This window comes from Felis catus, chromosome A1 (assembly GCF_018350175.1).
Source record: "Felis catus isolate Fca126 chromosome A1, F.catus_Fca126_mat1.0, whole genome shotgun sequence".
NCBI classification, from domain to species: domain Eukaryota; kingdom Metazoa; phylum Chordata; class Mammalia; order Carnivora; family Felidae; genus Felis; species Felis catus.
Window position 1 is genome coordinate 60,349,152 of NC_058368.1, and position 72,089 is coordinate 60,421,240.

A 72,089-nucleotide genomic window follows, 5' to 3' on the forward strand; every position below is an offset into this window, starting at 1 on the left:
TTAAGGGAAAACAAACCAGGCTTTCTGCCTGTTGACCTAGGTCTGACTTCAAATCCTTGTGTTTTCCAGATAACTCCTTTTCTATACAAGTGTATTATAATGATAATAAGAGTTTATTTTAAAATTACGTAATTTCATCCCCACGTGCATTATATAAATAATGATGTTTGGGATGCTTGGGTGGCTCAGTAGGTTAAGTGTTTCTTCATTTAAGCTCAGGTCATGATCTCACTGGGTTTGTGCATTGTCAGTGCAGAGACTGCTTGGAATTCTTTCTCCTCCCTCTCTCCCTCTGCTCTCTCCAGGCTCCTCCTTCTCGCTCTCTCTCTCTTGCTCTCACTCTCTCTCAAAATAAATAAATAAACTTTAAAGAAAAGAAAAAAATATGTTTTAATATTCCTTTACTTTACAGATAGAGCAAATTCATAAAAACATGCATTCTGCAAAGTTTCACTATGTTAAGTATGCAGTTATATTTAAAAATGTTTTGGGGCACCTGGGTGGCTCAGTTGGTTAAGCATCTATCTGCTTCAGCTCAAATCATGATCTCACGGTTGGTGGGTTTGAGCCCCGCGTTGGGCTCTGGGCTGACAGCTCAGAGCCTGGAGCCTGCTTCAGATGCTGTGTCTCCCTCTCTCTCTTCCCCTTTCCTGCTCACGCTCTGTCTCTCTCTGTCTCTCAAAAATGAATAAATGTTAATTTTTTTAATGTTTCAAAGATAGGCCCATTTATCTCATTCTGAAACCAATAAACCTATCTATGTGGAATATAATGTTATTTTTGAGGTCAAGAAACTAAAACTGCCATTCAGGCATTGTATATGACTTGCTACTATAGCTATAACATTTCCATTTTTGATCAAAACTCCCAGAAGCTTCATGACAACTAATATTAAGACCATTGAAGCAAAAGTTTATATAATTTTGAAATGGATTTTTAATAAATCAGTAGGGATTTTCTATTACTTTATCTAAAGATCTGACATCTTTTGAAGGACTTAGTTATTTCAATTACTAAAGTTAGCGACATTTTCTATATATTTATTTCTTTACATTCCTTCAGAAAGGACATATAGTTAACCTTATATTCACCCTGAAACAACCTTCCTCTCCTAACCCAAATATATTACCACCACAGACTCAGACAATTGTATCCAGTGAGGATAACACACAATTGGTTCTTTTTTCTAGGGAGTTTATACTGGAGACAAAACAATGCTGTGTCACTTAGCTGTGCAAGATTGACCTGTTAAGCTATCAGTGTATAAAATTCCCATTTTGGGGATGCTTTCATTTGCCACAAGCTAAAATCAGGCAGCCATGTACAGAAACAAGACACGAATATATGCACACAGAGAAAGGTAAGAATCCAAGATCTTAAGAGAAAGACAGGTGGTTTTCCAGCCATTGGAAAGCCTAAACATACTTTCTAAAATTAAGTTCCATTTTATTTATCTCTACGCTTAGAATAAATTTAATTTGTTTCTTTCAGGTTGTACCTAAATGTATATACTTTAAAACTCATATTTTGAAAATATGTTTCAACTTTAAAATGAAGAAAAACTGTTTTTCTTTTCTTTTCTTTTTTTTATTAGGAAGACATCAATTTTATGTCCTGGTTTTTGACTGCACAACAAATGGAGCACCAAGCAGGAGGGAGTTGGAATATTCTAACAAGGGGAAATAATTTTCCAGTGTTAAAATAGGAAATCTTCCAATTTTGGACAGACATTTATTTTCCAGCTGTAACTCTAAAGTATACTATAATTCTGGGTTTGAATTTCCACTCTGATCTTAAATTCAATAAAGATAGGGATAAATTAATTAATCCCCACTAATCAACAATCTCCAAATATTTTATAAGTCCCAATTAGGTGCAAATCATGGTATTACATACATTGACAAACAAAAGAAACAACATTATTTTCATTTTCAAGAAGTTTACAACTTAAATAAATAGTAACTATATAAATATCAAATAGTAATAGGAGAAAATAGAATGTCACAAATCCACACAGCAGTGGTCCTCAAACTTCTCTCTCTTGGGTACTCTTACACTCTTAAGTTTATGGAGGACTCCAAAGAACTTTCTCTAATGTGAATTATATTTATTGATATTGCTGTGTTAGAAATTAAAACTGAGAAATTTAAAAATATTTACTAATAAAATGTCTCGAATGAATGATATAGTATCAACAAATAATTTCAACCATAAACTTGAAAAAAATTCTTCTAATTCAGTGAATTTTCTTCTCTTTTCTCTTTTATCTTGCAAATATGAAAGTGAAAGAAGAGAAATAATTCAATGAACAGTTTCTCAAGCTTGAAGAACGTATAGGCCCCATTTTACATTTAAAAAAAAGATCCTAGGTGATCTCTATATCACTTTAAATTACATTATGGTATTAATTAAGTACTTGAAAACATAAATCTTGGCATAAACTCCAAGTTATTCTTGGGATTTGTAACTGTAAAACCAAAGGGAATTTACAAGTTAGGTGCAAACATAATTATGAAACCCCTAAAATTAAAATTATCAACATAAATTTAAGGTAACAGATCATGTTATGTTGCCACCAGTAAATTTCCTACCTTGATCTGAATGTGAAATGACTTCTATGGTAAAATGCTTTGAGTTTCACAAGTGTGGTCAACCTTGACCCATGCAATGATTCAATTTCTTTTTCCCCACTCTAAAGTGCCACCAAATCTTTGTTTCTGTAGTGTTCTGTGGCTGCAATGTGACCTTCACGAGGGACAAACACATTGTATTTGTGACTTTTCTATCTCATATTTTTAAATTAACTTGTCATTATTGAAGTGCTACTCGGAGCCAATGGATTCATAAAGCTAAAGGGAACCATGGCATGAAATAATAGACCTGTACTTGGTCACATAAATGATAGTGAATATGGTTATATAAAGTGATGATTAAATTACCTTTAAAATGAAAAGATATAATTAAAATAAAAAGTTTAATAAAGAATTTGTGGGACCTAAAAATATGTACATAGATCACTCTGTGTCTATAGTAAAAAGTTGGAGAAACACTATACAGAAGGAAAAACACCATTTGTCATGCAAATGGTATTAGGAACTATTTCAGTTGTTAGGAACCTAAATTTTAGTTTTACCAAAGAATTTTTCTAAGTTGACTAATTAGAAATGTGATGGGGCGCTTGCATGGCTGAGTCAGTTGAGTATCCAACTCTTGATTTGGCTGAGGTCATGATCTCATGGTTCATGGGATAGAGCCCTGCATTGGGCTCCATGCTGACAGAACAGAGCATGCTTGGAATTCTCTCTAAACCCCACCCCCAGCTTGTGCACATACACTGTCTCTCTCCCACAATGAATAAACTTTAAAAAAAATATGAATCCACTTTTTTTTTTCCAGAAGAGAATGGCAAAATAATTGTTTTGAACTCAAATCTTTATAAGACAATTTAACTTCATAATTTAACTGAAAACTTTGCATTTTCATAAAGATAATAGAAATCACTTCAGCAAAGTCACTACTTTATTTTCAGTATATGAATATAAATTATGTAAATTGCTTTACAGCAGTTTCTCAAAGTATTGCAATAATAATAATTAAACAAAACCTCAAGAGTAATATTTGATTGGGTATTTTTTAAATTAATGTTGAATGCAGGTGCTGGAGGAAAAGTAGATTTAATTATTGAAGTAGGAGGTTCAGAACTTTGTGGAAATGTGAAAAGGGACTGCTTTCAGTTGGGACCTTAAAATACTCACCTTACTAGCTCTTGATTAGTCCCATTTACTTAGAAACTCATTTTTCCTTAATGGTAATATCTCCTTAGCACTAGCCTGAAGCTTATTATCTTTTACTGGAGTTCCTATTTTAACCAAAGAAGAGAAATAGTGTGCGCCATTTTTCACTTTGTCGTTTTCTCAAATCACTAAGGAAATTTACTTTTTTGGGCATCTCGAATATTTCTGTTTACATAATGGGTATTTCCCCCCTAATATCAAAAGCAAAACATGTTTACTGTAAAAATTACAGATAATATAGTTTAATGGAATTTTACCATTTATGAATTGCATTATCTCAATCGTACCGTTTTACCTCAAGTCATTCCAAAATGAAATAACTATTCCGGTTTTTTTTTTCTTTTCTTGATCAAAACGTCAATGTGTTTCATGTAAAGGGTAAATTTTTTCTACATGACTATAGCCTATACTTCCACAGGTTATGGAAATCCATAGGTCATTAAAAAATTTTTTTTAACATTAATTCATTTTCGAGAGACAGAGAGAGAGCAGAGTGCAAGTGGAGAAGAGGAGAGAGAGGGGAGACATAGAATCTGAAGCAGGCTCTAGGCTCTGAGCTGTCAGCACAGAGTCCAACGTGGGGCTGAAACTCATGAACCCTGAGATCATGACCTGAGCCAAAGTCGGACTCAACTGACTGAGCCACCCAGGCGCCCCTATTTTTTAAACTTTGTAAACATAAAGTCACTTTTGTAGTAATAATCCATTTTTTCACTGGATTTTTCTCCAAGGAACCCTAGGAAGTCTACACCTTTGCAGATCTGTTTTGTTTTGTTTGGTTTTAACTCAGGAGACATTTTTGGGTTCTCATTTTGGTATGTTCAAGAAGCTTCCATTCAAAATCTTATGTACTTGTCTACACAGCAGCTTCCGAGCAGGACTACATCTGCTGGACTCTGTTATTGCTTTCCTGGCATGTACCATACTGTTAAGGTAAAATTATAATTTTAGGGAGAAGTCATTGCTTCTTCCAGACACAGCCACCACTTGCATTAAGTGTAGTCATATATATGAGTTATTCTTATTACCATGACAATGTTGAACTTTACCTGAATCCTGTACCCCTAGAAAACAGTGAAAGTTTAAAAATCTCCTCAAGTTTTGTGTTTCAGGAAATGGCTCGCTGGAATAACCAGTCTTCCTCATGTGACGTAGAGAAGATTCACAGATGTTCCCTTCCCCACCCCCATTCACCTATGAGTAGGCCAGACACAGACCTTCAGAATTCTTATTCTTTGCCCCATAAATAATTACCTGGGCAGCAGACCCATCCTTGGTTGATGGCCTTAGACTCCGATGTCATAACCTTACTCAAAAACTATTTTTTGTAAATAGAGGGGGAAGAGTTTGGAATGCAATTCAACTTTTAAAAAATGTATCTGGTATGTTTTTTTTTCAGCATTTACTGATGTACTTTACTTAAGATGGGGGGCACCAATATAATTCAATAAATTATAATCCTTGAAAGTTTTATATCCAAACAGCTATTTTAAGTGAGCAAGTGGCATTCTAAAAAGAAGAAACATATTTAAACGAAATGGGATAAAGGATTTTTCTCTCTTTTTCACAGCCATAGCTACAATGTGTCCAAAGGCTGAGATATATTCAGCATTCAATATATATTTATTGAATAAAATAAGGAAGCTGGTATATAAAACAATAATGTAATATGCTTCAAAAAAGGACATCAATTCTAAGTTAAAAATCTGAACATGTACCACTCTATTTCATAAAGGGAAAGAGAGAGAAAAAGGGAGGGAGAGAGAAGCTGTGTTTGCTTTAGATTAAAAGAGATTTTAAAACTAAAATGGGCACCTGGGCAGCTCAGTCAGTTGAGCATCCAACTCTTGATTTTGGCTCAGACCATGATCTCACACTTGGTGGGATCAAGCCTTCTGCTGTCAGTGCCAAGCCTGCTTGGGATTCTCTCTCTCCCTCTCTCTCTGCCCCTCCTCAGCTCATGCTCTCTTTCTCTCTCTCAAAATAAATAAATAAATATTTAAAAAATAAAAATTAAAAAAATTAAAGTTAAACATCAAAATATAATAATGTATGGTCTTTGATTGACTCCAGGTGTTAACATATCAGCTATAAAAGACACTTGGAATATCTAAATATTCTCAAATTGGCATTAAATAGTAGAATTGGCATTAAATAATATCAGGTAATCTGTCTCAATTTTGTTAGCAGTGATATGGTATTATGGTAAAATAGGAGGATTTTTTGCAGGAGAGATGCATACTTGAGGCATTTGGGAATGAAATGTCAAGATATTTGTAATTCATTTTACAGTGTAAATATATACATAATATAATAATACAAAGTAAATATACATTGTAAATATATGCCTGGCTAGTGAAGCAACCGTAGGAAATAGCAACACTTTCTGAAATCAGATTTTGGATATTTGCTCATTCCATTACGTTTTATACTTTTCTAAACATGTAAAAATATTCATACTTATATTAAATGTGAAGAATTGATGGAAAAGAAAATATTTAGATAAAGGGGAGAAAAATAATGTAGTTACACACATACCTCAAGCCATTTCAGAAAGAAAAAAAAAAGTTGTCTTAATAAACGAGAAGCTTCTGAAAGTATGGGAGAAAGAAATACCATCTCTAGGGTAATGTGTGAGAAGGAGAGCTCCAGAGATATGTGCTCAAACAAAGGGACAGTGGGTGGTGCAAGCCAAGGACCAAGGTCAGCATGTTCCCATGGGTTAGCATCCACTTTTCCCCCAAATTTATACCAAATTAGTTTAGGCCCTTAACAATATACAAAAGTTACTTTCAATAAAAAAAAGAGAGATTTACTGTTCTCATATTGATAGATATTTTTATAAACTCAATATATCTTTACCATAAAATTTGATCGTATAGGTATTTGTGTGAAAGGGAGAAACTTCACAGTTATTTCCTTAGGTTAAAGTCCTACTAATAGAATTACTGGGCCAAAGATCTCAACATTTTGAGGGTTCTGAATTAAGATTACCAAAGTCCTTTCTAGAAAATATAGACATGATCATAAACTATCATCATTATCATGGTTACCACTAATATAATTTCCTACATGAATATTGTGTGCTTGATTTTCTCACTCTATGCAATTGTTCCATTAGGTAAATATTATTACCCCAATTTAACAGACTGAAAAGGTGATGCCTAAATGGTTCAGGTTATTTACAAGTGTATAGAGAAAGGAAATTATACAAATTCATTTGTGTTAATTCTTTCCACCAAAACATATAGATACCTACCAACATTTTTTACAACGTTCATACAAACCTTTCCATCAATGGATCTATTATTTTTTAAAGTCTCAGAGAATAGGTAAAAACAACATCTCATTGTTTAAAAGGTTGACCATTTTATTGCTCATTTACATTTCTTCTTTCATAATTGTCTTTTCCCTTCTTAAATACATTTTCTATTTGGACATCCATCAAGTTCTTATATTTTATAATCTTGTATGTAGATATATTAACCTCTATTTGGTTTATGGTTAAAAACACTTGTCCCTACTGTGAATTGAAAAGAAATGATATCTTCTAAAGAAACAGATCTATTCACCTAAATCTAAATTTAAATAGAAAAAACTTAACTCAGCATAACTCATGAGAAAAAAAAATGTAGAAAGAGACTCACTTACTGATAAAAATAATATTCAAATTAAACTACTAGGGTTGCAGTCCAAATAATGATTTTATAGCTGTCCATTGCATAGATTTTTCTAATCTTTAATATTTATTTTAAAGCAACTTCCCAAAATATGTTCAAACTGCTTTAATCTCCTAATCATTTTGTATCTGTTTCATGGTTTTATTTCCTTATAGCAAAGATGGAAAGGTACAAATGAACAAGTTGCTAATGTATTCGGACAATGCAACTATTCTGAAAAACTTGTTTACCTTACAGCCTATTTTTCTTTAACTGAGTTTTTAAAACGCAGTTGGCTATTACTGGGGTGCAGGTCAAACTTGGCATCCATTTTTGCATATTTTAATTAAGGGAATGAATTTAGTTTACTATCTAATCTTTTGCCTTTTAAGTATTATAAATGTGTCTTTTTTTAAATGAAAGTGCACTCAACCAACCAATAAATTGTAATGTACAAAATGGATACATCTTTTTAAACATTTCAACCACATGTAATTAAGTGCAACTATAATTTTAAAAAATTAGTTGTAGGGGCGCCTGGGTGGCTCAGTCGGTTGAGCTTCTGACTTTGGCTCAGGTCATGATCTCGTGGTTGGTGTGTTTGAGCCCCACAAAGGGCTCTGTGCTGACAGCTAGGAGCCTGGAGCCTGCTCCCTCTCTCTCTGCCCCTTCCCTGTTCTCTCTCTCTCTTTCTCTCATAAATGAGTAAACTTTAAAAATTAAATAAAAAAAGTTAGCTGCATAGGGTGCAACACGAAATCTCTATGTAACTTATTTAAACACATCTGTACTTTGATAAATGCCCCTTTACTAGCTTTCATAATATATCAAATGCTAACTTTATACCTGTATTTTCACATATGCCATACAAAGTCTATAAATATAGAGACAAAATGAAAAGTGGAAGTAATGATTGAGCTAAGCTAGGAACTGCTGCTACTATTATGGTAAATATTTTAAAGGTTTGAATCATGCAGATTTGCTCTTTTCTTTGAGAGGTATCAGCAGTGAATAAATAGTCATCTAGGCCATATTTATTATGGAACCCTATCTGAAAAGATTTGTAGTATTGTCAAAGAGCTTTCTGGAAATAGTAGTCATTAAATAACATTTCTAAGAAAGAACTACAACGGCATAACCAAATGAATATCATTCTCAGTTTAATACTACTGTTGGTATATATTTAGCTAGACTACTCATAAATTCTCAGAGGATATGAAGTAGATAAAATGAAATATAAATGATAATTCAAAGAGGTTAATTTTATTTTATATTATCCTCCAAATTTCATGGAAACTATTTTTTTTCCAACATGATACCTCTGATTTGCAGACCTATCCTTTGAAAAAGGTTCAGGTGCAGTCAAGCAGTTATAAATGTTCTTAGGATATTTCATACCCTAGCCTAGAAAACTGCATCCCACTAGACTAGTCATTCACTTGAGTAATAAATTCTTTAAGGGACATTCATAAGAAAAAAAGCCAGGATGAGTGTTATTCTCTTCCGTAACATTATTCATATTTCGCAAAAGTGAACTTTTGGCTTTCTTTTGGTCAATTTTATTACACTTTAGGCAAGTTGCATTGAATCCCATGCTTCACACCCTTGATTTGAGAAGAGATATGGAGTTCACTTCAGGAGAGAAAAGCACATAAATCTTGATGAAGTCTGAAACTGAAAGAAATAGCTAAAAAAATAGGTTTACCACAATCCAGCCTTATTTTATTATAGGCTGCATGTGTATCTTTTTTAATCTATGAGAAATGTATTTGGGAGTATCTTAAAATAAAATTTTTCAACAACCTTTGCTATAAATAATTATGTCCTCAGAGTGAAAAAAAACAGGCTACAACAATCCTGCCAGTCTTATGTCAAGTCAGTCAATGAAACAATTCGAGTTCATGTTGTTTATTAATTATTAAAACTCATACTTTTTGCAACAACATTAGTAAACCATGAAAGAAAGAGGAATGGCACTTAGAGGAAATCAGGGTATGTGGTTGTTATACTTATGACAGAGCCTCAACCTAACCTATTACTCAGCTGAAGTGGCAGGTGGGGAACAAGTTACTTGGTTCTAAAAGACTTTATTTGCCTGTTACACCTCCAGCACCTTGAAAAGATGCCGTTTCATCTCCTATTCATACCTAAATCCCACCTGCTGCAAATCTGTATCTCCCCCAGCTCCAATTCCTCAGGACATGCATCTTTTTCTCAGATCCAGTGAAACTATGACAAATTTGGAGTAAAAAGAGGGCTCTCTTTTATGGATGCTCTCATTTGCTGCCACATAAGCAACTTCATATAATATGGACACCACATATTTTTATACCCCAACAGATTAAGTCCCGTTCTTCTACTTACTTACATATGTCATACTTACACTTGTCACTAAATTTATATTAGACTCTTAGATATCTTGATTTTGTGAATTGCCATCCTTATTCTTTAGGTTTGCTGAAACATTTAACATCTGCATGTTATTTCAACACTGAAACTGTATTTGGCTTCTATATAAAATTTATGAATCCTCAACCATCTGTTTTCTAAAACCATAGAATAAATAAACAAAAAAAAAAAGGAGATCACCACTATATATAGACAGATAATGTCCAGGTTATATTACTGACTGTGGCTTTGGTCCAAGGCTCAGTGGCTTCATGAGTTGGGTTAGTCAGTATACAGCTTTCAGAACTACCTTTACCTAAGCCACTGGCAAGATTAAGGGCAACACTAAAGCAGTACTAGTGTGTTTCTTGGCCCCTTTCCCACAGTCCTCTGCTCTACTCACGGTTCTTTGAATACCATGACTCTAATGGTGAAGACAGCAAAGAGCTCTTCCTAAGAAAAATTCACCAAAGACAACAGGGAAAAAACAATGCATGTATAAGGCCAAGAGCTTCAAACTGAGTCACATGTTTTCAATCTTCTTAGACAGTCCCCTTCCCTGTGGTATTATACAGCCAGAAGTGTGTTCTAAAAGAGAAGTTCACAGAGAAAAACTTCAAGAAACACACCTAATGATCTTTAGAAGAGTTCCAATTTTGTACAAAGCACAGAAGTTACATTATAGGCAGGATAGGCATTTAACAACAACAACAGCAACAACAAAAACCTTGCAACTTTTTAAAACTGTTAGTGGTTTGATCTCTTTGTTAGAGTAGTTTAGTCTGAATTCTAACTGTGGCAGGTTGTAGTTTTCCAACATGACTGTAGTACTGTGTCTTATTCTGCATACTCTTCTTACAATGTGACTTTGCCCACCTTCCTGTGAAGAGGTGGGATCTATGCTCCATTCTCTTGAATCCTGGAGGTTTTATGTCTATGACAGAAACAATGATATGTAACTTCCAAGGCTAGGTCATAAAATTCCACCTTTTGTAAACCAGCAAACGTGCTGTGACAAAACCGAAATCAGTCCTCAGGGAGAAATAAGATCGAGGAGGCACTGACACTAAAAGAAGACAGAGACAGCCAGTCCTCAATAGTCCACATGCTGTCCAGCTCCTCACCTCTGACTGCAAGTGTATGAGAAATGCCAAGTTCAAGCAGCTATTATTACCCCCATAGAGCCTCACAAGGATCTTAAGTTAGAATAAAGCTTATCTCAGCAAGATTTGTGGTTGTGGTTTCTACTTAATGGAGTAAATATCAATAAAATATACAGAAAGCCCACAGAATTGTTCTGGTAGAAGCACCAGGTTGGACTGAAGGAACAGAGACAGTACAAAATAAAAACAGGTGTTTGAACTCCTGAACTTTTATGGGGAGAAAGCAGGCTACTCAGCTGCAAATATCAACTACATTTTATGGGAAGAGAAGGACATTTCAGAAGGCAGAACCAACACTCCCCCCCAAAAAAAAAGCCATAAGCCCTAAGGAATCATTCCCAGGAAGCAGCAATGTGACTCAGTAAAGTAGCAACATTTTGCCAACTAGATCTAAAGCCTATTATGGACAAAAGAATGCTCTGTGTTTCCTATCCACCTCATCCCCTTTAATTACTATTGCTGTTATCCCATCCTGTCCAAACACTGAATGCTGGGCATGTGGGAGGCGAATAATGTGCCCCTTTATCTTCTACAGTTTCATGTCAAGGATTGCTGTATTCGAGAAGTAACCAAGGAACAACGCTAATGAGCCTCATCCACAGCTATACATGATTTAGATGGAGAGATCTTCTTCCTTGATCTTGTTCCTGATGCTATAATGAGATGAAATCTCTGGGACTTTTTGGACAGGATGAATATATATTGCATGTGGGAGGAATGTAAACAAGCAGTGGCTAACAGAAAATGTGGCCCCCAAATTCCTGTCATTGAGAAATAGTCTATGCGTCTCCCTCAAATCTAGGTTCTATACACAATAACCAATAGTATGTGGTGGAAATAATATGCCAGTTTCCAGAACTGTCTCCTGGTTCTTCTGCTACTATGCTGTAAAGAAGTCCAAGCAGCCCAGCTGGGAGGCCGGTCTGGAGAAATTCACATGGAGAGGGTCAGAAGCCCCTTGCTGTCATCTCTAGCTAAGTTTCCAGCCAACTGTCACTATTAACTTGGAGCCATAGAAGAGATAATTTTTACAATGGCTCCTCCAGCTTCCATTCAAGCTCCCCCAAATGATGTCATATAGAGCCAAGACCAGCTCTTCTGCCACCAACACCAACACTGTTGTTTTATGCCAATAAGCCTGAGGTGGTATGTTAGAAGACAACTAATTACATACCCTTGCTTACAACCCTCCAAAAATCTCCAGATGAATTGGGAAAACAAGCCACAACCTCAGATTACTCACCAGAGCCTAGTAAGCCCTTCTTGACTGGAACTTTGGTCACATGGCCAACCTCATTTATTTCCACATTTACCATCTCTCACTACTTTGCAGGTCCAAGAGATCCCTCTGTGGTCTCCCATCAGTCCAATACCCTTTCAACTGAAGGCCTTTGTTCTTGTGTTTTTGTTTTTGTTTGTTTTGTTTTGTTTTATTGGATATACTTTCCCTGATTTATGTGGATCCTTCTCACCTTTTTAGCTTGAATTCCACCTCCTCAGAAAAGACTTACCCAATCATTCTAGTCAAAATTGTTCCTCTTGTCATTCCTTCCTCCTACAGTGCCCAGTTTTATTCCTTTATAGCACTTATTACTATTGAACTAAACTACATTAGTTTATGGGCTTATTATCTGTCTCTGCTACTAGATTTTAACCTCCAGGAGCTAGAGACATTGTCTTCCTGTTCTTTGCAGATACTCCAAAGTTATAGGTGACACATCTTAAGTATTAAAAATGTATGTGAAATGGACACTGATTGAATGGAAAACAAAATATATATTTTTCTCACTTATTTGTCACCTTTCCCTGTCACCTGATGACATTAATAACTTACTCAGATTAACAGTAAAATAAGAATATTCTAGAATTTTCCATTGTGACTTCATGGTTCCATACATTTACTAAGACCCCAAAACTGTATTAATTAAGGGAACAATGAGTTGGGTTCTACCATGTATATAATATTTAGATATAACTTAAATTGGGTAGAGTACATATAAAATAATTTCTTTGCTTTTTTCTGCACTTTTAAGAAAATTAAAACTAGGTACCTCTAAACGTACAATAACCAGGACACTGGGATAGGCACAAGATAGAGGTCAATGGAACGAAATAGAGACCAAAAATATGTAGGTTTCATAAGCTTGTCCATTTATGAATTTTAGATAACTGGATTAATAAAAAATTATAAATATAGATTTGAATCAAATGGACTATATTAGGCATTATCTTTTATTTGCCAAATGATTCTGAACAAATTGTAGATATTCATCTCCCATTACTGCATTATTCTCTCCCATCAGTTGAGTCCAGGACTTGGCCTTCTTGCAAGACACCTAAACTCATGATAATGTTTCTATTTCCTTCTTACAAGCTGCTTCACATTCTTTTAAGACCATCTGGTTCCAGAACAACTTAATTAGAACAAAATTTCACCCCAGACCATATGTAAATAGAGATGTCACTTTTTGCTGCTGTTTTAGCTCAGATTGATTGAGCACATACATTGCAAGAACTATGCAAGGTGTTTTGAAACACCTTAACTGTATTAATACAATTAATATTATTTCTCCATGAGATGCTAGAATATAAATGAACAAACTGAAGCATGGTAAGGGTAAGTACTGGATCTCAGACAAAAAAAAAAAAATTAAATGTGACTGAATTGGAATTTCTAAATTTAATTTTATAGATCTAAATTATTTATTAATCTGACATGGTTCCACTTAATTTTCTTCAGGATATCTCCACTTGCATGCCCTACAGCCAAAAAAGAAAAACTAATGTACAAACTTGACTTCATGGTCTATCCCTCAAAATGAAAAAAATCTGTCCCTTTCTTATATTTCACATGAGGTGAATACCCATTGCCATTGCTAGAAATCTGGACGTTCTTCTCTTCTGACACTCATATTCGAATCTTCTACCAAATTCTATTGATTTTATCTTCTTAATAGCTCCCTAATCAATTCACTCCAAAGCATTCCCAGATCTATCTTAATTTCAAGTACATGTTCTTATTTGTAGAAATTATTGTAACATACTCTGAACTAGTTTCCTTTATTTCCCTGGTGTTTTGATTTATTTCAGACAATGCTACAACTGCAATATACCTAATAATCAAATCTGATCATGCCAACAGAGCTAAATAAAATTTTTCAAGGATTCTCTACAGTGCATGAAATTGGTAATTCATTTTTACTCACTTTGTCTCTTTACCAGAATGTTAACTCTTTGAAGGCAAACTAGATCTTCAATCTCCTGGCCCACTGTCTGATACTAACAAAATATTTTTTTAATGTTTGTTAAAACTATATTTTAAATGAAGAGGTTAATGACTATAACTTGGTTTTTGCAAATACTGTAGAATTTGAAAGCAGGAATCTGGCTTATACTTTCCCTCTATTTTAATTATTTTTTGGTGATATCAAGTAAAATAACACTTAAAACGAAAGACTCATATGGGGTGCCTGGGTGGCTCCCTCGGTTGAGCGAACGACTTCGGCTCAGGTCATGATCTCGCGGTTCACGGGTTCCAGCCCTGTGTGGGGCTCTGTGCTGACAGCTTGGAGCTTGGAGTTGGCTTTGGATTGTGTGTCTCCCTCTGTGTCTGCCCCTCCCTCATTCGCGCTCTGTCTCTCTTTCTCTCAAAAGTAAACATTAAATTTTTTTTAAATAAATAAATAAATAAAATGAAAGATTCATATGAATTTGAAATGATTATCTTTAATGTGCAAGGATTGATTTTCTTAACTAAATATATCTGCAAACTAACTGAGAGCATATCAGATGCTAAAGTTACCCCCAAAGTGAAAACCTTACTATTGCTTCAATGTTAAAAATCAATAATAATATTTATTAACATTATTATGAAAATCATCATTATCAAAATAAGTTGGGGAAGAGAGCTCTGCTTACAAAAAATCAGAAAATAATAGAAACATAATAGGTATGAAAATCAGCCAGTAAAGGCATTGAGTCCTTAAAAATAAACTGAGCATTTTATTAATTTAAGAAAAACCTAACTGGTTTCACTTATTTTGAAGAATTAGAAGAAAAAAATGTTATCTCAATTGTAAAATAAACATTTAAATTGCCTACTTGCTTTTTATTGACATAGATCTGAAAAGAGGCCATGATTTCTTGCTTTGGTTTGTTATGGTTGCTTGTTTTTTTATTTTCATGGTTCCTTTCTTTGCTTCTTCCTGCCTATCTTCCTTCTGTTCTTTAATAAAATAATACTTTATCCAGGTATTTCATTATGTTAATTTTTACATGATAAAAAAGTAATAAATAATTTTAAAAATAAGTAATAGTAATAATAATAAATAATTTTTACATGATAAATAGTTATTTGGTCATGAAAAGTAAAAATAATTTATCTGCTTTGATCATTATCACAAAAATTAAAATTATTGACAACTAACCCAGTGAACTTTAAAGTTTTTCATATATTTAGCAAACTTTAATTGGATTAAACATAAGCTTAGCATAATAAACAATAAATTTAGTTGTACAAATTTAGGAAAGATAGGAAAATGATATAATGTCAATTTTAGCAACATTATTGAAGCTAACAAATTAAGACTAACAAACGTTTCAGAAATTAAATTTCTGTATATATTTCTTGTACATGTTAAATTTCTTGTATATATTAAAATGTATAAATTAATAAAGTAATAACATTATTTTATATAATATATTCAATATTAGGTAATGTGAATAACTCTGAATAGAAGTATATGTAAAATGATACACAAAAAGAACTAAAATCTATTAACATAGTATTAATTAAGTAGAACTAATTAAAATAGGTTTCCTGTGAATATATACCCTTGCCTAATTTAAATATTTTTAAATGTCATCAAAGAGTCTTTTTAAAATACTTATTCAATGTTTAATCTCAATTAGAACCAGCATATACAGCACATCAGTTTTTCATATTTGAGAAGGCTATTAGTAATGCTTTCCCATATACTTAATTTTACACAATTGTTACCAAGGTAATGATTAACTTAATTTTATTCTACCTTAGTTCTCTTTTCAAATCTAAATTCTTCTTTGTGAAGATTAAGAAGAAGAGGCAAAGGAGAGATTACTATTTAAAAATACTGTGAAGATTAGTGTCTGTGATAAAAGCAATATATGAATTGTAGCCTCCAGAGATAATATCAACTGTCTTAAATCTCTATAACACTAATTGGATGACTGATCATGTGGTAATTTTTAAAATATACTCCAATATGTATGTATGTAATTTATATAAGTGATCTATATGTATGTACATACATGTCCATTTTTAAACATTTTTTTAAAATCTTTTTTATTTATTTTTGAGAGAGAGACAGAGTGCAAATGAGGGAGGAACAGAGAGAGAGACACAGAATCCAAAGCAGGCTCCAGGCTCCAAGCTGCCAGCATGGAGCCTGATGCAGGGCTTGAACTCACGAACCGTGAGATCATGACCTAAGCCAAAATCACACACCTGACCAACTGAGCCACCCAGTTGCCCCATACATGTCTACTTTGAAGAAGTACATGGTTCTTCACTTTGTGTCTAAATGAGAAATTAGGGAACTTCCAAATTTCTAAATTTAATGTTTATGTACTACAATATTTAAAAAAAATATGTCAAATGTATGAAAATCCTGAAGGGCATAGGATGTCCTGTTGCTATCCTATGAGACCTCAAAGCTGCAACTACACTGGTCAGGAAAAAAAAAATTTCTCTGAGTTTTAAAGGGTGAATGAAGTTAGATAGGCGACAAAGAGGGACAAATATTTATGGGCAGAAGTAAGAAAGCAGGAAGGTGAAAAATGCATTTACAGTGTTCCGTACACTAGTTTGATGGGTTCATATACATGAGTAGTTGAAAGTAATTACAGATATTAGTGCCAGATGATATAGGGTTCCCAATTTCAAAAATACTTGGAATTTCTTACTAGATATAGGTGGGTATTTGATCGCAAAAGTCACATGATCAAAATCCTGCTTTGAGACAATTCACCTGAAAGTAATATATTGGATACATTGAGAAAAGTTTGAAGGCAAATAAATCAGATAAAAGTTTACTGTAATTCTCTGGATGAAAGGTCATGGGACCCTTGAGGCAGGTTTGCGGCAGTGGTAATAGAAAGGAAGGGACAGATCTGAAGCATTGTGTAAAATAAATTGAGTGAGCTTTGTGAACAATTGAAAACAGAAGTATAAAGAAAAGTCACGTCTCCATGATGGTGCTCTGGGGTGTGTTAAGGTGAGGGACAGCAGGAGGCTTCAGCTCCTTATAATATCCATCAACTTTCCCAAGTCATCTGAAGTACTAATGTTAATAATACTCCTAATAATAATATAACATTAATTGATATTTTCAGTTTTATATAAAATATGAAAGAAAAAAGCTGGTTAAATTCGTATTAACTTTTATTTTATTTTTTAATGTTTATTTATTTTTGAAAGAGAAAGTGTGAGTGGGGGAAGCACAGAGAGAGAGGGAGACAGAGGATCCAAAGAAGGCTCCCAGCTGACAGCAGTAAGCCCGATGTGGGACTCAAACTCACAAACCGTGAGATCATGACCTGAGCTGAAGTCGGATGTTCAAATGACTGAGTCACCCAGTCACCCCATAACTTTCATATTTTTAATAATAACATATAAAATAGTTGCTTTGGAAAGCTAAGAAAAAATCTATGCTCCTTTTTCCTCTGATGTCATCAAGCCACTCCCTGTAATGCCCTCATATACGTAAATTCTGGAGCATCACAGACAGGGACTGAGGCTGAATATCTGAGATTAGTGCTAATAATAATAGGACAATCATAATAGCAAGGACTTTATATCAAGGGAAATGTGGAACTGTCTTAAAGATATGCAAATTTTGATATAATGAGATATAGAAATATCCAAGAGTGACTCAGTCTGTTAAGCATTCAACTTGGTTTCAGCTCAGGTCATGATCTCATGGTTCCTGAGATTGAGCCCCACACAGGGCTCTGTGCTGAACTTGGAAACTGCTTAAGATTTTCTCTCTCTCTCTCTCTCTCTCTCTCTCTCTCTCTCTCTCTGTCTTTCTCCTTCTGCCTCTCCCCAACTCGTGCTCTCTCTCTCTCTCTCTCTCAAAATAAATAAACAAACTTAAAAAAAAGGAAATATCCAGCAGGCAGCTAGAAATGCAGGACTGAAGCTCAGTGAGAAATTAGAGGAGTCTTAAGCAATTAACAAAAGGGTTAAATGTATGAACTGAATTCAGGGCACAGAAATAGAAATGCAGATGATACAAGGAATAAAGTACAACAAGGCAAAGAATAAAAACCTGTCAGAGAAGCATGAAGAAGAGAATTTTGGCATAAAATACCATAAGCTCCCAAGAACACAGTTTCAAAATGGGGAAATACAGATCAACGTAAAATGCTGCAAAGTCAAGGAAAATGGTGAGGGCACTCACCATGCCTATGTTCAACAGATATTACTAAATATGTTGAATAAATGAGATATCTTGATGACTTTTGAGAATAGCTGCAATGAAGGAGGACAGACAGAAATCCAATTTCAGGTTTTAGACAAGATTATGTAGTAAAATACAAGTCCTCAAGGTCAAGGATGTTAGAATATGCTTTGCATTCTAACTGTAGTATCCACTTTGATGTCTGGAAGTTATGGAGGTTAATGAATGAATAATTGTAGATCATGATGATAAGTGGAGAAAATAGAATAGATTTTTTTTAATTTTAGAGAAAACCATCACTTACTAAATAAATGTACCAATACTATGGCAGATGTTTTAAATACATTCATTAATTTAATTCTCATGAGTTCTAAATCCGTTCTATAGATAAGGAAAAATGTGTTTACACACTAAAGGTAACAGTTTAAGGTTCAAAGATATCATGATCATATTAAAATCAGATTTTAGCTTCCCAAGTTTTAAAGGCTTTCTTCACATTGTGTGTGTCACATTTTTTCAGGTGCATAGTAAGATCCAAATGAAGAGATGAATAGAGTCTGGGGAAGGTTTTTGAGCAGGTAGTTGTGATAAATCAAGGGCAAGGAAAAAGTATAGCTGCCTAAAAGAAGAAAGAGGCATTTTCATTAGTAAGGACATATAGGGAGACAAGCATAGAATGGAAGAAAGAAGGAAGACAGAGATCTGTGTGAAACTGTCATAATGTATAACCCAGAAATGCTCTCATAAGTATGGAGTTCCATGGAGAAATTTGTTTTTTTAAACCCACATGTAATACATCCATATACATGAAAGTTTAGGAAGAATGCAATAAATGTAGGCTCTTAGAAAAAGAAAAAACAGTCATAGACAGAACAGTTAAGGGAACGTATGAAAAATTTTTGAAGGAAGGAAGCATAGCACACTCCATATGTCCTTCGTTACGTGATTTTCGTGACATGTGAATTTAAGTTAAGCATGGAACTGAAATACAGACAATGATCAAATAAGCCTTTTAATTGAAGTACACATTAATCTATGTCTTGTAGACACTTAAATAAAAAAGAAAATGGCACACTTCCTCAAAGCCTGCTGGCTTGCTCTACAATGCTGACATATCGGCATGGACTAGGATGTTAGATGAAAGTATATATTTACATTATTCAGTATAAATAGTGATAATGACCTCGTTTCAGTATAATTTAATTTTTCTTCAGTGCAAATATAGAGATGTTAAAACATTGTATCTATTTTAAATATATTGATAAATAAAACATGCAACTATGGATTTCTCTATCATTGCTATTCCAGCAATTGTTTCAAATATTTGTAACTATTTTATAAAACTAAACATAAGCTAAATAAAATCATGAAATACATTTTCATATCATAATTAGAAAAATATGATACTGATATATTGATACATTGATAAATAAAATATAAATCCTAGAATTATTATTATTAATGCACATTTACTTTGCCTGAATAAAATGACATCCTGGATCCTTCTTTTGTCAGTTTAAAACTGGGTAGCATTCGTGGCAATGAGAAAGAATGAAATACGGCCCTTTGTAGCAACGTGGATGGAACTGGAGAGTGTTATGCTAAGTGAAATAAGTCATACAGAGAAAGACAGATACCATATGTTTTCACTCTTATGTGGATCCTGAGAAACTTAACAGAAGACCATGGGGAGGGGAAGGAAAAAAAAAAGGTTAGAGAGGGAGGGAGCCAAACCATAAGAGACTCTTAAAAACTGAGAATAAACTGAGGGTTGATGGTGGGTGGGTGATGGGTATTGAGGAGGGCACCTATTCGGATGAGCACTGGGTGTTGTATAGAAATAAATCTGACAATAAATTTCATCTTAAAAAATAAAAATAAAAAAAGAAAATAAACATTAAAAATTGAAAAAAATAAAACTGGGTAGCATTTTTCATTTATTCAATGAAGATTATATTGTAAAATGCAAAAGTAGCAAGTTAATTGCCTTTCAGACTCTGTCTCTGCAGTGGAAGGTGAGTAGAGAAAGAATCAAGAAAGGACAATGCATTTTTTTCAAAATCTTGGATTCAGTAGTTAAATATTGTGAATGCCTATTATATGGAGATTTATTTTCTTTATGGTTGCTGTCAATTCCAATCCTTCCACAAAATATTACATAAAAGATCTGCAAAATACTGTAATGCACTTGCATAAACTGTAAATTGATTTCCATTTCATGCCTTCTAAATAATTAGGAGATATATATATGTATACCCTAATAACAACATGCATGTATATATTTTATGTATAATACATGTGTCAACATAGAACATATTATATATGATTATATACAACTACAAAGAGTTATAGAACATCATATTTATTAAAATGTTATATTTAAGTATTAAATTATATGGTTTAATTAGCAGGTGTAAAGACCTAAAAGCAAGAGAGACCATTTCCAGATCAGACAATGCAAGCCATGCTATGGGACCAGGGTACCCTGGCCTTGAGTTTGGCAGATGGCAGGTTTGGCAAACGTAGAGATGAACCTGGACAGACAAGCAGGGGAGCAAACTGATCTCTCACATGGGGGATAAAAAACTCTGAGTGATCCAGGTATCTTCCCAGAGCCACACAGATCACAGGTGGTTGAAACTACAAGTTGATACTTCCTGAAGCCCAGACCAAGGATGTATCTTATATACTCTGAAAAAACATGTTTTCCCAATTAAGTGTTCCAGTAACTGTTAAAAATAAAATATTATGTATTATATGAAAATCCTAAGAATTGTTGTATGAAATACAATAAAAGGCATATGCTTATCTTACAAAAGGCATATGCTAATAGTTGTTCAGAGTACATGACCTGAGTATTAGCAGGAGAATGATTTTCGTTTTTTTTAAGAAATCTTCAATTAAACCATACTTTTTAAACACTGTAGTATCATTACCCATGTATCTATAGACTGTGTAGTTTTTTAAATACTAAATACCTCAGATATTGATAAACTGTCTCCAGCTTTCTTCCAAGATTTCTCATGTTCTGAGCCTTGCAGTGGTGGTTGAGTACATCGATACCTTGGGGCATTCAGTTAAAACACTTCAGTAATTAACCAGAGCAAGCTGTCAATGAAGTCAGCTCTGATTAACTAAAGGGATCCTAGAAAGGTAAAACCTGGATTTAGATAAAAATGTTAATATAAAGTAAGCAAATATGATGAAAATTACCTGTTTACTTTGTCTTTATAAACTTTTGCCAGCCATTTGACAACTCTGTCTAATCCACCTTATACACATACCCTGTGCCATCAAATCACCTGAACATCTCTCATGTGAACAGGGAGAACCCAGGTTGTAAGATTCTCATTTTCCAGTCTTCTTATTTTTTTTAACTTTATGGGTCCCCAGAGAGCAAATATATAACATCTTATCAATCTGAAATTTCCTATAATATTATTGTGATATAAGCAATTACAAGGAGCTTTAAGTGAATATTTATAATTTAACAGGGTTTTTTTTTTTTTGAAGCAACACCTTAAAATAAATTACTGAAATTTTTGGTCTTAATCCAGGATGTGGGGGGAAATATCTGGAGGCATGGACTTTTTGACCCTTCAAATTCTGGTGTTCACCTTTACAGCAATGGCCCTTGATTTTTTTCTTTTTATTTTGTCTTCAGTAACACTGGCACGGAGTCTTCACCTGGTGACACACCAGAGGTGTAACAACCAGATGCCACGGGGCGTTTGCAGTTTGCACACCTGCCTCCTTGATAAAGGAGAAAAACGAATTCCATGGGGCAGTTTCATACAATGGGGATGTTGAGGATAGCCGACTTTCTAAATGGTTATCCAGCTAAGAAAGTGCATCCCTTTAGTAGGAAATCTAAAAGGAGAAATTCCATCAGCCTTAAGTGACAGTTTTTAACCATGAGATGACATAATATTTAGCACAAGTGATTACCTGTTATAAACACATTTAAGAGGGGCAGAATGACAGAAACAAAACCTGTGCCTGGAACTATAGCTAGCAGCTTTCCCTAGAGCACACGTCGAAACCGTCGAAACCGCAAAATCCTGATGCGCCTGGATTAGTGGCTCAGCCGGCTAAGCGTCCCACTTTGGCTCAGGTCAGGATTTCAAGGTTGGTGAGTTCAAACCCGGTGTTGGGCTCTGAGCTGACAGCTCTGAGCCTGCTTCAGATTCTGTGTCTCCCTCTCTCTGCCCCTCCTCCCCCCCCATCTCAGACATAAATAAATAAACATTAAAAAAACAAACAAATACCTCAAAATGCTTGTCTTTCTGGACTCTAAGGAAAACCCACTGGAAAACACACTGTAAGAGGTCCAATGGCTTCTGGCTTCTGCTAGTGTGGATATTCCCAAAGCCACATCTCTGAATTACAGTGGTTAAATTCCCTCTAAGTCCAGATGAATTCACCCAATTAAATATTATTTGGCTAAATATTTGTATCTCTGTGCTTTTTCTGTGAAAAAAAAAAGTAATAACTATTCTGATATCTGCTATGGGTCCAGGAAATCAACAACTTGCCTAATTTTACAGAGTTAGTATATAGTAAGGAAGACAAAAATCTTCTGACTCAAACTGCTACTTGATTGCTAATATATCCTATTGCTTTTATTAGGTGTTCTGAAATTTCAATTTCTGTTCTCTCTTATCAGGACATCTGGATTCTAATAGAAACTATGCCATCTACAAGCTTTATGAGTTTTAACATATCTTTGGATCTCAGTATCATTATCTACAAAATATGTTGATTAAACTATACATCTGAAAAATATTTAAATCTACAGTCCAATTTTTCCCTGCTTTTTTCATTGTTTCGGTGAGTTTTCAAAATATCCACATTAGCCTCTCGATGTAGCTACTGTTCTAACAAAAAAATACAAGGAAACAGGGAGCATTTTAAATGACACTACAGAAGGCAATCTGTACAATCCAGATTAGGAGAATGATCCAAATTCTTCATCAGATATTTTGCCAGAATAAAACCAAGAGGGAGAGGGAGAGAGAGAGAGAGAGAGAAGAAAAGAGAGAGAAAGATTGGGGGAGGGAAGAAGGCAGCAAGCATGAACATGCTGTAGTAGGAACATAAAATTAAAAGAGGCTTAAAACCATATTAACTGGAGCACCTGCATGGCTCAGTCGGTTAAGTGTCTGACTTCAGCTCAGGTCATGAACTCATGGTTAGTAAGTTTGAGCCCCACGTCCTGTGCTCAGAGCCTGGAGCCTGCTTCAGATTCTGTGCCTCCCTCTCTCTGCCCGTCCCCTGTTCGCACTCTGTCTCTCTCTCAAACATAAATAAACATTTAAAAAAATTTTAAGTATAGTAACAAATTGTTATATATGAATATTATTTGGATCTTAATTTGAAAAACAATAAAATTTGTGAAAAATCAAGGAAACTTGATTGGTTACTTGAGAGCATTAAGGAATTATGGTTAATTTTAAAGTGTGAAATGATTTTATTGTTATACTTAAAAAAATGAATGTCTTAGAGGTGCACTCTGAAATATTGTGGCTAAAATGAAATGTTGTGTGATATTAACCACAACATAAATCTGGGGATTGAATGGGTAGGGGTATACAGGAAAAATTTATTATAAAAGTTATGAGAATTATGAAAGACCATGGGCTACAGATATACATTCAAATTTTTAATAATGTTAAAATGTACTACATTATTAAAAGTAAATATTGTTGGGGCAACTGGGTATCTCAGTCTGTTGAGCTTCGGACTCTTGATTTAAGTTCAGGTCACAATCTCAAGGTTTGTGTTTATGGAATTGAGCCCTGCATAGGGCTCTGAGCTGTCACTCTGCACTGACAGGTGGAGCCTGCTTGGGATTCTCTCTTCCTCTCTTTCTGCCCCTCGCCTACCACCATGCATGCTTGCACATGCTCTCTCTCTCAAAATAAATAAACTTTAAAAATAAAAGTAAACACCGTTGATAAAGATTGTATATGGAATTGTTACCTTAAAGATAATTTCAATCTAGTTTAATAAGTGATGAATCTGATTTATCTATGCTAAACCAAAAGTTTAAAAGACAAGGTCTTTTGGCACAAATACAGCATTTATGTAAGTAGTGCTTCAGATTTCATTGACCCTAGATTGAACATGACTTTTTACATATCTTGTTTATTTTTCTCATTATTAACCTGTTTATCTCAATTTGCACTTCCTCTGAAAAGGCCAAGGAATCCTTACTGCCTTTAAGATACAACCAGAGAATCTTTACCACCACCACCTCAAGATAAACACAGACTAGACCTTAACGCAAACAAGAAAGGCTACATCCTTTCTCTAATACTCATTCAATGGATCCCTAGAGGTCTACATATTTGCTAGTACAGAAATGCAGACAGGGGTTTCATTTTTAGTACCTAAATTATGGTATAGTTTCCAGAGATATTTCTCAAGGGAAACTAAAATCTTTCTACTTACAAATAATATTAAAGCTTCACTTTTGTAAAAAAGTTCATTGAAATTTTTTCTAATTTAACCTATTGACAGCCTTATTTATGTCATTTTTTTTTTAAGTTTATTTTTGAGAGAGAAAGAGAGAGAGAGAGAGAGAGTGCAAGCAGTATAGGGACAGAGAGAGGAGAGGAGAGAATCCCAAGTAGGCTCCAAACTGCCAGCACAGAGCCCTGCGCTGGCAGTTTGGAGCCTACTTGGGATTGAACCCATGAACCCATGAACTGTGAGATCATGACCTGAGTGGAAACCAAGAGATAGACATTTAACCAAATGAGCCACCCGGGTATCCCTGCATATATCTTGATACGATTTCTCAGATATAACAAATTTTTAAAACTGCAAGTCAACATATAACATTCATAAACAAAGATATGCCATCAATACCAATAATCTCTTCTGGTGATTACACATTTTCTTTTGTGGCAATAATATCCTTCCAAATTTTGGAGAAAAGTTTCTTTACTCAATTTTTAAAATTATACATTAGCTACAAAACCTCCAAAATATAAATTCTAATCAATCTATATTTTTAGACATTTTGCCATGTCATTCTATAATTTTTATATTAATATTGTTGCTTTTAATGATAAGACAAGGTCATTCATGTTGGAAAATGTATTATAGACCCACATTTATTAATTCCTGAAAGATAAACCAGGCTGATGATTTCACAACGGTTCCATAGACTGTACCTGCATGTCTTAAGGAATAATTATGAAGGAACATGTTTATAATTTATATGAAACTTATAATAAAAGCAAAATTATTCACTTTTTGTCTAGTAATATATATGTGCTTTTATGTAGGTGAAAATATCAGGAATTATCAGAGATATTACTGTTTGCTTACAAATACAATATTAATCATAAAAATGTTTATATTATTGACATACATATAAGCTAAGACTTAAAACAGACAGAAATTGGGAAGACAGATGCTTATAAATTTGTGCAATTTTACACAGTTTTTAGTTGAAGGAAATATTAAATTAGGCCTGTTAAATTATGGAAAATAGGTTAAGTAATATCAAACATTTGGAATTGTATATAAAATTATTGTTTATTAATTAAATGAAGTCCCAAATCTTGTGTTGATATATTCCAATATGATTTTTAGGCCCAAAATTTATTCTAAAATAAGCCTTACATGATGGAATACACTAAGAATAACTTCTAAACATCTATCCATTTAAGATTGTTTGTACAATATCCAGGTTCACTGCCATGGCTATTTGGACATAATTGTCCAACATTTATGCACGACCTAATTTGCCAAAACATTAATTCTCAATATGGCTTCTTCTCAGGGCCCCTGGGTGGCTCAGTCGGTTAAGCGTCCAACTTCGGCTCAGGTCATGATCTCGCAGTTGGTGAGTTCAAGCCCTGCATCGGGCTCTGTGCTGACAGCTCAGAACCTGGAGCCTGTTTCAGATTCTGTGTCTCCCTCTCTCTCTCTGACCCTTCCCCATTCATGCTCTGTCTCTCTCTGTCCCAAAAATAAATAAATGTTGAAAAAAAATAAAAATAAAATAAAATAAAATAAATAAACGTTAAAAAAATTTTTTTAAATATGGCTTCTTCTCCACCATGTTTGTTCCTAAGCCAATAATTGGTGTGTGCTCACTTGATGTCGTGTAATTAAAAAAGAGGTGGCACAATATTAGGTTTGAACAATGGAGAGAGCTTTTGGGCTAGAATATGGAAGAGGTGGGTTTGAAGCCTGACCATTATTGAACAAGTCATTCAACCTCCTGACTCTCCATTTTTCTTTTTTATGATATATTGATAAAAATATTTAACATTCATAGATTTCCCTTATTTATTGAATTTTTATCCAGGTAATATTTACTGATCCTTTATTATAAGCTGCTGACATATGATACTTGATGGTAGAGACACAATTTTTATTGCATCTTAAAGTTCAAATAATTTAGGTTAGAATAAGTCCCTAAGACAAACCAGTCATCATGTCCTGGTGTGGTAAGTACAATCACAAAAGTATGCACAGTTTCTCGAAAGCAAAGGAAAGGCAGACAGAAATTCTGTGGGATAGTCAGAGAAAGACTCTCCAAGGGAGTTGATCCTTTTAAGTTTTGAAGGACATTGAACAGAAGAATAGCTAGATCAAGATGTAGCAAGAAAGTACAGACAAAGCAGAAAGCCTGTGAAAAACATAAAAGCCTTCCTGTAGAGCCTGAGTATTAATTCCTAGCTTAGATTCAACTTAGTTATAATTTTTATCAATTATAAGATATATTTTTTCACATTTTTACATCATGGAAATGAGGGTTCATTTTGCAGTCAATAATGTCTTATAATCACTATCAGTCAGATGACTATTAAAAAGTTGTGTAAAAACTTCCATTGATGTCTTCTGTTAAGATCAAGCAAGAGTCAACATCAATTCCCCTTAGATTTGGTGAAATACACATAGAGAGAGATGATGGAGACGGAGATGGAGAGGGAAAGTGTGGGAGGGAGAGGGAGACAGAGACAGGAGACACTGAGGATGAGAGAGAAGAGGTATCTGTTGTCTCACTATGAATTTCTATTGATTTCGTACTAGATTTATTTCATTCCTTTGTATTTGCACTGACTTACTTTTCAGCTACCATGCACAAATAGCTTCTAACACTTGGGTATGATGTTCACCTTAAATTACTTACAGAGAAGAATTTGGTGTACCCTCAACAAACTATAAATCACAAATTCAATGTGCAAAATAAATCACAAATTAATTTAAAATGCAAGTGAAAACTCTGTCCCTTCTAGAATACTGATTATGCATCAAATCCTAGGTGGTTCCAAACCTGTCAAAAGCTAGAACTCTGCTTTCCTAAAATACCCAACCCCAGAATTTATTCTACACTAAATTTATAGCAGAATAAAGCAGAATAAAGAGTATTCTGGTTCTTCCATTTGTTCATAAATTACTAGAAGACTTTTGGGGTGCCTGGGTGGCTCAGTTGGTTGTGTCCAACCTCGGCTCAGGTCATGATCTCACAGTTTGTGAGTTCAAGCCCCATATCAGGCTCTGCGTTGACAGCTCAGAGCCTGAAGCCTGCTTCAGATTCTGTGTCTTCCCCTCTCTCTGCCTCTCTCCTGCTCACACTCTGTCTCTCTCAAAAATAAATAAATGTTAAAAAAATTTTTTAAATAAATTACTAGAATACTTTTTAATGATTAGAAGTCTAATGAACATTGCTGTTAACTCACAATTAAGTTAACTAAGAGTTAATTATATTTTTTTACTAAAAGTACACAGTTTACTACATTTTAATATTTCTTTTTTTGTATGTTATCTCCAGTAAACTGTGAATTCCGTAAAAGTGAGATCTTATACTTCTTGATGCTATTTGTTTTGAAAATTGACAAAGAACCTTACACATGTTAAGGGATTAGTAAATGATAGTTAAATACTTAAGTATATTAGAAAATTTAATATTTGAAAATATAAGCACACACACAAATAAAACTCATAAACACATATTAATAGTATACATCTAATCAAATCCCTTAATATGGAAGATAGATATCAAAAGATATTTGACTCAGAAAAAAACAGTATTAAATACAAGATATTAAATTTAAAACTTTCACAATTTGGAGGCACCTGGGTGGCTCAGTAGGTTGGACCTCTGACTTGGGCTCAGGTCATGGTCTCATGCTCAAGTTCGAGACCCACATCAGGCTCTCTACTAGGCTTGCTACTGTCAGAGCACAGCCCGCTTCAAATCCTCTGTCCCCCTCTCTCTCTGCTCCTCTCCCGCTCACGCTCTCTGTCTCAAAAATAAATAAACATTTAAAAAATAAAGCTTTCACAATTGCACTTAATTACAAAATAGGAAGGGAATAAGACAAAATACAAAAAAATAGCACATGGATCGTTGATTATGTAGCTTTGACATTATTCTCATGAACAACTATAAATAAAACCTGCTTATATTATTAGCATAACACATATCTTGGAAGGGAAAGAAGGACCCTGATCACTTAAGATTTATATTGAGGAAATTAAATAATTATGCATGTAATAATGAAGTACCTATATTTGGAGGGTGGGGATCTACATGTGTCATTGCATGCTAAGAGAAGTTCCTGTATAATTTATGTTGAAAAGCAAATATAAGAAATGAGGTCAGATGACGGGTGAACTGTGGGGGGTTGAAGATAAGCCTGAGTTTCATAGTAATTTTCTTTAACATTTATTTATTTTTGAGAGACAGAGAGAGACAGAATGTGAGCAAGGGGAGGGGCAGAGAGAGGGAGACACAGAATCCGAAGCAGGCTCCAGGCTCTGGAGTGTCAGCACAGAGCCTGACATGGGGCTCAAACCCACAAACTGTGAGATCATGACCTGAGCCGAAGCTAGACGCTTAACTGACTGAGCCACGCAGACGTCCCAAGAGTATCATATTAAAATCAGATGATGCAAAAAGTAAAATCTCCACACATGTCCCATTCTAAGTTAGGCAGTTTGCATCCAGCTCTTTAGGAGTATCAGGTTAGAAAGATTAAATATTTATCATCTTTAATTCAACTAATTTTTGAGCATTTATATAATTTGACTAGTGAATTTACCCAAATGTACTCTTTTTAATAATCATTTTGCTCTTAAATTTCATTATCTTTTACTAATATGAGTGCAGTAGATAGTTTTAAAATAATAATATATCCACCTACTGGTTATGCTTCCCCTTAAAGTGCAAATTTCTTCATAAAGTCTATACCTGTTGGCAGACATGCAGCTCTCATTTTGTATCTCACAATCAGAAGAGTTTTAAAACAAAACAAAACAAACAAACAAACAAACAAACCCAAATCCATTTCAGAGTGTTTTATTTTGTGAGATCATTCATCAGACTCTCCTAACACTACACACTGCAAATTCAGGAACTTCAGAGAACAGAGCACTTTAGAATCACCTTCGCAGACAAGAAAGGACTTCTAGAAATAACTGCTCTAATAGCTGCCTGAAGGATTCTGCAGTCTTTAAAGCTAGCACAGAACGGCTTCAGTGGTCAGCTTCGACCTGCCTCGTCAACCAACCAGGATTTACATAGCTATATATTTCCGAGAGGTTTCTTCTGGTCCAAGCCCCCTGCATGATTAAAGGGGTCCTTGGGTCCCAGAAGTTACATCTACTGTGACCCCAGGCTCCTCTCACGTGTGCTCAAGCTCTGAGCCCTGGGTATTCTGCATTCTGCGAGAATATGGCTGGGGGTGTAGGGAATAGAATTACAAACAACAAAATAAAAACAAACACACAAATCCTTCCACTCAGGTTTTAGAAAATAGCAACAGATAGATAAAACAGGCATAGGGACTGTGTCTAAACATCCCTTCTGAAAACTTCCCTAACATATGACATTGGTTTACATAAATAGAGCAGCATAATATTTATAAACATCTAAATTCCCAACACTCAGTAAAATCTTGAGTCATCAGATTTTCTCCCAGCAAAAAGTACCTATTAACTGACATTTGGATATATTCATATAATAATCATTATTTGAAATGATAGGCAGATGTAGAAAGCAAATCACAATCTTAATGTGAAAGTCAAAAAGTAGCCTAACTACTGGGAGATATAAATATTAGCATAATAAAGTTACTACCTACCACGGAGAAAATTACCAATTCTTGTGAACACATGAAGAGTATATTTGCATATTTATGGCAAGTGCCTGTTAAAATTGGCAGCAACTTTTTTAAATTTACTATTTTCAGGATGACATTCAAGGTGAGTGCATTTTATTATGCTCTGATATTTGAAAATTGAACGCACCATATATAGTATATACATTTATCATTTTCACTCACTGTCTGCTAGTGTGTGTGCACCTCTGTGTGTGTGTGTGTGTGTGTGTGTGTGTGTGTGTGTGTGTGTAACCTAGGCTATGCATCTCCACAGCTATGAGAGCAGTTATATGGCTTGCTATCATATCAAAAATAATATCTATAAGTGAAATGCACCAAAATCAACCTTTGTAGAATCAAACACAATACCCATGGTGAAAATATTTTCTTCAAGAAGAAACAAGTTATTTTCTTGTATGTGACTTTCAAGATCATACTCATGGATTTCAGAATTGCACCTTAACAAAAGTTCTTTAATAGGGGCGGGCAGTTACAAAAAAAACCCCAAAATATTGAATAACAGAATTCAAAGTTAATAAGGTTGTGTGCTAAAATATAAATTCAGGTATGACAGAAATCATTCAAAATATACAAGCAAAAAGTATGTGTATGTATATATATGGATGTATATATTTAAATTAGCAATTAAACAATAACATTCCTGATATATATTTACATAGATACTGACAAAAATTAATAGATGATACAGCAGAGCACTAATATGAATTAATGGTATGCATATATAATGTTCTATATGTATGATAAACTAATTTACACTAGAGTTTATATTTGTAGTAACTTAAATTGACAGTCCTGTATTTTTCTACAAAAGCAACTTTCACTTTCATATGTAGCTGTTGACTGTAGTGTTACAAACTTATTTTAAATAAATCTAAATTATATATTCTTCATGGAGATAGTTATAAAAATTGCTTTATAATTTCTTTAGTGTAGTAAATATGTTTCATATTCAAACCTGACTTAATTTTCCTTACAATTTACTAGAGTTTTCGTTACTTATGCTCTAAAGTCAGGATACAAAAAAAAAAAAAAAAACATAGTTTCTCCTCTATTTTGTCCTCCAGGTCTTTTGGAACAATGTACATGCATGAGTTTTCTAAAATTCATCACTAGGAAGTGCTGTCTGGCAAGCATTCCCATTTTCTTATTCTGGTAGCCAAAAAGAGCTAGTGAAATCTGCAAGCCAGCAACCACTTAATCTATGGCAGACTCTTGGTGCTATAAATCCATAACTAATCAGGATCAGCTGATAATGAATGCAACTTGTCTTGAACATCTATTCTGGGAAAAAAATCTTTCCTGCAATCCCATGTAGGCTTCTCCAACTCTTTGATTTAGAGAGTAGACTCAAAGCATGTTGGTGCTTTTAATAACTAATAATATAACATGAAACAACAGCTAACACTTATTCAGTGCTTACAATGTGCAAAGAAGTATGCTAAACATTTTGTATGAACTAACTCATTGAATCCTCATGACAAATGAAAGTAATTACCTGATGTAAATAAATTCACAATATTTTAAGCAGTCATTAAAAGGCAAAAATGGAACTGATTTACCCAAACCTCTGTTTTTAATCACTGCACTCACTATCTTTGAAAAAGTCCCTCACACGGTGAAAACCATCAATGCGATCAAAAAGGACCCATACCTCTGTGTTCTAAAACAGTAGATGAATATATATTCTAAACACATTAAACCTGTTTGTCTCCTAAACAATGATTTGAAAGGAATAAAAGAAACCTCTATACACTTCAGATTTTTGTTCAGTTTCCTCGTTTAAAGTACCTATCTGAATGACATTGGGGAAAATATTCCACATTTTAATTATATCTTCTGTCAAAATGTTATCAAATTCACAAAAACCTCCAAACTATGATGCCCTGATAGTACATTAGTGACATCAGAAATGTACAGATACAAGGTCTCTGATAAGAATAAGGGTACCCTGAGCATGCTCCAACATGCATAAATTAGTATGCATGTAGCCAGATTTTTAGGGCACTGTCATCACTTTATTTTTCCCCATAAAGTTAATCAATCTTTTGGCTTCATTTTTTTTTTTTCTGTCAGTGAACACACATGGTAAGAATACAGTTTCATAGCTTACCTATTGCTCTCATTATATAATGAAGTTTTTCAAGCTTTTTTTTTTTTTCATGATAATCCATTCAGTAGATGAAAGCCTTATGCAAATGACATGAAATGCTGCCAAAGCAACATGGAACCTGAGGTTGTTAGTGTCTTATTTTTATTTTGTGCTTTTCAGAATACGTTAATTATCAAGTTAACTCCACTTCTGTTCCTTCTGGTGTACACTAAGGAGTCAGAAAATTGGGAGTCTAATTCTCCAATAACCAGAGGTGCTCTTTGGTTCAAATATTTACACTGTCTGGGTCCTTTAAATAAGGAGATAGTACCCCACGTTTTCCTTTTAAAATTTAATGTGATTAGCTTTCTATTTTTCTTCATTATTTCTCATTCCACAACTCTGAAAACATACTTAAAAACTAACATTTTAAAAAAGCTAATTGTTTTTGCTTTTAGATGTAATTTTAAAAAGTTCTTTGAAGTAAATCTTCAATAATTCACTAGATTTTAGGAACCAGATCTTTATATTTAAAGACTATTGGCCTTCTAAGTGACTCAATAATTAAAAACTGATAAACTTTCAAATGGGTTTCTCCATTCAATCATAAAGTTGAATAGTTACCAAAGATGAGCTAATCCCCTTACCTCCATTTGGGCCTCACCTAAACCATTCCAGAAAAGGTTTTATAACCTTTTTCAGAATTTTTCATATATGTTCAAAATGTATTATATTAATTTTTTTAAGTAACTCAAAATCTGAATGACTTGGTATCACCATATGGGCATAGAGAGTATATGCTCAACATTTTCAGCATAGTAACCATTTGTCCTGAATCATCTGATCATAAATCAGGATAAATCATCCCAAATTGAAAACCTTATTTGCAGATGTAGCTTGCTTTTCTATTATTCTGCTCAACTGTATTACACATTTCTGGGGGGAAACAATTCAGCTTATTCATTTTATTAAGCATAGATGGAAAGACAATATACCTGTTCATGCATGCATTTCTTCAGTTATGCACACTCTCACACACTCACTCAGAGCCAGTACTGCCTTGAAGACTTTGGTTTATGCTGCAATTTCTATGGTCCCGGATCTGAGGCACCCGCTGCTAGCAGGTGTCTGCAGGTGTTTGCCTACAAGATGTTCATTGACAGTTTATTGCAACCAGCGTACCTTCCCTGGTAGTGAAAAACAGCGGCAAAAACACTGCAGGCTAAGTAATGTAGGACAATGATGCTTCATGTACTGTGAATGCATAATTATTCATTATCAGTTGGGCAAAGATTAATCATTCTTCTGTGATATTTTTCCCATGGAAGAACTAGTTATCAAATTCTAGTTTCCACAGGCATTGTCAGTGTATTGGAAGGACTGCAGCTGTACTATGAGTCTCATGGACATTTAACTTCTGACAGCTGTGAATGCTTCTTTGTGAATGCAGACATTGCTCTTTGACTCAGAGTTTCTGGAAGAACTCCAAGATGCATTCTCAAGGGCTGCTGCAGACTCCCCACGTGCATGTTAGGAGAAGGTGGTCAGAAATGTCATGAACTGCTAGCATGGACAGAAACCTGTATTTTTTCTACATATATTTATTTCAGTATAGCTATAAGTAGATGCAGTAATAGTCAATGATGAATCTAATATTTATAAATTTTCAATATTTGAAGACGTATCATACTTAACGTCAAATCATTCCATGTTCAACTTTACTTACATTGAGGAAGTACTAACATACCCCAAAACTCAAATATTTTCTTTGAGTTTTATGGAGACACCTGTGTGACATTCATAACAAAACTGGGCTATTAGACATGGATGATCAAAATATTAAGGGTCAATAAAGTATAGTTATTTATAGTGGGTTTTAGTCATTTGTGATTAATATTTTCATGAACCTAAGTGGTTTATCAATTATTAAGAAATTTCATTAGGCAATGAGATTATCTCATTTATGTACTCTTTGGAAAACTTAGAAACTATGTGTTATGCCATTTTCAATTTTATATGATTTCTATAACAAATTCATATGCCAAAGGGCTATGGGTTGTATCCTTAAACTTACGCATGAAAGGGTTGGTATGAGTGCTCTTCAAAGGAGCCATTTTAGTATTGTATTATTGATTTTTTTAGCAGGTATATAATGCTTGCTTTGACTACTGGTTTACTAAATATAAAATAATAATTAGTCAAAAGCTCAAAAATAGAAAAACCTTCTATTATGGACATTTTTTACATTAGAAAAGTACACTATATGTATTCAAAAATATTGTTTTATGAACCTTATGTATTCTAGTTGCTGTGACAATAACTCCTGGTAGCTAATAATTTTTTTTTATTCTTAAGGTAGAACAATATATTTGTAAATATATTTAATGATCAGTTTAAGATATATTTTATTTGTAAGAGTAACACTATGTATTAATAATTTGAAAGGTATTCTTACTGCTGACTTTCTCAGAAAACATTCAACATTATAGAAATGATTAATCACTTAGAAGGTATGCTTGTTAAAGCTCATTACTAAGTATTGCTAGACATTATTTTCACTTTTCCTTTAAACTGAAGTAAAAGTCCAAAAGTGTGCATCTAAATTACCAAATTTTTAAAAAAGAAAAAGAAAAAAGATACTAAAAGTCCCTGTAATTCATACCATGGTATGGTTCTGCTCTATATTGTCTGTATGAAACATGGGATATCACCAACTACCTTGAGGCAACATGAAGTTGTTTTAATAATTACATGAAAGAATATGACCATCTCACAAAATAGCAGGCTAACAGAAAATAAATGTATGTTGTAGGCATGCATACATTTTAGTTGATTGATTTTGAATTATAAATGATGTTAGAATCGCTTGTTGATGCTTGTGTTAACTGTGGCTGGTAAATATAATTACAAATTGAAAAACCTCATCAAATAGATTCCTATTCTTTGGGACAAATCAATTTAAGCCTCTCTCTCTATAATAGATGACTTCTAAATGCTATTGTATCAATACTATAATGAAAACTTTTTAATATGAAAATACCTACAAACAAATTTTAGTATTTACATACAATCAAGTTGCAGTATAGTCATTGATCAAAGTCTGTCTTCATAGCAGTCACTATCCATATAATATTGCAGTTAAGGACACAGTGGATTGTCCAACGAAGCATGCCTCTTATACTAGTGATTCAAATTCAAACTGGTTATTTGTTCATTGGGATACATAACAATCAATTAAAATTGCAGCATACATTATAATAGGTCACATGACAATAACTTTGAATCTAGTTTCACTAGAGAAGCATCATTAGATTGACAGAATGCTTTTGATCACAGGATAAAAATGCATCACGTAATATTAAATAAAAATTAGCTGCCTTAGATCCATTTATCACAAAATGTACACCATTGTCATTATCATTCTATTATTAATATTTATTTAAATGAAAATAACTTTACATTTTAGGATAAAGTGAATCATTTAAAGTCTACATTTTGGGTAATAATACTACATTTCTTCCAGGGACATTTTAACACTTATCATCTGATTAACCAGCGTGTTTTTTTTAAGGTCCATTGAAAAGAAGCACAGTAACTTTTTTATATATAAAATATGTGATCTACCCAGAGTGGTTTCTGCAGAAATGCAAGTGTATAGTTGTTGCCAAGCCAGAATCAAGAATGGTGTTGAAGTCTCTGAGCGCCACTGTACTGCTATAGATCAGATGGCTTCCTCTCAATTTTGGACTTAAGCTCTCAAGCAATTCATGCTTCTTTTGAAGCTATATTGATTTTGCCCAAAGAAGAAGTACAATAATGGAAATATAGGTCAATTTTATTATTAATATTTTAGATAAGCTGATCGAAAACAAATAAAAATTAATCTCAAATATTATAATAATTTGTAATGAGGACTGGTTACCAAGCTATTACATCTCTGTTTCAAATATATAAATATGAATTTATTTAAACTGAGATTTATTCAGATCTTCATGGAAATTAGAGGACATATTTGCATTCTATAAATTCATTAATTATAATTTCTTGTCCAAACTCTGTCCACTCTACTTGTACAAGACAGCACTGAACTTCAAAATAGAGCTGTTGTATTCAAATGGTGGAATGTAAGAGTTCAAGTGCTGTTTTGTTACTGACTGACAGACTTCTCTGTACAAAAAGCCTATTCCAGGATAGTTCCTTGAAGCAAAATACCCTCTTAGGACTTTCTTCTCTAGTTCTACTGACATCCCACTGTGTGATCTGAAGAAAAGCACCTTAGAGAATACTTCATCATACATAAAAAGGCACTTATCTTCTAATAAAATTCTATTGATATAAAATAATCTACCTTGCCTTCTTTATAGTGGTGTAATAAGGATGTAATAAGGAATTTTGAAATGCCTGTAAAATGCCTTGAAATCTTTAAAAGAATGGCAGGAGTCTTCAACTGAATGCAATTTAAATGAATTGAATACAGACCCTCAACAGAATGCAAATCAGGCCCCTTGCCAAATGTGAATCATAATTGTCCTTATTTATTGAGAGTGTCATAATCACCATCATTACTCATGAGTACAGCTGTTCATACTGATTGACTTTCAAGGTATCCCAGAAATTGTGTGAGAAACACAGCTGCAGCCTTCTAGGGATTTATCCTGTAGATCTGTACTGTCCAATATGGTAGCCACAAGGCACATGTGGTTACTTATATATAAATAAGCTAAAATTTTAAGAATTAAAATTGTATTTGCTGTGTCAGACCGACCACATTTCGGTTGCTCAACAGTCACCTGTGGCTAATGACCATCATACTGGACACTGCAAATAGGGGTTAGTTCCATCATCACAGAACGTTCTGTTGGAGAACATTTTTATAGAGGCTTGGCAAATATATGTTACAAAAAATACTATTCAAGTATTCAACTTATGCAATAGTATTTTTTAAATTATTTTAATGTTAATTATTTTTGAGAGTGAGAGAGAGACAGAGTGTGAGCTGGGGAGAGGCAGAGGAAGAGGGAGACACAGAATCCGAAGCAGGCTCCAGGGTCCAAGCTATCAGCACAAAGCCTGATATGGGGCTTGAACTCACGAGCCGTGAGATCATTACTGTAGCCAAAGTCAGACCCTTAACTGATTGAGCCACCCAGGTGCCCCTATGCATTAGTATTGTTATATATTATATTCCACTTATTTTGACTAGAGAATGCAAGTGACTTATCAAAAAGTAAAAATGACCCTGAAATCCTTCAACTACCCTGATATGAGTCAATTATTTTATATCAAACATAATAAGGTTTAGGATAATATATTTAGCAAATAAATATTTGTTGAATGAAAAAATTCAAAATTGGACATGCATTTATTGTGTATACAAAGAGTCTTTTGAAGCTCAGTTTTCCACTGTTTGAGGGGTAAGAAACTCAAGTTCTTTGCTCAATAAGAAATGATAATCTAGCCCAGAAGAAAATGGCAACCTTAATCAGGAAACAGAACATCGTGCTAGGCAAGTGCTAGATAATGGAAGAAAATGTTCAGGTAAGGAAGTCTTCGGTGTTGGTTAGAGTGGACAGAAAGGAATTTTTTGGTGAAGAAAGGATTTACAGTAAATTCTCTAGAACAATAGCTGAAAGAAAAGGGAAGAGCCAGTTAGATGAATGAGCAGTACAACAAAACTTTTGGAGTTGGGAAAGCTGATTTGTTTTGAGGGGATAGAGAGATTATGGGAGTCTCCCCTTGAATGAAAGATCCTAGTTGATAAAAGTTGAATAAAGTATCGTCAATTTAGACATTCTCCTATAAACAACAGTCCTTCTGAAAATTTTGTAATGAAACTCTGTTTTAGGATGGCTCATTGTTTTTCTTTGAAAACCTGAAAAGGATACAGGAAATACAGATATACATAATGCCTGTTTGGATTTGTTTCCTAAGAACGACTAGAGATATGTGAGACCCAAGAACTGATAAACCTTAAGAGACAAATCCTATCTCTAATAGAAAGATACATAGAAAAGCTATTCTAGCTATATAATAAAACTGTTTCTTTTCCAGTGGACTATGCATATCCCAATGCGAGTATAAGCAGAATGGCAGCAGCCTTTGTTCTAACAGGGCCTGATGATAGTTTGTATACTTAAAATATGTCACAATTACACACTCACTCATCTTCCTGCTGATAGCAGTAAAGATCTGCTGCTGACAATTTTGAGCATAAGCACTTATCTTCTTTAGAGAACGATTTTGATCTTTCCTTCACCCACCACAGTATCAAATAAAGGTAACGTCACCAGTACCTAGTATGGTTCTACACAGGGAAGAAGGAAAGGGAAGCCAGCTTCTATTAATTATTATTCTAATAGTTAGGACTAGCAGCTAGAATTCAATGTCACATGTTACAGCTACGAAGAAAAACATTTAAACTAATTAATTTATAGTCACATATTTAGAAAGATATTTGGTGTCTTCACTGACAGCAATGTGTCATAGAAAAAATAGTTTTGAGAAGTGCGGGACAGAGATTAACTCGGTAACATCATCTTCAACTCTCTACCACCTCCCATATCATTGTTCCAAATACAGATTTCCCTTGACTTACAACAAGGTTATGTCCCGATAAACCCATTGTAAGTTGAAAATGCATTTAATATGCCTAACCCACCAAACTTCACAGCTTAGCCTAGCCTACCTTAAATGTGCTCAGAACACTTATGTAGCCTATAGGTGGGCAAAATCATCTAACACAATGCCTATTTTATAAAAATAGGCTGAATATCACGTGTAATTTATCGAATACTGTACTGAAAGTGAAAACTGGTGGCTGCATGGGTACAGAATGGTTGTTAAGTTTATGGGCTGTTTAGCTTGTGATCGCTTGGCTGAGTGGGAACTGAGGCTTGCTACTCCACAGCCCAGCATCACAAAAGAGGATCGTACCACATATCCCTGGCCCAGGAAAGGATAAAACTCAAAATTCCAAGTAGTTCCCACTAAATGTGTATTGTTCTCAAACCATCATATAGTTGAAAACTCCTAAGTCAAACCATTCAAGCCAGGGATCTTCTGTAATATCCTTATTTTTCAAGTACATGTATTTTGAAATTTTTTATTGGAAATGTGCGTGTAAATTGAAATTTTGAAAAAAATAAAAAATAGAATGTAAAGTGAAAAACCTTCATCCTACTAAACACTCCCTAGTCTTCCCCCAAAGGGCAAACTCCGTTACTGAATTTGTGTATCCTTCCAGAAAGATTCTCTCCTCCTCCCCAGCAATGTACACAGATGGATGCTATGGACGCTATTAATAATGACAGGAACATATACTTAAATACACTGTTATGAAAGACAGAAGAGCATTCCAAGGTATAGATAGATATGTACCACTTTTCACTTAGACTCAGTCACTTACAAATGTGACTATTCTCACATATTACATTGTATATTACATGTACATGTACATTACAGGTACATTATATTGTACATGTACTTTTTATTTTGGTACACCTGTAGCCTACTTTCTGAAAATATAATTGTTGAAAATATAAATGCATTTTAAATTCTGGAAGATATTTCCAACTTGTCCTCCAAAGACAGGGTTTTAACACCTAATCTATCAAAAGACTATCAGAGTATATTTATAAGTAAGTGTAAGAAGCAAGGAAGAAAATTGTCTATTTTATGTACATCTTTCTCTTATGCCTCTGACGGCAAATATCTAAGACTATAAAAAACAAATTAAATCTAAAAGTGAATAAATAATCTTGCTGAAATTAATCAGCTTAACTAGTCATTTGAATTTGGTAAATATCATTGCATGATAATTTCAATTGTTGTAAATCCAAATGTACCAAACTGATAAAAAATATGCTATACTACAGTTATTTAGCTTATCAATTACACAGAGAAATAATCATAAGAGATGACTCATGTTTTCCCTTCGAGGAGAAACTTTTCTGCTTTTAGGAATATGTGATATATATAATTTAATTTCAAAGACATTAAAAAGATATATATCTGAAAAATGTGTTGTTTACCAAATAGGGTTGTATACACCTTTAGCTACACTGTCACAAAGGTACTCTTATTAGAGCTGATTTTGGAGGAGTCTGGAATCTAGCATTGGATTTTATAATCTTAACTTACCAGTTAGGCTAACAAGAAGAAATGCAAGTTCTACTTGCTTTAGATTTCAATAACGTTGGTTAGTATTTACAAGATCTCATCACTATCATGAAAGAATTTCCTTGTTTATAATCTCTTTTAGGTTATTTCATGAGAGACCATAATTCTTGACTTAGCATTTTAATATTCTAAAGAAACCACACAACAATACACAAACGTAATATGATGAGATATCTTAAGAAATTATTTAATATAAGAATTCATCTGAAGAGTTGATAAAACACTAAAATGATAATTCCAGGTAATAATGAATATGAATTCACCAATGAATATGGCCAATTTCAAGTGATAAGTATGCTAGTTGTGGTTTGAATTTAAATTTTATTAGGGAGGTATCAGATTATGTCCATAATTCACACTAATTATTGCCAAATGTATTACCATATATGAAACGTATTTTTGATTATACTAGATCATTAATAACTATAATATGCACACGTATGTTCACAAATATTTAGACACAGATTCTCAACTTTTCACATCCAACCGACTCAATCAAATAATGTTTAATTTAGTATCATGCCCTTAATTCAGGAGGGATCTATGTGATCAATCATTTCATTTTCTAGTTCCCCAAAGTGTTTATGAAATCCTGTGCATTCTTTGGAGTATTATGTGAAACTGGGAATACATCTCATCTGACTATATTGTTTAGTATGGACTGAAACAGATATGTTTGCTCGTGTAGGTGAAAGTCTTGGCTTAAATTTGATCCCTGTTACATGATTAATTTATTTCTTTTCTGGCCATAGTCAATATTCAAAGAAAATAAGAGTTCAAAGACTAGCAAACGAGGATTTTCCTTATTTCTGTGATGTTTTTCCTCCGGAATTCTGTTTGGTCTCTGCATGTCACTGTATTTTCTCCAAATTCACTTTCCTGCACAGCAGTTTATAGAGACACCTAGCGGTAAACCATCATGATGGCTTCTCAGGCTATCCTTAATATTGAGTAAATGGTAGAAAGTTGTCATCACTTATTTATTTGAACCACAAGAAATAAACTGGAATATTGTTTCTAACAAAACTATAACCTAAATTAATTGCTACCATGTTTAAAACTTTTTAGCTCAACAAATTTATTTTTAATTAGGAAATAAATCCTTTAATTCGAAATCAAAAATTAAACTGAATTGTGATATTAAATACAATTTTGAAGATTTATGAAGCAATAAAATAATGAACTAAAACTATACTACAGCTATTTTGAAAATTCCAATAATTGATTAAACCATGTTATACCCAGAATTTCTATGGAGTTTGTCTACATCAAAAATTATGTCTGTGATAGAACTTAATATTGATATGCCAAAAGTTTCCAAGTTTAAGTAATATGTAATTTTTAAAACATGAATATTTAACACATTCATTTAAAAATACAAAAGCAATTTCATACCTTAAAAACAAATTTTCTAAAATATATAATGTTAGAAGATGATGACTAAATAAAATGTACGGTAACCAGACTTTAGTGGATGAAGTTTAAGTTCTCTGTTTATATAAAGTACCTGTGGCAAATGGCTCTCATTCCCCAGCCAAATGTTTCTAAATTTACAGGAAGTTCTGTTATAAGATTTTATTGTGTTATTCAATGATGTTACAGATTACTTTGTTTCTCCCTCTCTTGTATATGCCTTGAATTTAAACAAAGTATGTATGGATTAACAAAAATATTTGCAAAACAGATTGAGAGGAAATTTCAAGAAATGCTGCAAAACCTCAGGAGGCTGCAATATTCACCACCTCTAGAAAACTCCTTCTAATTCAACACAGAGGATGTAAAAAGATGTTTGTGTGTGTGTGTGTGTGTGTGTGTGTGTGTATGTATATACATATACATATATATATATATAATCCTATCTTTAATCAAGATATTATACCACAATAGCATCCCAAACGTTACCAAGAAGGAGACAATATCAATTATGTTTAAGATGATCCCAAAAGAACATTAATTCATAATTAATCCCAAAATAAAATAGATGAAATATATTTAAATGGTAAAACTTCCCGGTTATCCTAGGAACAGGCACATGTTCACTCAGCCTCCATTGGGCCACGTATTATGATCAACTTTTTTTCTATACCTGGGAAGGACTGCAGGTCTAAGTATTACAAACACTGGAAATATGCCTTATGAATGTAAAGACCCCCCCTCTGGGGTGGAGGTGTCTGGTTTCATCGGCAAGAGCCAGGAATACTTACTGTAGAGATGATGCTAGTGGAGTTTAGCAGATGACTCTTCAAGAAACTCGCTTTCTATCGAAACTGCATTTATTTAGGGGTCTCCAGCTTTTTAGTACACACCAAATGTATTCACAAACATTCTTTCTGAAAGTCGTTAACATTCCCTTGCATTGCCCAGACATACCTATAAAACGTAATTCTTAAAGAAAATAAAAAAAGCATTAGCGCCCTTGTTTGCAGCTAGGATGAACCACTCCCTCTTCCAGGGTCCTTTAGAGTTAAGTACAGAGACAGAAGCAGGGGCAGTATCATTCTAAATGGTGGGAGGAAGGCAGGCGATCAGCACAGGGCTGGAATCATCTGTCCCTGACCACCAACAAGCCTGGCACTGTCGGGGTTATTTCCACTCCTCCCTTTTTCAATCCAAGGATTGCACAGTCCCACGCTCGAGTTACGCACAGGTTCCAAGACTCTCCGTCTCCCACGAATGTGACATCCAAGGGGGCTCCGATTGCGCCGCCCGAATCCAGGGACGCCTTCGCCCTCGGCTGCCATCTATCGGCCACCGAGCGCCCGCTTCGCCCCGGGCCCATCATGTCTGCTGCAGCTTGGCTCGCACCAGCGGCGCGACAATAAACAAGTGCATTGGACGGGGCCCTGCGCCCGCGCTGGAGCAGATGTCTCAGAGACCCCGGTGATGCTTACCGTGTTGCCACATCTTCAGCGCCCGGGAGGGAAGAAGCGATTTTCTCTGAGTATTTTAGAACCGCCAGGCTGCCGGGACACGCCACAGGCGTAAAACAACGCTGCTCCTGTCCCCCCCCTAGGCCCCCTAAAGGATGTCGGAGATAGAGAGTTCCAAATAATGACGACCGTGCGCCGCATCTGGGGAAAGGATGAGAAAAACCTCTGCAAACACCGGGAGCGATGAAACTGCCAAGAGGATGCGGGAACCGTACAAATACTAATTAGGGGCCGCCGCGGCGGTGGACAGAGAGAGGGGACAGCGGCGGCGGGATCCCGGCGCGGTGGTCGCCACTACGCGGGGGGTGGAGGACGGCGCAGGAGCCGTAGCCACCCCAGGAGTAGCCAAGGGGCCGATGCCACCTTTGCTCGCCCCCTCACTACCATGTACAGTGTGCGCTGCAAGAAGAAGGCGGGCGATGCATGCACACCCCCGCGCCCCGCTCCCTCTGGCTAGTCCCCAGGCGTGCGCCACTGACCAGGGGGGAATGTGGTGAAGACGGCGAGGAGGAGAGCTGAGGGGGGAGGGGAGGGGCGGCCAGCGCGAACCCAGGCCCGAGGGTTCGTGGAGCCGGAGGCTGGAGGGGGCGGCGGCTGCTGCTGGCTTGGAGAAAGTTGCCCCTTATGCAGATGGCAACTGTAAGTACCCGCCTGGGGAGTGCCGCGTTGGGTGCCCGGGACCCTGCGATCGCGCGGTGGAGCGGGTGGGAACGAGTGTGCGAGTGAGCGTGAGTGTGAACGGGAGCGATCACTCGGCGGGGCTGACCGTCACGTTGGAGGGGCCGGCGGTGCCTGGCAGCCTTCACGTCCCCTCCTCGGGTTCCGCGCCTCCCCCCCTCCACCAGCTCCCTCCCCGCCCCGCCCGGCTCCTGCTCCCGGCCCCTACCGCCAGGCGCCTCTACAGCCGGTCCTCCGCCGCCCCCTCCTCCTCCCTTCCTTATCGGCCGCTCGCGATCGCCCCCTTCTCCCCCCCCCACCCCGCTGCCCGCTTCGACTACCGCGGAGATTGCCGGGGAGAGCCGTTTGGGGAGCCCCGGAACCCGCGGTCGCCACCGCGGCGGCGGCCCCGGGCTGGCGGCGTCCGGGCGCCTCTTTCCTCCCGCCGCTCGGACCGCACAGCTCGCCGCCTTCTTGCCCTGCCTGGGCTCCGGAAACCCAATGCACACCCCAAAGAGGTATTTTTATAAGGGCGGCTATGATGAGTGGGCCCTGGAGATGTGAAACGGGGTAAGTCGACCGTTTACTTTGCAAAAGAGGCTCGTGTGTGTGTGTGTGTGTGTGTGTGTGTGTGTGTTCGTGTGGCAGCGGGATGGCTAGCATTCCCTCTCCTCCCTCCCCTCCTTCCTTCCCGTTCCCTTCCTTCGCTTTGGGGCGGAGTGGGGGAAGGGAGCCTCGCGTCCTGGAACTCCGGGTGCTTCTGCCTGGGCCGCTGTGGGAGCAGCTGTGCCCAGAGCCACGGGTCGGGCCTGGGTGCTGGGCTCCAGCCCACGCAGCCCCACTCTGTGTAATGCAGGGATGTGCAGGGCGATGGTCTAGGGTCTAAATTCTTTGGGGGCAAATACAGTTCCTCCGCCCCCGTCCTCCAAAAAAAAAAAAAAAAAAAATCAGATAATCTGAGAATGTGCAACGCACTCGCGAATTTACATCGGAGGTGCGTTTCCCAGTCAGAATGTCAGCCCTCCTCGGCTCATTCAACTTTATTTTCTCAAATTTTCGGGTTCCTTTGATGGCAAGGGGGAGGGGAAAGAGAGTGGGGTGAGAGGAAGCTCTTCGACCCCGGCTACCCAGAACTGAATTAAAGTTGTAAACGCTCGAGTTTAATACCGGCTGGTCACAATTTGCGATGGGCTGTCTGAAAGGGAGGGAGGTGAATGGGGGCGGGGAAGTCGAGGGAAGGAGGGGGAGGGGACCCAACCCCCGCTGAATGGATGTGCAGATTTCATCCTGTGGAGAACTGAATTTTCAAGGTAAACGTTTTGCTTTCCATAGGGGGTGTTTTTTCCGCTTTTAAGCTAGGAGGCGTTTGCGGTTGCGTTGGGAGGTTGGAGATACTTGTGAAGCTTATACACTGTGATTCCGATTCGTCTCGACACGTCTGGGTTGGCCACACGTGAATGATTCTCAGGCACACTTGCACATGAGCGTGCGAATGCAGGGGCTCTTAATAACGCGGGTCGGAGTCGGCCAGGGGAGCGAGGCTTGAACCCGTGACTCAGAAACGTCTTGGCTTTAGTTTTGCTTGTGATTCGACATCAGACTTCGGTGCTGATGAGGCAAAGGCCAGCTTGACTGGAGAAGAGGCATGGGTTCCCAGAGCCCAGCATTTTTACCCAATTCCCGCCTCCCCCCCCCCCCCCCCCCCCCCGCCGCAGCCAACACAACACGCACTCACACACTCTGACCATTTGTGTCCTTTCCCTTCTGAGTACCGCTGTCGACCCGAAGTAGCAAGTCCAAGGAAGCCTTTCCGAGGACAAAAAGAAATCCAGAAATAAAAGGGGGAGGGGGTCAGATCGATTCCTTGAGAAGATGAAATTCGGCTATTAAAGCACAGACCTATGTTACTTGCTGTTCTCCCTCCCTTTCTATTTCGCCTTTAATCAGCCCGAGTGCCTTTTTCTCTTGGGGGGGGGGGGGAGAAGAAAAGAAAAAGGAAAAACAAAGAAAGTAAAAAAAGGAAGGGGAGTAAAACACTGACACTTAAATGTAAGAAACAATTCCAAAGATGCTGGCGATGCCGGCGAGGTACTTAGTTGAGTCCAAATCCTGCTAATCCAGGAGCGTTAGTGTTACATTCCGTGGCAAACGGACGCGGAGCGGGAGGTAAGGGAGGTAAGGATGGTCCTCGGTTTACTTTTAGCTGATTCCCGGTAAGCGGCAGGAACGTCCTCTTTAAACTCCGGGTATCGGGAGGTGTTCCGGGATTGCGGATGCCTTCGCTGAGTTCTTTGTAATCCTTCGTGCAGAACTATTTCTGTGGCTTAGAGATGCGGTTTGGTAGCGTCGCTGACATGATCAATGAGGAGAAGTGGACGCAGGGCGCTCTCAGAGAAGCGCTGCTAAGTGGCACCGTGCATGCAATTAGGACGCTGATGTGCTTAAAAGCGTGGTAGTGAAGTCCACCATCAAAGGAACGCGCTCTCCTTTTTCTCCACACTCAAAGCTCCTGAAGACAATTGGTGATTTAAGAGCTTCTTCTGGGTCCTTTTGATGCATTATCTTACATCTCTTTTTTGCCTCTGAAAAGTGTTCTTTAGGTTCCCACCCTGGCATTTCCAGCGACGGTTTAAAATAGCCCAAGTATTGTGACTCCTTGCTTTTCTGTGAAAATGGGAGACCTTCACGGTGAACTGTTAACTGAGGAGGTTCTGAAAGAAAGGCAGACGGGTTTGCTATAGGTGAGGTGGGGAACCTTGTAAAATGGTGTTTCTTTTCTCTTAAATTAGAACCATGAAACCGAACTGACAGCCATTTTATGTATATTTATGGATTGGTTTTGAAAAGAGGGGGGAGCAGGGAAAACACTAAAATGGGACTTTATCTAACCTGCCCTTCTCTTGTAAAGGGCAGCATATTTCTGTTGTACTCATTAGGAAATGAAATCAACCTTTAAATCAAAATGAGTATCAGATAATAATAAAGTCTGGAGAATGTCGGTGTTCCACTGGGGGGGGGGTGTCATTCATATCCCCTCCTTCTGGATTTCAGAGAAATAGTAGTAGGGAAGAGAGAGACTTTCTTCCCAGTCCCTTAAATTTTTGTCATATTATGTTGTTTCCTTTTCTCCTCTCTCCCTTGCAGGAGGTAAAATGCACACTTGCTGCCCCCCAGTAACTTTGGAACAGGACCTTCACAGAAAAATGCATAGCTGGATGCTGCAGAGTCTAGCGTTTGCTCTAACATCTCTCGTCCTTTCGTGTGCAGAAACCATCGATTATTATGGGGAAATCTGTGACAATGCATGTCCTTGTGAGGAAAAGGACGGCATTTTAACTGTGAGCTGTGAAAACCGGGGGATCATCAGCCTCTCTGAAATTAGCCCTCCCCGTTTCCCAGTCTACCACCTCCTGTTGTCTGGAAACCTTTTGAACCGTCTCTATCCCAATGAGTTTGTCAATTACACCGGGGCTTCAATTTTGCATCTGGGTAGCAACGTTATCCAGGACATTGAGACTGGGGCTTTCCACGGGCTGCGGGGTTTAAGGAGATTGCATCTGAACAATAATAAACTGGAACTTCTGCGAGATGATACCTTCCTCGGCCTGGAGAGCCTGGAGTACCTACAGGTCGATTACAATTACATCAGTGTCATTGAACCCAATGCTTTTGGGAAACTGCATTTATTGCAGGTGCTTATCCTCAATGACAATCTCTTGTCCAGTTTACCCAACAACCTCTTCCGTTTTGTGCCCTTAACGCACTTGGACCTGCGGGGGAACCGGCTGAAACTTCTGCCCTATGTGGGGCTGTTGCAGCACATGGATAAAGTTGTGGAGTTACAGCTGGAAGAAAACCCCTGGAATTGCTCCTGCGAGCTGATCTCTCTCAAGGATTGGTTGGACAGTATCTCCTACTCGGCCCTGGTGGGGGATGTGGTTTGTGAGACCCCCTTCCGCTTACACGGCCGGGATTTGGACGAGGTGTCCAAGCAGGAACTTTGCCCAAGGAAACTTATTTCAGATTATGAGATGAGGCCACAGACGCCTTTGAGCACCACGGGGTATCTACACACTACCCCAGCCTCGGTGAATTCCGTGGCCACTTCTTCCTCAGCTGTTTACAAACCCCCCTTAAAGCCCCCTAAGGGGACCCGCCAACCCAACAAGCCCAGAGTGCGCCCCACCTCTCGGCAGCCCTCCAAGGACTTGGGCTACAGCAACTATGGCCCCAGCATCGCCTACCAGACCAAATCTCCGGTGCCTTTGGAGTGTCCCACCGCGTGCACTTGCAACCTACAAATCTCCGATCTGGGCCTCAACGTCAACTGCCAGGAGCGCAAAATCGAGAGCATCGCGGAGCTGCAGCCCAAGCCCTACAACCCCAAGAAGATGTATCTGACGGAGAACTACATTGCGGTTGTGCGCAGGAGCGACTTCCTGGAGGCTACGGGGCTGGACCTCCTACACCTGGGCAACAACCGAATCTCCATGATCCAGGACCGCGCTTTCGGCGATCTCACCAACCTGAGGCGCCTCTACCTAAATGGCAACAGGATTGAGAGGCTGAGCCCGGAGTTGTTCTATGGCCTGCAAAGCCTGCAGTATCTCTTCCTCCAGTACAATCTTATACGTGAGATTCAGTCTGGGACTTTCGACCCGGTCCCAAACCTCCAGCTGCTATTTCTGAATAACAACCTCCTGCAGGCCATGCCCTCAGGCGTCTTCTCAGGCCTGACCCTTCTCAGGCTGAACCTAAGGAGTAACCATTTCACCTCCTTGCCCGTGAGTGGAGTTCTGGACCAACTCAAGTCACTCATCCAAATCGACCTGCATGACAACCCTTGGGATTGTACCTGCGACGTGGTGGGCATGAAGCTGTGGGTCGAACAGCTCAAAGTGGGTGTCTTGGTGGATGAGGTCATCTGCAAGGCGCCCAAGAAGTTTGCGGAGACCGATATGCGCTCCATTAAGTCGGAGCTGCTGTGTCCAGACTACTCTGACGTGGTGGTTTCCACGCCCACGCCCTCTTCCATCCAGGTCCCGGCGAGGACCAGCGCGGTGACCCCCGCGGTCCGGTCGAACAGCACCGGGGCCCCCGCGGGCTTGGGCGCGGGGGGAGGTGCGTCGTCGGTGCCCCTGTCGGTGTTGATTCTCAGCCTGCTGCTGGTTTTTATCATGTCCGTCTTCGTGGCCGCCGGGCTCTTCGTGCTGGTTATGAAGCGCAGGAAGAAGAACCAGAGCGACCACACCAGCACCAACAACTCCGACGTGAGCTCCTTCAACATGCAGTACAGCGTATACGGCGGCGGCGGCGGCGCGGGAGGCCACCCGCACGCGCACGTGCACCACCGCGGGCCCGCGCTGCCCAAGGTGAAGACGCCCGCGGGCCACGTGTACGAGTACATCCCCCATCCACTGGGCCACATGTGCAAAAACCCCATCTACCGCTCCCGAGAGGGCAACTCCGTGGAGGATTACAAAGACCTGCACGAGCTCAAGGTCACCTACAGCAGCAACCACCACCTGCAGCAGCAGCCGCCGCCGCCGCCGCCGCCGCCGCAGCCGCAGCAGCAGCCCCCGCCGCCTCTGCAGCTGCAGCCGGGGGAGGAGGAGAGGCGGGAAAGCCACCACTTGCGGAGTCCCGCCTACAGCGTCAGCACCATCGAGCCCCGGGAGGACCTACTGTCGCCGGTGCAGGACGCCGACCGCTTTTACAGGGGCATTTTAGAACCAGACAAACACTGCTCCACCACCCCTGCCGGCAACAGCCTCCCGGAATATCCCAAATTCCCGTGCAGCCCCGCTGCTTACACTTTCTCCCCAAACTATGACCTGAGACGCCCCCATCAGTATTTGCACCCGGGGGCAGGGGACAGCAGGCTGCGGGAACCGGTGCTCTACAGCCCCCCGAGTGCTGTCTTTGTAGAACCCAACCGGAACGAGTATCTGGAGTTAAAAGCAAAACTAAACGTTGAGCCGGACTACCTCGAAGTGCTGGAAAAACAGACCACATTTAGCCAGTTCTAAAAGCAGAGAAACTCCCTGGGAGCTTTTGCATTTAAAACAAACAAGCAAGCCGACACACGCGGTGAACGCATTTGATTAATTGTGTTGTTTCAACGTTTAGGGTGAAGTGCCTTGGCACGAGATTCTCAGCTTGGGCGGAAGATACTGAAAGGGTGTGCACTTTCCTTTTAATTTTTACACGTGGGGGAAACATTTGTGTAAACTGGGCACATCGATTTCTCTTCTCTTCTCTTCTTGTGGGGGAGGGGAGCAGAAGGGTTTACGGAGGGCCGTTTGCTGCGCAAGTGACTTGCTAACGGTCGCGGTTGTTCTTGTGGTGGTTGGAAGTGCCATTAAGAACGGTGGAAGATGGCAGCGCAGAGATTCTACTCTTCCTCTTTTGTTCCCTTTCCCTCCTCTTCTTCCCCGCGCCCCTTTAAGCCATGGGTGGGTCTAAATGGCTTTTGTGGAGAGATTAGCACACCCCAACTTTAGTAGAAAGTTTGTTCTCTCTCTGTCCTTCCCCCTCCCCCTCCTCTCTCTTTCTCTGCCTCCCTGCCTTCCTCCCTCCTATCTCATTACTTTTCCTTTCTTTTTAAAGGATGTGTTTGTATGCATTCTGGACATTTGAATTAAAAAACAAAAGTATTGTGATCTGGAAAATGATCACCATAGATGTGGACAAATCATTAAAATTACAGAGCTATATGATCCATAATTGATTAGTCAAAATAACTTATTGATGAAATATACAAATATTTTATTGTAGCACCTATTTTTATATACACATTTAGCATTTCTCTTTCCTTCACTATTTAGCCTATGATTTTCACAGAGGTGTCGCACTATATTAGGACCTGCATTTCCAAAACAGGAGTGATATCAGGAAGGCATTTTAAATCACTAAAAATGTGGAGAACTTAATGGGAAAATCGCAAAGCCAATGCAACCCACCCGATTGGATCTGTCATTTAAAAAAAGAAAAAAATAATAACGGATTGTATCCCAATGTATAAAGGAAAAACAATTAGGGCAATTAATTGGGCCATTTGAGTAAGAATCGTGTGCAAGTTTCTGGTTTTATTAGAGAAGATTTAAAAGTATTTTTATTAGTCAACCAAAATGATGTATTGATTTGACTACTATTGTAGCCGATTTTTGATTGTTTAACCAAACCCAGTTGCATTTGTACAGATCCACATGTACTGGCACCTCAGAAGACCAAATGATGGACTGTACAAATCTCTATACGATGTCTTTATCCCTCTGGGCAGCAAGCAATGATGATGACCACAAACAGGATCTCTGTAAGATGGGGCTACTGTTGTTACAGTCTCATATGTATCCCAGCACATGTAATTTTTTAAATAGTTTCTGAATAAACACTTGATAACTATGTCAAATATGAGGGACTGAAGTAATGATTACTTGAGGTGCAAAAGACGTAGTTACGTGTGATTGACTGAATCTCCATTATTAACAATTAGGACATAGTAGCTAACTTTTATTCCTAATATGAAAAAATTTCCCCAATTATCAAATTTGAATATATGTATATATGTAAAATTCTCCTTTGCAAATTCAGGGAATTATGTTTTCCTAAAGGTGGCATTAATGTCTTTATTAATGAAACTTCAATTGTATACTTTCTTTCCTTACTGAAGTATTCTTCTAATACATGGACCGTGGTAAGTAATATATTGCCTATTCATTTTTCTCCCAATGATATATATTTTGTTATGTCAGTATTATTTATTCAGTCTACAATGCTCATAGTTTCCTAATTTCCCCGTATTCCTATAGTTTTCCTAATTTTAACTTGTGTAAAACTACCTTCAACGATTATGATGGGTACTTTATCTCAAGTTGATCTATATATCCTAAATGTTCGAAATGTTGGTGGGTGTAAGCTGTTCACCTCTGAGGAAGGTTTGCCAATGAATTTAGATTAGTATTTAAGAGTAGGAAATGTTTGAGTGAATCTGAAACTTAAAGAGCCATGTGCTTCATCGCTATTAGTGGATCTTCCCAGAATCTCACCTGAAATGTGTAAAATATCAAGGGCTGTTCATGAACTTTCTGTTTAAGGAACACTTTCCATGGCATTCTGCCACAAAGAGGCAGCATTCACCCATGAGTAAATTGACAGTAACTGCTTGAATTCAGATTGAACAGGTGGTAACAATTTCCCTGAGGAATTAAAAAAAAAATTAGTAATGCTACATCGGTCAAGTGAAGTAAACTATCCCTATTCTGTGTAACATCTTCCCTTTCCCAAATTTTTTTCAAAGGGGAAAGGAACAAGCTTAATAATGCCATGATACTATCATGAAAAAAAAAAAACAGTACCTTACTCTTCATCTACCTCCTCCATATTTAATCCAGGACTAGAAAAGAAAAATAAATTATAGCATTTGACTTCACAATTGGGGTTGTTCTTAATTTTTCTTCACAGTGGGACTTATTTTTTCAATCTCCAAATCACTTCCTCAATATTATTATATGTAGATATGACAGTATTGTATAAATTATAAACTATTAATACAAAGTGGAATCTTCACTGTAAGTTTTATTTCGTAATTGATGCATAAAAAGTGAGAGATAAGAATTACATGAAATTCAAGATGTAGTTCTGAATGATGTAAGTAGCTTCCAAAGAAAGTTTGTTGATGCATTTTTCAAAGATTCACAAAATAATGTTATTAATTCAAACCAGCGCCATCGTCCATAATCTTGTCACAAATACTTCTTTAGGTAGTTCATTTGTACTTCTACTCTTCCTAAGGTGTCCAGCCTTTTTTTTTAATTTCAAAAATAACAATCATATGATTTATGAAAAGAGGTTACTTCTAATTTTTAAATTATCTTTTTCCCAATTGTATGAAGGGGATAAGAGTAAATTCACTCCTGTTCTAATAAACTTGAAAACTTTTAACATGTAGAGTTATGAAAGTGTGTAGAATTAAAAAACTGAATTCTTTCTCCTTATTCATTGTGTCCAGCCAATACATTAACATATACAATAGAACACGAGTTGTGTGGTTTTGAGTATTTGATTTTTGGCATTTCAGGTTGTTCACCGAGTAAATAATTAAATTGGGTATATCAGCGGTATATGATTGGATTAAGGAACCCTGCAAATTCTCTCCATAGCATTTTGGTGAACAATATGTAATGTTCCAGGCATCAATTAAAATTTGGATGCAAACTAAGCTTACTCTTTGTGCTTTTCCATTTGATATGTTGCATAATCTCATACAAATATATTTCCAAATAGACATTGCAAAATCTTATTTTTATCTATATATGAATATAGTGTAAATACTTAAATTATCTCAGAGAAAGTAAATATATTCTATGTAAATGTGATAATTGGTATGCTCGCATTCAAAATTATTTACAGCTAAACTGTTGGTTGAAGTTATGTGTTAATGAACGTTAGCATAAATATACTTGGAACACATCTTTTGTTTAGGCGAGATTATCACCTTTACACATGCGAAGTGTGAAATTTGGGTAAATGTCCTGTGTATCCGGGTCTGTCCTTCACCACTGTTCCCTCAGCCTCAGTAAGAAAATCAAACTATGTGCAATGAAAACATCCACACATAATGTGGAAAAGGTTAGAACTTAAGAAGAGAATCGAAGATACCAGTTGCTTGCCCTATATCATTAATTCTATTCTTATTATTATGTTGTTAGCAAATTATTCAAATTAAGTATGTATAGTTTCTTTCCCCGTTTTATTTTTCCAGACTCTTGTCCTTTTTGCTTACATCTCCCTCCTTCCTCCCTCCTTCTCTTGTCTTATCCTTTCTCTTGATTATTTTTCAGTAGGGCAAGGGGGAGAGCGAGAATAGTTCAGTCCTTGTTTGAAATGCCAAAAACTAGCTACTTAATTTCAAGAGCTCAATGGATTGTTCCCAGAGTCACACAACTCCAAATTAATGAAAATAAAACAAACCACAAATATGCTTCCAATTCATTTGGGAATATGCTCTTGTAGCACTTTTCAGGTGGCTCCAAATTAAGATATTTTGCAAAAGGTGGCAAAATATTTAGTATAACTAATTTTAAGACTAAAATTTAAACAGAAAGAAGAACTGAAAACAACAAAAGAACTGATTTAAATGTTAGAAGGGGGCATTTAATTAATTGATTTTCAAAGGGGATAAAAAGTTGTTAAAAGGTAATTAAACTGTTATCAAATTAACTATTTCACTTATGGATAAAGTTCTTCAGACCCCCCAAAGTTCTCTGCTTTCTTGTAAATACAAATATATGTATTTTTGTAAATACAAAATTAAAGAAGGTGGGTGGACATTAGTCCATCAAAGAATTATCTAACATCTATATCCAAAGGAATCTTATGTCATTGAGTATTGCATTTGACAACTGTGCATTTTATCATTAATTTTATTTTAATTTAATTTAGTGTTTTTCTATAATTATCCATTGATAGTTCCATCAGTTTATGTAGCATGTATATGGTATACAAAAATACATATTATCAAAGAGAGCACTGCATACTTAATTTTAATCTGGAGTTCTTTATATTTCAAATTTTTACATTACTTCAAATTCTACTTTTATGGTCTATGCTTTAGGCATGTTAGACTGGGGGAAAGAAAATGATTTTATGCACTGTAATGTTTCGGTGTGACTATAGTATAATACCCTTTTCTCACTCTGTTTACAGCAGACTATTTGGCTTACAAGACACAGGTCAAATATTTCTCATGGCAATTGTACCAATATTATAAAATGAATAATTTTATACTCATTTTTTTTTTAAAAAAATGACATTTAACCTTGATTCAGTTAAAGAGTGACTTAGATTACTTCTTAAAAAATTTCTGAAGATCAAAACAGAAATATTTCATAAAGAATTGATGTAATGCAAGTATGAAATCATTTTACTTTCTCATTTTCTATTTACTGTCAAAATTAAAATGTAATGATATATTGCATAATGCTAACTATATTAGATACATTTTTATTACATATTAGGAAATTCATTTTATAAAAGAAGAGTAATGTTCATAGTGATATGTTGAATGGAAGTCTTCCAGAGTTTTCTTCTTAATTAGGTCTTTATCAGAACATGAAGGAATATTGTATATTTATAATACAAAATAAACATATACATGTTTAAAAATTACATGTGTTTCTAAAAGTGGAAATTATAAAACAGTGTTATGAAGGATAAATTGTTTTCTTTTAAAAATTTAACCTATGCAGAAATGGAACTGCTACTTTATTAGAGGCTCATTAATTTCTTGGTCTACTTATTTTAGACAAACTTATTTAGAGATCATTTTCAAAATATCATGATATAAATTGAATTCAAATTTGTGATCAATATTGAATCATATAAAGACAAGTAGGAAAATTCGGTGACTTTTCAGTGTTCTGGAATATGCACTGTAGATTTTCTTACTAATTTACTTCCGCCACCAATAATAATTTTCAGTGGTTCCAACTAAAATATTTTTTAAGAATTTTATTTTATGCTTCCTTAAAAATTACACTTAATATTGGATATTGAAACCAAATTTTTTCAATTTATAATTAGATATGTATCTATTTAAATAAAACATGAAGGGTAGCCGTAAACTTATGTTAATTGATTAGCAAATTGTTTTGTCGGGATACTATAATAAAATTTTTGACCAGCATGTTTTATCCATGAGAGATTCACCAGGCTCATGTAGACTAAACATTTAAATATTAAATATAAAAATATGTAAAAATGATTATTTGATCAACAAAATATTTTATTTGTGATGATATATCTATTTAAATCACCTGTATAAAAATCCTGCTTTTTATCATTACAACGATAGAATATTTTTACTATGTTTATGTCCAAAGTCAAAAGGGTGTTTCACTTCTGAAAATACTAGTAATAATGGGGAACATTTATCTATCAAATTTATTTAAACCCTGAGTTTTAATATCAACTTTAAATCTCCAGTCCTAATTATAAAGTTCATTGTACATGTTTTTCTCTATATTACTGAACTCTGCTCCTGATAAAGTTCCCCTAAAGTATACAAATAGCCATAGTGTTTTTCTTGTTTCATATTTAGGTAGCACATATTAAAATAAAGTTATGAGCTAACACTGTTAAGTTTCATTTCACTTAAATAGTACCTTTCAATTTTACAATTATCTTCAAACTTTTAAAGCTAGTTGAATAGTATATTTACATAGGTACTTACAAAAGTGAACTTTCAGATCCAGAAACTGCTCGTATATGTCAAAATATATTCAATATCATTCACCTTACTGTCATCTTAATTCATTCAATCAGTGCAGTGATATTTTTGTTACCCTGTTAGGATTAAAGACCCCCAAGTCTTAGATGAAAATTAAGTATCTCCTTGGTAATTAAGAAAAAAAAAAGTAAAAGATAAATGCTGAGTATTTTGATTCTAATCTTAAAATATCTTCTTCAAAACTAACAAAATTGTATATACAGAAAACCATTTAGGAAGGGTCTTTGTATAGAATTATGCATTTTATGCATAAATTTATGCAATTTTGAAATTGCTAATTCCATATGGTTTACATGATCTTTCGACTTTAAGTTAACAATGAACTGTCTTCATTTAAGAATTTTCGTCTGAGGGAAGATATCTTTCACAGAGGATGCACTTGAATATGCTTGTTGTCACATTATAGCTTTGACCTACTCTTTCCTTTAAAAGCTCAATTTTAACCACATTGAAAATGGTCTGTATTATTACGTTTAATTCTTGCAACTCAAACCATTTATCTCCCACAATTTTTGAAAAGAAAAACTTGGTATATTTCTTTAGTTTGCTTTCATGAAGTTTAAAGGTATCCTCAGATTAATGACATCCCCTCAAAACATTAAAGACATGATTAGTCAGATTTTTTTCCTGGTGTAACAGTCCAAGCACTATGTAAGCATGACTTAATGTGGGAGTGTGAGGATGTGGATATTAAATTGTCACTGTGGACTCGTCACTCATTAATAACCATCTTTAATACAAAACATGTAAAGATGAGGTGAAGTGTTTCTTGGAATGCTAATGTACTTAAAATTACACACACTGATTAACTGGGTAGCACGTATAGTTTACAAATGCCACTGTTGTGTGCTTGTAAATACTAAAGCAATGCTTGCCAAGTGGTAAGGCACAGTCTAGATTCTGAAAAATCTGTCTTCTATAAAAGATAACATATAATAAGATATCTTATAATAAGATAAAAAATAAATTTGAATTCTAATGCCGTTAGGCTAGATAAGCACTCTTCATATTGTCTTAACGTAGCAGCTTCATATAATAGATCTGCTGGACCATGAGGGCATTTTAGCTTTTAAGAATGTTTAAATAAAATTTGCTCCTGCAGTATTATAATTTATGTATCACAATCATGGATTTTCAGGCAGTGTTCTCTAGGAGCTCAAGAGTTTATCAATGCTTTATATATATGAAGTTGCAAATTCTATGTAGGTTGATGCTATAAAGAAATTAAAATTAAGTGTAGGAAAAAAAGCAGTGAATAGTTTTACAACCAGAGGAAACCAGTTTACTACATATGAATGTTCTATTAAAAATGTAAATACAAGATTTACAGCCACTTGGAGTCTCCAGAGCCAACTTTGCAAACGGCCCTGACTCTGAAGGACCCTGGACATCCTAAGGGGAGCTGCAATAGTAACTTAAGAGTGTGTTATTACAGAGGGAAAATTATAATCACAGCTCACAACAGAAGCTTTCACCCAAATGTCTAACTGCTGATGTGCTTGAAAACAGTGCAAAAGGTCAATTCAATGAAAATATGTCAAACATCAAATATTATGAGAATCACTTCAAGGATGGAAGATATAACTTGGAAAAGCTGATCCAATAGATTTAGGAGCAAAAATTTTTAAAAGAGGGAGACAGAATTGCCAAGACTATTTTTTTCACTATGTTAGAAGAAAATAATGAGTACAGATATTCTGTAGTATTGCTAACTGTGCCAATGATAACTTGTTTGTAATTGGATGTATACCTAGAGGAAGCAAGTTGATGTATATTTAGAGGAAGCAAAAGATAACATAATGAGATTCCCAAACTTTCTAAATGTGTTTCTCTTTTAAGATTTTTTAAGACTAAACACTGACATACTTTGTAAAGAAATTTTGAATTTCATCTTCTCTGTTAATTTTCTAACACAATGTGACTTAGCTTTGATATATTAATATACTGTCAGTTGGACTTTTATTTTTACTCTTGATTTGGTTTGACAATCATGTAATCTTAATTTTTTTTCTTTGTAGAAAATTTAATAAGCTGTGCCTGAAATAACAAAATAATAGTTTCACGTTATTCATTATGTTATACCACAAATGGTAGCCAATGGCAACAAGGCAGAAAGATGATTCTAAAATTCTGAAAAATGTTCCTTTTTCCATTACAGATGGTTTGTCCTTTGGCAACTTTCTTTGTATCTCAGCCTTATTTACAATTTGTAAAAATTAATACAATGTGTGTGATTTGTGAACACCTTAAAAAAATTAGCTTTCTGTTGTCTCTACTGGGTGTATGTCAACTGTGATTCTTTCTAAAACTAACATACTAATTATCATTGCTATTTATACTGTATCTATGAAAGATATATCTTTCAGATAAAAACATCCTTTCTTCTCTTTCTAATATTATATTAGTTTGAAATGTATTTTTTCATTTCTCCATTAACTGTGGGATTCTTTTTATAATATTAAGTCATCATTGGTAGATATTTTACAGTACATTTAAAGGTACACTTTCTTTGAAAAGGAAAGAACTTGGTATAATTTTATTGACTTCATGACATATTCTTACTCTTTGAAATAGTAACACTGAGCTTTCAGTGTATTTCAAAAGTATATGATTAATATTCATTTCTCAAAAAATTGAGTTCTGTTTCTAAATTGGGTGGCAATTTTTCTTACATTGGCTTATATTGTTTGCATTTAACTAAAACGTTTTGAAATTATATGTGAGGTAATTTCCATTATTTTGGTTTTAATTCAAACAATCTTGGGCATACTTATTTTTTGTTAGATAATATTCCATAATAAATATAGAAAGATGCACCAGTAATATGTACCATGTATAATATTTAATGATTTTTGACTTATATTTTTGTAGCGTTAATTACAAAAGATGGAATAAATTGTGACATAGCATTCATCATTTTAATATTCTAAATTTATGGCTCTTCTACATAATGATTAATAATATAGATAGTACTAAGTTTATTTTATCTTGTGGTATGAATTTGGCTTTTAATCCAATAATGAAATTGTTTCCATTCTCAATATTTTAAAGTACTATTACAACTGCTATTTACTAGTCTCACTGACAATCTGAATTCTTCCTGAAATGCTCAAAGAGTCTTTATAGAATATTATAAACAGAGAGCTCTAATGTTTAGAATTTAAAATGGTAGTAATGACAAATCTACTATAAACATAATAATTAAATCATTACTTTCTCCATTAAGAAGAGAACAGAAGCTCAAGTACATTAAAATAATGTCTCGAAAGATATTGGAAATGTAGCAAGCTGACATTTATACCTAATAAAAAATCTTATTAATATCATTGTAGAACATTTATATTGTTTTATACAAATACTATGTTTCTATTCAGTGTAACAGAGGATTAGTCCAGAGTTATTTTGATCACAATTTCTGTCTGTTATTTGCTTGCAAAATTCATCTAGAAAAATGGATACTTGTCATAATAACTGTATCTATCACGAGGCCATAGAACTAAAGGTTGCACTTATTAGTCACTCCCTTATTGAGTTAACAAATAGGTATTTACAGATGTCTACAAACTAATGTGAATTCAGTGAACACTATAAACTTCCTAAATTGTTTATCAGAACACCATTTACCTTGGCATAAACTTCACAGGTGACTAAAACATCAATAAGAACATTAAGTGACTCGTTAGTACCTTGGCATGCAAATTTATATTAGAAAACCGTTGGGGAATGCTAGTGAATTTTAAATATATTTACAATAATAAGCACTGTAAATATTTTCCAGATGGCTTCACTTTTAGTCCCCTTCTCTGGTAAAGATCTGATAGTTAAGGAGAAATGGAAATAAATCTTGAGCACTTAGACATAAAACTTAACCCAATTTAAAATTGCAATTATTAATTTTGGGGGTTTTTTTGGAATCATTGGCTACGTGTTTCAATAATTAAGAAAAGAAATGATTGCTGTACTGCACTTATATTACTGTTCAGAGCGTGCCTTAATAGAGGTACTGGTAAAATTTGCAGGGATTTTGGTGTTTTAAGCTGGTGAGGTATTTATCTATTTAGAAAGCTTTTCTGGGCACTATGTGTTTTCCCCTGGGTGTGAGAAAATCAGTTCATCCTTTTAATGAGAATGTTACCTCCAGGGAAAATGCAATCCAGAAGGAATAATACTTTCCTTCCAGCAGTTGCCTGCACAGGCACACAGTTTTCTCTGGGGCTGACTGCGTGTATATTTTAGTTAGAAAGTTTTAATATTTTAAAATATCACTGCATTTAGTCATAAGGCGTTGTGATGGTAGGATACAGCATTTTTTGAATATATATTGACATATTTTTCTGAGCTTTTAGCTATATAATTATAATTTAGGAAATTTTATTTATTGTTAAAATTTTAGCTGTCTTCATATTTGAGATACAATAATTATTTATATGTACTTTACATATTTTGTTAAATTTAGAGACAGAGAACAAGGGGCTTAAATGAAGTGGCTTTAGATTTTCACTAACCAACTCCAAACAGCACAATTTTAGAAGTCTTTAAGCTGTTTTGATGCCAATATGTAAACTCTTTCTCAACATTCAAACTTACTTCATTTCAACTGTGACGAGCACTTGGAGGATGAACTATTACTTCTTGTGATTACTTCGAGTGTCTTGGAGCATTTACGCATTAAGAATGTGAAATTGTTTGACTCTGCAGCCACATGTTTTAATTCTTCAAAATTATATTTAATATTCACATGTTTTAAAATTGTTTTTGGTCACTGTTTTTGTCCATTAAAGGCTACTAAAACACAACTGCATAACTTTTTGGATTTTAAATACTTAGCTATTAAATTTTTTCTTTCACAAATTCTTATAATTTTCTTTCCAAATAAGAACCAATTAGATATAAAAATATATAATACTAAAACATTAATATGTGTTGATATTTGCTTTTGTTTGTAAAATATATACTTTCATAACCATCAACTACAGTAAATTACTCCTTCTTAGAAGATACATCAGTATTCAAACATTTCAATAGAAATCTGATGACAGATATGAAAAATGAATTTCGCTTTAAGAGTACCAGACTCGTGCCATAATGAGGAATAAAAATAAAAGGAGCACCTTTTCAAAATACTGAATATGATCAAAATGAAAGTTAACTTTTTGATTTGGGAAAGTTCTTCTCCTCCTATTACTTTCTCTCATTTCATAATACCAAATCAGTTTTCCTGTTACTAATGTTCATCAAAAATTGCCTCACTTGAATTGCTATTTATTATGTAAAAATAAAATCCCAATTTGTTTTTAACAGGTAGTGGTATTTAATAATAAGTAGACTTATTCAAATAAGTAAGTTTGATGTAGCTATTCGTGTATTCAAATAACTAAAATTAAGATCACTTATTTTTGAAATGAGTTTCATAAGTTAGAAATGTAAAGCTTATTTCTATGTTATGTATCAAAGTTGTTTTATCATATGCTTAAACATAGTAAATACTTGTAAAGAGGCAAAAAGCAATCATTTTTTAATAATTTGAATCTCTTTTAAATATTTGGACTGTGATTTTTTAGACAATATTGATGTGCAGATTTCTGTTTACTTGTCTTTTAAAATGGGAATGTGGGTATTCATATGCATGATTTAAATACTGCCTTAATAGTTTAAATTACATATTTGTTTTTGAATTGGGAAAAAATGATAAAACATCTAGACAACTAACTGAGAAAATTTAAGATCATCACATTGGTAAAAAATTAAATCATCTCATATTATGCACATTTTTATAAAGTGACTTGAAAAATACAACCACATACGTATTGACAGAAACTGAATTTTTGTATTAAGGTTAAACAATGTGTAAATATTTTACTCAATTTTTATGGTGAAATTTCTATTTGCAAAAATATTTTAAATAAAATTACATTAAAAGTTAGTGTATTATATGTGTTACGAATAATACTAAAGGTGACATTACTTGCAGTGCCAGAGAAAGGAAACAGTCTAAAAAAATAAGTAATTTTTATTTAAAAATAATTAGAAGGGTGCCTGGGTGGTTTAGTTGGTTAAGCGTCTGACTCTTGATCTCAGTTCAGGTCATGATCTCACAGTTCGTGAGTTTGAGCCCAGCATCAGGCTCTGTGGGAATAGCTTGGAGCCTGCTTGGATTCACTCTCTCCCTCTCTCTCTGCCCCTCCCCCACTCTTGCTGTCTGTCTCTCTCAAAATAAATAAACTTTAAAAAAAAAATAAAAATAACAATAATTAGAAAAAATAATGTATGTGGCAAATTTTAACCTATATCTGATCTCTGGGTGTTTGCATGGTGGTTCAGTTGGTAGTGTGTATTTTCACATACTATCTATTCACTTATTTCAAATAATGCCAATATCGATATACATGCTAAAGATAATTCCTTTAAATATGCTATTTCAAATGAGCAAACAACAAAAGATATTAGGCAATTATTTATATGGAATCTGTACCACAGCTATGACAAATTTGTAAATGTTCCAATGGAAAGAGCAATGTTTGGTTTAGTTTTGTTTCCAACTTACTATATTTACTACTATAGATCTATGAATATCCTCTTCATTTGAAAATCTGTCTACAAAACAGGAAACTTCCCATGCAACAATGGGATGGGGCCACAATGAAAGCAAGGAAGATAATACTGTGGTTATGATCAAACTAAGACATTTTTCAAAATAATTAAGCCTAATTTCATTTTAAGAAGTTCCAAATTTAGTATCAATCAGGTAGGAACTAAATATATAAATGCAGTAATTACATAAAAATTTTGAGCAAATAACTTTAAAGTAACTCTTAATCCCACTACATCATAGCTGTTTCAACTTTGCTATTAGATTCTTATTTGAAATGTTAGAAGTCTTAGGCAAAATTCCATTTGATGTCATTTTCTTCTAACGAATCATGTTGCTATTACTGCTGCTGCTTTTGCCCTTTAGAAACATTCTATCATTGAAACCCTATGTAAGTCTTATCATCTGGAACTGGTGTGGCACTGGATCTTCAGGTACTGTGAAGAAGATCTCCAAAAAATCAGTAAAAGTGTCTAACCCAAATATTTATTCAGTCATGAACTCTCAATATGTAGGTATATTCATATGTATATTCATATGTATATAATATATATCTTTTTGTATTTGGATAGTTTCAATGTTTTGCAACTTGAATCACTCAGTTGTATTAACTAGGATTTAGGGCTTTGCGGGGGGCTGGTGGTGTCACAGTTTTCCCTTTAATTTTTTATTTCCCCAATGTGTATAGAATTTTGGTGTAAACATTTCTATATAATGAATTATTCACATGAACCAGATTCATGCTTGTACATTATTGTTAGACTACATTTCATGATACATTGTTATGGTTTATATTGTTTTAACTGAATGTAATTCATGGATCTTTTAACAATTTACCTCTTTGTCAAGATTACCCTATTCATTTTATGCATTTTGTCCGATAATTTTTTTTGTAATGCAATGAGCCAGATAGAGTTACTAGCCTATTTAAGTAATATAAGGATATGGCATCTCTCTACATAGGGAAGTCAAAAATATTTTAAAGTGATTACTGATCTTTTTACTTATTAACAATATTCAATTCAGTGAAAACACTGTACACTGTGATCACTCTCTATGAGTTTTGACAAATTTTTGAATTTACATTGTTCTAGTTGTTCATAACTTTAAGAATCCGCTCAAACTGCTTGGATTTAAGCTAAGAAAACTATGAAGTAGATAACTAACATCTCTCTTTCAGTTTTGTTCTCTGTTTTGGCTTGCCTTTTAACCTGTGGTTCACCAAGCAAGTTACAATCATTTTCCTTTCAACTTATTTTTTCTGGAGTGTTAATTTGTTCCTGACATTTTGCCTCATGAGAGTCACATTATGATGAAGGTAACTCAGAGATCAAAAGGATTTTCAAGGCTGTTATACATACCTCTACCTACAGAACCCAGGTTCCCTGACAGCAATGATAGAGGTTAGTGGGACAGGAAACCAAACTCAGCACCAAAGACAGATACTATGCAGATTAGCCCACTCAGCTAAGACTGACAATCACATAGAAAATATAGCCACTTAAGGGAATAACTCACCTGCCTCTTTGTGGTTTATATTTTCTATCTTAGATTAAAAAAAAATTTAATTGGGGAGGGTACCAAGACAAGGACATTTTAATCACCAAATCTAATTAATTCCATTATATGTCAATACCTTTTTAAAAACTTTTGTTTTAAACTCTGTTTGTCACATCTGGGCACCTAGGTGGCTCAGTAAATTAAGCACCCAGCTCTTGGTTTTTACTCAGGTCATGATCTCACTGTTTGTGGGATTGAGACCCATATCAGGCTCTGTGCTGACAGTACTGAGCCTGGTTGGGATTCTCTCTGAATCTCTCTCTCTCTCTCTCTCTCAAAATAAATAAACATTTTAAAAAATTGCCAAAGAAAATATAGTTTTTTAGTTAATTGGCTAATATAACAATTATGTAAATTTACTGAATAAATTATAAACAGTTGAAATATATTTTGGTATTATATTATTCAGTTATTATTTATTTACTGGTATAATGAAATATATTATTTCTTTCTCCACACATAAAATGCAATTTCATGAGAGAAATGTTCAAATGCACATGTACTCATTCCCTTTTAATTCTAATTTAAATAGCTTCTTCAGTAAAAGCAGAACTCCTCAACAGTAATAATAGTAATATAATTCTGTGATTCTTTCCTGAATAAAACAGATTTTGTGCTTATCTTTTTTAAGTATGATCTTAATCACAGAAGTGCTTTTAGTCTTCCAATTGGGATTTTTAAAAAGAAAACCCAAGGGTGTCGAGGTGGCTCAAGAGGTTAAGTGTCCAACTCTTGATTTCTACTCAGGTTCTTATCTCACAGTTATAGCTCATGGTTAATGAGTTTGAGCCCTGCTTTTGGCTCTGTGCTGACAGAGTGGAGTCTGCTTGGGATTCTCCATCTCCCTCTCTCTCTGCCCCTCCCCTGCTCATGTGCACCCATGCGCTCTCTCTCTCTCTCTCTCTCTCTCTCTCTCAAAAATAAATATTAAAAAAAAAAGAAAACTCAAACTCAGGGCATTAGATGTCTTTCCTATAAAATAATATATCAAGTAGGATAAAATAATTAAGTACTCCTTATAATTTTAGTATTTCAAGATCTTTAGTATTTTTAACCTATGTGAAAACACTCCAATAGGTAACTGCTAAAGAAGAATTTGCATGGTCAGCAATTTTGAACTGGATCATTAAACTTATCTTTTTTGTATACAAAAATAAGAGAACTAAAGAAGCAAGTAATGTTTCCTTTCAGGACATTTTTTAGGTTATGATGTGTGTGTGTGTTTGTGTGTGTGTGTGTGTGTGTGTGTGTGTGTGCACGTTATGCAAGTTTTACAGGAAGGCTTGCTGGTTTCATCAATTTTTGCATGTTTCTCTTTTATTTTATATTTTCTAAGCCATTGTAATTATTTTCATTATAAGCTACACATACAAGAGCATGGTGAATATTTCAAGGAAGATTCCATAATCTTTAAGCAATTCTTTTATCCCATCAAATCACCAGCAGAAAATAATGCCAAGACCTGTGAGCTATACACTTCATTGGCCAAGTCCTCAAAATAGAGTGGGGCTTGCAAACGTTCAGTGGCCAGCTGTGCCTTGTTAACTGCATATATGTTTGTTATCTGATTTGGGGGATGGTAATAAGCTGTTAGGAATAACCACTTATATTCAACTTTCATTGTCAAAGACCAATATTTCAAATGACAGTTTTGGACCAGAAAAAAATTTAGTAAGATTTTGAGTGAGTAAATAAAGCCACATCTTCCTTACAGGACTTTTTTAATCTCTCCGTTCTTACGCTTTTTTACAACTAAAGTAAAACTAAGTGTCATATAATCAAGACAAAAGAGCAAAGCCATTGAAATATTGAGTTCTTACTGTGAATTAGTCTCCCTTTCTAAGACTTTCTGTATCAAGTCTTGCCTTGTTTGATACAATATATTTCTAGCATTGTCACCCCAGCATTATTTTTGACATTCTTTTTTGAATAGTCATTTATTTGCATATTTCACATTTTCTCCTCTACTTATCTAAAAAAACCCTAATGTTTAAATTACTGAGGTATCTAAAAATATTCCTTATTATATAATTCCAGATCATTATCATTATTTGTTTTACTCTATACAAACTATGCCATTGTGAACAATGATTCAGTATATATTTTATACAAAATACAGGTCTCCTTTCTTTTTTCCTGCTTTGCATTTTGGTGTCTTCTTTTTTCCTGTTTTGCATTTGGTGCCCTACTTGCTATGTACTATTTTAGTTTTCCTTTTCCTTGATATTTTGCTTATGTGGAGTTCATTCTTATTACAAGATTTACATGATGATCTGAAAGTCCTTAGTAAGTTAAAAATGTAAAAAATAATATTTCAGAACCATGCATTTTTTAAAAAAGATTTTACTGTTTTACTTGTGCCCTGATTGTGTGTGTGTGTGTGTGTGTGTGTGTGTGTGTATGTAAAAAACTAGAATTTTGAAAATTTGGAAATTTTATTCTTCATTTAATTTTATTGCTTCAAGTACTCTTGAAGCCTGACACAATACATAGGGAAATAATATAAAAGGTTTCATGTATAAGTGAAAGTTCCATTATATATTATGCAAGGATAATTCATTTGTGTATTTTTTCCCTAGGTCCTTTTCTGTTATTTTATTCCTCTAACCTCCTAAATTTAGTTAAATTTGGATTACAATGACTATTCATTTGGATGATTGATTTTTAAAACTATGCTAAACAGGGGCACCTATGCTGACAGCTCAGAGCCTGGAGCCTGCCTTGGTATTATTATATTATATTATATTATATTATATTATATTATATTATATATGTCTTCCTCTCTCTCTTCCCCTCCCCCACTCATGCTCACTATCTCTCTCTCTCTCTCTCAAACATAAATAAAAATTTAAAAAATTCACAAAACAAAGAACTACCTAAGACTATATACTCTGACAATTTCAATTTCTAAGTCACTCAAAGATCTTACTTTGGAATAGCCACCTAAGAAGTATCACCACAGTTAGATGCTTTTGGACTCAAGCGTTTTCTGCTGCTGCACTTGAAATTGCCTGCTCCCCTTGCTCCATCATCAAGGATGCTGCCCAGGATTCTTCCTTTACCTTCTGCACATGCACAGATTCCTTGGGCTGAGGCAAGGTGGAGCCATTGGTGGTGAAATGTAGTTAAGAGGAAACTGAGGTGGGGGGAAGGGGAGGCTGGGAAAGAAAGGAATTGGAAAAGGGAGTTCTTTCTACCACTCTTTTCATCACCCCGAGGACTATACATGCTTGCTTTCAGATGCTTGCTCCATTTCTCCATTTACAATTGCCAAAGTACCTGATTGTGGTGAGTGCAAAGCTCTGGGCCTAGTTTCTGTGATAGTTTCTCCATATTTCCTTCTGACATGTAGATTTTTTTGTTTTTTGGTTTTTTTTTTTTTTTGTTTTTTTTTTTTAGTTCATGTATTAGGAACTTTGTGTGTGTGAATGGATATGTTTGACTTTATTACTCTTTCTATACCAAAAGAGGCTGGAAGGTTAAAGGAGAAAAGTGAAATTTAACTCTATTTCCCTAACACTACCAATGATGATAGATAGATAGATAGATAATAGATAGATAGAAGATCAATAGATAGATAGACAGATAGACAGTCTGTGGATTTGTTGAGGTAGGTGAGACACTGTGTAGTTTTAGCTGTTTTCCATTACAGATCTTCCTGGACTTACAATAGAGTTATATCTCAACAAGCTCATTATAAATTGAAAATATCATAAGGTGAAAATGCATTTAGTTCATCCAACCTAGTGATCATTATTGCTTAGCCTAGCCTATTTTAAATGTGCTCAGAACACTTACATTAGCCTACAGTTGGGCAAAATCATCTCACACAAAGCTTAGATTATAATAAAGTGTTGAATATCTCATTGTAACATATTGAATACAGTATTGACAGTGAAAAACAGAATGACTGTGAGGGCACAGAAATGGTTGTCAGTGTATCAGTTGTTTACCGTCATGATCACGTGGCTGCTGCTGCTCTAAGCATGACCAGAGAATATCCACTGCATGGAGTTAGCCCAGGAAAAAAGCAAAATTCAAAATTCCAAGTATGGTTTCTACTGAATGTGTTATCTCTTTGGCAGGAATATAAAGTAAAAAAAATGTAAGTCAAGCCATCTTAAGTCAGGATCGATGGAGGAAAGAAACTCTGATTAGAAGTACAGAATAGTGGCTGGGGAAAGCATTAGTAAAAGGAATGAAATTAGACAAACGCTAGTTGACCTAGGTAGGATGCGTTGCTTTATGAGTATCATTTTATTCTCTACTTCCTGGAGCTGCTGATCATTGAGCTAAATACTCATCTCCAAGACTTTCATTTCCACTCTGCCAAATTCACACAATCTACCTACCTTGAATTCCTTCTGCAGGCCTTGAAAGGTATAATTACTTTGTTAGAATTGGAGAAGCCCCTCATGTCTTTACCTTTGGAGAAGGCAGAACTTAACAACCGTGATCTGACTGGTAACTTAAATCATTTAATGTTTTTGAAAGTTGTCACATAGACACATTGTAATATTACACATTGTAATATTCATCTAGTGCAATAAATACTTAAGGGATATTATAGATTAGATTACCTTTGTTAGTAGTATACAAGTATGTTTTATAGTTTGATATTATCAGAAAAAGTACCAACTTCAAAAACAGACTATGGGTGATAATGTTTCAAATCTCCCCATTTGTAATTGCATTTTTATGTATTTCTTAATCAGTTCACAACTTTGTATTTAATCCAGTATATGAGTGACAAAAATATATTAGAAAAATGTATGTAGAGTTTAAATTGCTAATGCTTTTCATTTAGTGTTGAAATGCTGAGGGGTTTTGTGCGTGTTTTCTTCGTTTACTTTTTTGTAATCATTGGTGACCAGATAAAGCCAATGGTAAATTTAAGAATGCACAACCTTAAAGATACACTATCATTGCAAATAGATATGGTTGCAACATTTCATGCAGCTATATATAGATTCCAATAGAGTGATTTGGACACTTGCTATAGGTACCTTTTTTAAAAGTCCACTAAGAACAATCTGCATGATTTTTTTCTGTCCAGACTAACACACACAAATCTAAAGAATATTGCATCTCTGAGTTGGCTTTTTAAAATATTGATTTGATTTTTAAATGAAGGATATATTATTAAGCATTCATTAAAACAAGCCTCTATTTCATCAGTTCTTCAGAAAATATCACGGCCTTGGACATTTCTAGTTAGGGAACATTTATTTCATTCCAACATCCTTACTGTCTAATGATTTGGTCAGGTCATGAATAAGTCAACCCCTTACTCACCAAGATGGATTGTGAATGCATTTCTAACTAATTATCTAACAATACTATGAAATTATATTGTTTCTATCATGTGAGTGAGGCAGAGAAATTGTATATGAATGTTTTTCAGCCTAGTTTGAAGCAGAAAATATATGTCTTTGAAGTGACAGAAGCAGACAGATTTTGCTGACAAGAAAGAATCTTTGTATTTGTGAGAAGTCACTGTAGAGACTATGGTCTCCATAGTCTCTACCATAGGGCAAAGAGGAAGAAATTGCAGATAGGGACATGCCTTCTAAAAATGAGAAGACAGCCACCACACCGCAGCAAACCATGTAAGGCAATAAAACAGTCATGTGACAAGTCCAATGACTATCATTCTGGCCACTTTCAGAAAAAGCAGAAAAATAAGGCAACTAGAGGGTATGGTACGTTCAGTACTTACCCATTACTCTTATTGTTCAAAGTATCCAGGTCTTCATATCAGTTGGGAAGTGAGGTCTCTGTAGGGTAAAGTAACATGGCATTTGTTACTTCTCAACCATGGACAGAGGTCCTTTTTAGAAATTGGCCAATTTTGTTTGACCTTTGAATACAGTGACCAGATTTTGTTTTCTTTTATTTTGAGTAAGCACATGAATGAATAGATCTTGTCTTGCTAGATTGACATTCACTCATTGAGCATCAAGGAAACACTCTACAGGCACGCAAATTAAAATACTGATAGAATAGAACTAATCATTTTTTCGATACATTATCTAACTGGACAGAGAAACATATCAAACAGATAATTTCAATATACCAGGATATAAATTTATAATTTCTTATAATCACTTTAAGTTAGGAATCTAGCCAAAAGATTTACATCTAAAATAGAAATCAAATATTGATTTAAATATAGATCATTTTGGATAATTTTTATTTTAAAGATTTAATTAATCAGTACATATCACTGAACCATACTATGTATATTTCTAAGTTTTCTACTCATGCTCTGTTTGAATTCATCTTTGCCAAAAATTTAGTAAAACTTCCTCTCTACTTAAATTTATAGAAAAACCATTTTTATATGTTTATTTGAACCCATTATTTATCTTAAGAATCACAGTTCTTGGGGTACCTGAGTGGCTCAGTCAGTTAAGCCTCTAATTCTTGATTTCAACTGACGTAATGATCTCCCAGCCTTGAGATCACACCCCATGTTGGGCTCTGCACTGGGCATGGAACCTGCTTGAGGTTCTCTCTCTCTTTCTTCTTCCTCAGTACCTCCGCCTGTTTATCCTTTTGCGTGTTCTCTCTCTCTCTCTCTCCCTCCCTCCCTCTCAAAAATATCACAGTTCTTTTGCACATTTTATTTTTTTCTCTTTTACCCATAAATAATTCAGCTTATTTGGAATGTGGTGACTTTTGGTACACCAAAAGTGATTACCAGACTTGAAAATTATCACAGAAATTGTGGCCTGGACCTCACGCTAAGTAATTAATATCTGGAAAGCAAATAATCATCTAGACAAAAGATATTAGTTTCTGACAGAGGTAAAAGTGAAAGTGTTTATTCTCTCTTTTTCTTCCCCTCCTACTTCTCCTTCTTCTCCTCCTTCCTCTACTGAGTTCCTGCAAATAGTTGATTCCAGTTGTAAGAACAGTTTACAACCAGATAAGACCTCATTAATTGATGCATCAGGATTAATAAAGATGATTTACTAGGTGCTTTTTGCAGCTAAACTATTCAGACTGAAGATAGTCTAGGTTCTTTGGAATGTTTCATTTGTGATTTCAGGTCTCTGCCTTGAGCTGCATGAGTATAGCAGATACGTATTATTTTTTAATGAATTTGCCAGAAAGTGTTTGGTTGGTCAAATATATTTGATCATACTACTCAATTCAATGAACATTAAGGTATTAAGAAATTGTTAAATTCCTCCAAA

General features: G+C 35.4%; 1 protein-coding gene across 5 annotated transcripts; it reads left to right on the plus strand.

Moving 5' to 3' along the window:
* The first annotated feature begins 44,304 nt into the window (after positions 1 to 44,304).
* On the plus strand, positions 44,305 to 51,860 carry SLITRK5 (SLIT and NTRK like family member 5). 5 transcript variants are annotated; one of them, XM_011280561.4, is made up of 3 exons: positions 44,327 to 44,431; positions 47,040 to 47,190; positions 47,594 to 51,860. In XM_011280561.4, exon 3 carries the CDS (start codon positions 47,602 to 47,604, stop codon positions 50,476 to 50,478), a length of 2,877 nt encoding a protein of 958 aa, XP_011278863.1. In that variant the 5' UTR covers positions 44,327 to 44,431; positions 47,040 to 47,190; positions 47,594 to 47,601; the 3' UTR covers positions 50,479 to 51,860. The 5 variants fall into 5 exon arrangements, with proteins under 5 accessions (XP_003980521.1, XP_011278863.1, XP_023108317.1 ...); XM_023252549.2 differs by lacking the exon at positions 44,327 to 44,431 and adding an exon at positions 44,768 to 45,019; XM_003980472.6 differs by lacking the exon at positions 47,040 to 47,190 and having other exon boundaries at positions 44,305 to 44,431.
* The last annotated feature ends 20,229 nt before the right edge of the window (positions 51,861 to 72,089 follow it).

Excerpts from the sequence above, each read along its gene's own strand:
- SLITRK5 (XM_003980472.6), top strand. The coding sequence starts at position 47,602 with ATGCACACTTGCTGCCCCCCAGTAACTTTGGAACAGGACCTTCACAGA.